This window comes from Oratosquilla oratoria, chromosome 17 (assembly GCF_046742065.1).
Source record: "Oratosquilla oratoria isolate Oo_2021 chromosome 17, ASM4674206v1, whole genome shotgun sequence".
Classification (NCBI taxonomy): domain Eukaryota; kingdom Metazoa; phylum Arthropoda; class Malacostraca; order Stomatopoda; family Squillidae; genus Oratosquilla; species Oratosquilla oratoria.
This window is the reverse complement of record NC_134793.1, coordinates 62,016,051-62,088,139: the sequence shown is the minus strand read 5'-3', so window position 1 is coordinate 62,088,139 and position 72,089 is coordinate 62,016,051. Positions and strand designations below refer to the sequence as shown.

At 41.7% G+C, this 72,089-nt stretch overlaps 1 protein-coding gene across 2 annotated transcripts; it reads right to left on the bottom strand.

Annotated features, from left to right (window-relative positions):
* Positions 1-27,993: 27,993 nt before the first annotated feature.
* Positions 27,994-63,347, bottom strand: LOC143034673 (small ribosomal subunit protein mS37). 2 transcript variants are annotated; one of them, XM_076201042.1, is made up of 4 exons: positions 63,325-63,347; positions 58,703-58,873; positions 28,326-28,444; positions 27,994-28,163 (listed from the first exon to the last, which is right to left on the bottom strand). In XM_076201042.1, exons 2-4 carry the CDS (start codon positions 58,857-58,859, stop codon positions 28,047-28,049), a joined length of 393 nt encoding a protein of 130 aa, XP_076057157.1. In that variant the 5' UTR covers positions 58,860-58,873; positions 63,325-63,347; the 3' UTR covers positions 27,994-28,046. The 2 variants fall into 2 exon arrangements, with proteins under 2 accessions (XP_076057157.1, XP_076057156.1); XM_076201041.1 differs by lacking the exon at positions 63,325-63,347 and adding an exon at positions 62,503-62,836.
* Positions 63,348-72,089: the final 8,742 nt, after the last annotated feature.

The window sequence follows — 72,089 nt, the reverse complement described above, 5'->3', positions numbered from 1 at the left end:
ATAAGTATGAGGTAGGTGTAAAGTGCGTGAATGCTTGACTTAGCCATCCCAAGTTTAAGGAGGAAAAGGCTATTTGGTATATGTATTTACCCCAAACCGGGGTATCTTCCCATACTGCTGTATTGATTGCATGTTATTATGCAGTACTGATTGCATAGTATGCAATCAATGCTTTAGGGACTGTTTAGAGGTGACCCTACGAAATAAAGCTACACATCTCTCAGCTTCTTCTTGTACTCCTTTTCTTTCTCATTTAAGTAGTTTACTCTAAGCACCTCCCTACCTTCTGTACTTGTCCTTTCTCCCTCTATCCTCCACTCTCAACTTACCTTCCATCAAAGCAGAGGAGTGGGAGGGAGTGAAGGATAGACTAGAACTAGGAGTGGAGGCGGAATGGGGATAGTTCAAGGAGGGAGTCATGAGGTGTACAAAATTGGTGTGTGGAACAATGAAGCCGGGAGGAAATAGAAGGAAGGATAGTGAGTGGTGGGATGAGGAAGCAAAAAATTTGTAGAAAAAAAAAAAAGCAAGCATTCACAGATTGGTTACAAAATAGGACAAATCATATGAGAGATACAAAGAAAAGAGAAGTAAAGCATAACATAAAGTAGGCAAAGAGGAGAGCAGATGTGAAATGGGGTAAGAGTATGACAAAATTTTAAAAGTAATAAAAAGATGTTTTGGAAAAAAATTAAAAGAGGAAGAGGAGACGAATCAAGTAGTACACATGGGAGAGGGTGGTGGATGGAGGGGTGGTAGACAGAGCGTTAATGTACCATGTAGTGGTAAATAGGGGTGTAGTAGGAAGAGTTAAGGATGTACATGTTCTAAGGGGATATCAGATCATTTTCTGGAAGGTAAGTTGAGAGTGGAGGATAGGTAGAGAAAGAGGAAAAGGACAAAAGTTAGGGAGGTACTTAGAGTGAACTGCTCAAATGAGAAAGAAAAGGAGTAAAGATGCTGAGAGAGGAGTGGGAGGGAGTGAAGGATAGAGTAAAACTAGGAGTGTGTCACATGTCATGTCATCCACACGAAGCTATACCACATGGGCCGACCCGGGCTTTGGAGAGAGAAGACGTGCGGCGCGGCCAGTTACCTGACCCCAGGCCAGAGGTTCCCAGGGCCGACCCGGGCAATTCGTCGGCCCTGCTGCACCACACATGCGCAGTTCAACCCTCCTCTTCTGTTCTCCCCTCCCATATCTACAGAGGGAGGGCACGGAGGAACTTGACATACGACGGGCCACCCTCCCGGATGGATTAGGCGGGCACTTCAGCGCCCGACTGGAGCAGGAGAAATCAGTGCTCGACCCGAGCAGATCACAGCGACGAGCTGTTGGGCGGACACTAGAGCCTCCCTCCAGAAGAGCAGGAAAGTTGGTATTATATACATTGTTCAGTTAGTATAGCTGTATCTGAGTTAATCCAAATAAAGCAATCACAGTGGTGTTGATGTGTTTCTCTCACTTCTCAATTTATCCTGAGTCTAAATATTTTCGAAACCCTTGTGACAGAGTGGAAGGGGAATGGCGATGGTTCAAGGAGGGATGTGGAACAAGGAGGATGGGAGGAAATGAGTGATGGGATGAGGAAGCAAAGAAGGTTGTAGAAGAGAAGCGAGCTTTCACAGATTGGTTACAAAATAGGACGAGGGAATCATATGAGAGGTACAAAGAAAAGAGAAGTAAAGCATAAGATAAAGGAAGCAAAGAGGAGAGCAGATGTGAAATGCGGTAAGAGTATGACAGAAAATTTTGAAAGCAATAAAAAGATGTTTTGGAAAGAAATTAAGAGAGGAAGAGGAGGCGAATCAAGTACAGAAGAAAAGGTAAAAGGTGCAGATGGAGAGATGATAATGGAAGAGAAGGTAGTAAGAGGAAGATAGGCAGAGTATTTTAGGGAGTTGCTAAATGTGAAGAAGGATAGGGAGAGAAAGGTAGTTGCAGTGGGAAGTGCTAAGAAAATGACCGTGAAGAGTGAGAAAAATTGAGGAGAAATAAGGAAGGATTAAGTGAAGGCAGTTGTTAAGATGATGAGAGCAGGTGAGGCACCTTGTCTGGATGGATGCCATGCAGAATGTCTGAAAAAAGGAGCTGCGGTGATGGTGGACTGGCTGGTGAGGTTATTTCATGTTTCTTTAAGAGAGGGTAGAGTGCCGTAGGACTGGAGGAGTGCCTGTATAGTTCCACTTTACAATGGAAAAGGGGGCAAATGTGGGTGTAGTAGTTTCAGAGGGATTAGCTTTTTAACTGTAGTTGGGAAGGCTTATGGGAGGGTCTTGATTGAGAGGATTAAGAGAGGAACAGAGGGAGTAATTGGTGAGGAACAGTGTGGGTTTAGGACAGGTAGGGATTGTGTAGATCAGATTTTTGTGGTAAGACAGATATGTGAGAAAGCTATAGGAAAAGGTAAGGATGTTTTTTTGGGCTTTCATAGATTTAGAAAAGGCTTATGACAGGGTAGACAGGAAGGCACTGTGGGAGGTATTGCAGATATATGGGATAGGAGGAAAGCTGTTAGGAGCTGTCAAGAGTTTTCACAAGAGTAGTAAAGCATGTGTCAGGATTAGGAATGGAGAGAATGAGTGGTTTGAGGTAAAAGGGATGTCTTATGTCACCCTGGCTGTTCAATTCATACATGGATTGGGTGGTGCAAGAGGTAAATGCAAGGGCTGTGGATCAGGGATTGGAGATGGTTAAAGAAATGGAGAAAAGTGTAAAGCAAGTAAAAGCTTTGGTGGATTAAAGTGTAATGAGAAATAAACATTTGTTAATAGATGCTAAGAGGAGAATGTATGAAGGAGTGATTGTGCCGACAGCACTGTATGGGGCAGAAACATGGAACATAAGAGAGGAAGAGAGGAGTTTGAATGTGTTTGAGTTGAGGTGTCTAAGAGGTATGATAGGGGTTACTAGGCTGGATTGAGTGAGAAATGAGGTGAGGAGAACGGGGAAGGAAAGGGAGTTAGGAGATAGGGTTGATGAAAGAATATTAGGATGGTTTGGACATATGGAAAGAATGAGTAAAGAAAAACTGGTAAAAGAGGTGTGGAAGGAGTGAACATGAGGTCGACATTGGATGAGATGGATGGTTGGGGTAAAAGGGGCTTTGGGAAAGAGGGGGATGTCTATTGAGGAAGGATGGGAGAGGACAGAAGATAGGGGTGAATGGAGAATGGTTGTATATGAATGATGTGATACATGAGGCGGAATGGGTGGGGGATGGGGGACTGGGAGTGAGGGAGTATGTGTGAGAAATATTTTAACCCAGCCCGAAGAGATTTCTCCCAGTCTTCTCCTTTTCTGCATGAGGGGACGGATGGGGGGTTCGCCGATTTAATGAAGCGGATGTGCTGTCTTGCGACACTGCTTATGACCCGGGGCAGTGGGCAAGATGCAGGGATGACCCATCATCCAGGAGATGCCAAGAGGAAGGGAAGAGGGTGGAGGGGAGGGGAGTGTGATAGGGATGGAATGTGTAAGAGGCCAGTAGATAGAGGTAGATATTTAAGGTAGATTGGAGTAGATCGAGGGGTAGAAGGACAGGAAGGAAACTTTATAGTCTTTTTATTAGGATGTTATGATACAATGGCCGACAGGAAGGGCTTAGTCATCCACGCGCTTGCCCGCGTCTTGTATATATTTAAAAGTGCTGAGTTGTAGGTTGAATGAGAGTGTCGCCTGGTGTTTTGAAATATTATTAAATAGAGGTGACTGATTTAATAACGCTGATGTAGCAAAAATTGTAAGCGGACAAGCCATTTTTGTTACATAATGCTTACGTGGTGGTATCGTTTAGAAGAGTATAACAGCCTCTCTAATTGGAGAAAAAGGTAGAGGAGAAAAATTATTGGCGCAGAAAGGAAAAGTCACGCCCTTAAGGTGTGGCATTTGTTTGAGAAGTAAAAGACTATTGGATGAATGGAAGAGTGATATCAGAACGAAGGTGGCTTGACGTAATGTTGAGAGTTCCGGGTGGGACTCTCTGGGTGTACTGATTGAGACCAAAAAGCATCTAAAAGCTACACCTATTTTATTCACCCCTCAAGTTAACCAGGCAAGGTGCCTTAAGAACTTCAAGAACAAAGAGAAACGCTCTGAGAGGAGACGGGGGCGACAGTGGTGACAGTGGTGGCAGCGGTGGGATGAAATCCCTCCGAAGAGAATACAAGACTGGTGCAAGATACTCGTAAGTCTACGGGAGTACGTCGTCCACAACCACAACCAAGTGTGTTGGTTTCAAAGGAAGACGACGAGGAACGAGGGGTCTACAACACTACGAGCAACTATTACGGGTGGAACAAAGCGATATTCAAGGCAGTGAGTGACGAGGCTGATGAACGACGAGGCTGATGAACGACGAGGCTGACGAACGACAAGGCTGACGAGGGACGTCCAAGGACATCGAGGGACGTCAAGGTGACGTCGGGGTGACGTAAGCAACACTACGTGGAGGCAGCCAAGCCAAAGCAAGGTATGAACAATTCGAGTGTGTTGAGGCATGAGGTTCATACCTCAAATATAAATATTCCAAAATTTACTGGGGAAGCAAATACCTATGGAGTCAACAAATACCTTAATTTGATAGACACTCTTATTGTGAGTAAAAACATTACTGATGAAAAAGAAAAATAGAAATTTTAAAAGAGAATAGACCCTGAGATTGGGAGGGCTAGGTTTATCATTAATTTCCAGCAAATGGAAGAGATCAACCAATATGTAGCTTATAAGAAAGCTTTCATTAAACATTTTATGTCCAAATGTGACCAGAATCCTATCAGGTCTGGTAAAAATGATTAAAGTTAGAACAAGTGAAACAGACACAGAATACTTAGCTAGATTAGATAGATGGTCAAAAGACATGAATTCTATCTTGAAAGATTCAGACTGGATAGAAAGATCTAGTGACAAAATGAAAATTTCTCAGGTAATCAAATTGATCACATTTGGATTGTTAGCCAAAAATTCTGATGACTTAACGGCAGAAAAGCTGTATAAAGATCTTAACTCAAATATAAGTTTAGAAGAAGTAGATTATCTTCTTCAAGGATACAGTGAGACCAGAATGATAAAACCATGTGTAATGACCGTGGGCCAACATAGTCTAGAGTTGAGAAAAGCTGAAGTAGGACATAGACGGAATGTTAGAAGTCCATCCAGGGATGCTAGAATTCTATGTTTTAATTGTAATACCTGGGGACACAAAGCACAAGACTGTTTTTATGGAATTATTTGTAGAAATTGCAAATACAAGGGTCATAGTATCAGTGTAGGAACCCACCATTCTGTATTTATCATAAGATAGGCCATAGAACTCATGAATGTAGAAATTTTCGGATACCCCCAGAGCTAAGAGGAAAACCCCCAGACACAGAATAAATAATTATTTCAGAACTCCCCATATATATACCGATAGAGGGTATTGTGTTAAATATGGGAATACAAGAGAGATGAAAGAAACTGACAAACTGATAATTACTATTGGAAAAACTTCTGTAGGACCTCTCATTGCGGGTAGAGTGTTCAATAAGCCTATTCAAATATTTATTGATGCAGGGTCTGTAGTTAATGTAATTACCTGTAAAGTTTTAAACCAGTTGAACCCAGGAGTGAAAATGTTGGAACCAATCCGTTACTCATTGCAAGGAGTAACTGGAAATCAGTTAAAAACATTAGGTAAAGTTGAACTAGAAGTTATCTTATATACAAATGAAAATTTGCGCATTCCAGTGATAGTGGTAGAAGAATCTGTTTTTCCAGGAGATTTATTGATAGGATTTGCAACTATGAGAAAAGAAAACATAGTAATATGTCCTGCTGACATAGGGATTTTAGTGAAGTCACAGTTAATCCCATTTTTTTAATCAACCAGACTTAAGACCAGTGACAGGAATCAATGAATCCCTAGATAACATTTCTATCTTAGATAACAAGGCCGAGCAGTCCAGACCAACAGAAAGTAAAGCAACTTGTGAACCCAACTCAGATGTTCAGGAAATCCCAGAAATTGCTAAATTATCAACTATTGAAGCTTTGCCTATTGTAGATGGTGGTGTAATTAAGTCGACGTTATTGCATCCCAATTCGATTAACAAAGTGAAAGTGTATTTGAAAGGAGTCAATGTAGACTCTGAAATAATTACAGTCCTAGAATCAATTAGACTAAAAGGTTTTAGGTGGGACCCAGGGATTTATAAGTCAAATAAGAACTAACTTCAAGAACAAAGAGAAACGCTCTGAGATGAGACGGGGGCGACAGTGGTGACAGAGTAGAAGTACTAGTAATTAACACTATGAATAAGGATATAGTTTTAAGGAAAGGTACACAAATAGGATGTTTTCAGGTGTGTACAAAACCCATTAAGATTTTAAATGAGAGTAGTGAGGAGTTAGAATTACCAATTTCATCAATCTGTTCAGTTCAAAAAGGAATAGATTTAAAAAATAAATACAAAGATTGATTAAAATCAACTAATTGCCCTGAGTTGGATGAAAGTATACTTGCTTTGCTTGTGAAGCACAATAAAGCAATTGCTTTGCCGGGGGACGCCTTAGGCGAAACAACTGTTTTAAAACATCATATTAAATTAAAACCAGGAACACAGCCTATTTACATACCCGCCTACAGAGTTCCTCACTCTAAATTAGCATTAGTAGATAAACTGATCACTGAAATGTTATCACAGGATATTATTGAACATAGTAAAAGTGAGTGGAACTTCCCTTTGATTTTGTTGCCAAAGACAGATGATACTATGTGCCCAGTTATTGATTGTAGGGAATTGAATAAGCACACCATTTGTGACAGGTTACCATTACCCATTATCGGTGACATTTTGAGAAGTTTGGGAACTGAGAATAGATATCTTAGTACAATAGATATCAAATCAGCTTTTTGACAGAGTTGCATGAAGACTCAAGAGTTCACAGCATTTTCTACTCCAACAGGACATTATGAGTTCAAGAGAATGCCATTTGGGTTATGTAATAGTCCATTAACTTACATGAGATTAATGAATAATATTCTAGATGGATTGTTAGGAAACACTGCCAGTGTATTTCTAGATGACATCTTAATAGTTTCTCAGACTGCAGTGGAGCACTTTAAAAATTAGATTTGATATTCTCAAGACTAGTAGAAGCAGGATTAAAAGTAAAACTTGAAAAATGTAAGTTCTTGCAAGACAGTGTTATATATTTAGGACATAAGATAGACAGACATGGACTTAGTACAGTGAATTCAAAGGTTGACACTGTCAAGAATTTTCCTGTTCCGACCAATGTAGACAAGGTTAGGAGCTTTTTGGGATTGGCAGAATATTATAGAAGATTTATTCAACGATATGCTGACATTGCTAATCCATTAAGTTCTTTGTTGAGGAAGGATTCAAAGTTCATATGGGACCTGCACAGCAGCAAGCTTTTGACAAGTTGAAAGATAAACTCACAAGTTCCCCCATTCTAATATTTCCTGATTATGAAAAAGAATTCATTCTTTGTACTGATGCATCTGACATAGGATTAGGAGGCATACTCATGCAAGAGAGAAATGGAACTTTGAAACCAATTGCTTACACATCAAGACTTTGTAATAGTGCGGAGAGAAACTACTTTATAACAGAGAAACTTTAGCAGTAATTTATTCTTTAGAAAGTTTTAGGGATATGATATTAGGATATCCAATCAGAGTTTGGACTGATCATACAGCTATTCAGAACTTATTTAAGCATAAGAATCTAAGGGGCCGACTTGCTAGATGGTTTGCAATACTTCAGTGCTATGAAGTTCAATTTGAATATATTCCGGGTAGAAAGAATGTGGCTGCAGATGCACTTTCTAGAAACATTAGTCAACCAATGACTGGGACTGGGTTGATTAATTTTGTTTGTAGTATAGAGGAATTAGTAACTTTAGATGAGGAAATGCTAATAAGAGAACAGAGGGATGATAAGACATGTGATTCATTAATCAAGTATTTGATGAACCCAAGAGGAAACCCTCCAAAGCTACCAAAGGGGTATAAGATAGAGGAATTTCAGTTGATTAATGGACTTTTGTATAGAAAAACAGTTGTAAGCCGGAAAGATATTTCTAGAGGTCCTGTAAATCAGTCGGCAATACCACAAACTCTTGTAAATGAGATATTGAAGTTACTTCATGATAGTGATTGTAGCTCACATCCGAGAAAGGATAAAACTTATAGACAAGCACAGCTTAAATACTTTTGGCCAGGTATGAAGAAAGATATATATGATTATATAGAAAATTGTTTGAAATGTGTTAAGGTGAAAGGAAATACACCAAAACCTACTCCTATACTTGCCTATCCCATTCCACAAAAGCCTTGGGAAAGAGTTCACCTGGACACATTAGAGTTACCTATGTCTGAGAATGGATATAAATATGTATTTGTTGCTATTGATTATTTTTTAAGATTTTGTATTTTACAACCCATTCCAAATAAGAGAGCTGAAACTATTGCTTCAGTAATCTGTGATCAGAATCTGTAATTTCACTACATCTAAGATTCTAATTTCAGATAATGGAACTGAATTTAATAACAAAATCTTGGAAAAATTATGTAGTTTATTTAAGATCAGGAAAGTCAATATCTTAGTGAATCATCCACAAAGTAATGGGGTTGTAGAAAGGTTGAATAAGAAAGTCATTAATTGTCTTAGAAGTATGATAAGTCCTCATAGTATAACTTGGGACACTTGGATTCCTTATGTTAAGTGTACCTTGAATAATCAAATCAATGTAGCAACAGGTGATACACCTCATTTTCTAATTTTTGGGGAAGACAAAACTCTTCCCTATGAAATTTTGACTGCAGACCAGAAACCTGTGTATAATATAGATGATTATATACTAAATAGAATAAATACTTTTCAAAATATTCACCAAAGAGTTAGGGAACATATGCAGGAGTATTCACAAGAGATGAAGAAACAACAACACAAAATAGCACATAAACTAGAATTAAAAATAGGAGATTTAGTCATGGTCAAACTACATTCACCCAATAATAAACTTTCACCAAGGTACACTGGTCCATATAGGGTAGTTGAATCTGCAGGTGGAAATAAATTTACACTCAGACACTTAGAAACAAGGGAAGAAGTGATAGGCCATTTAGACGACATGAAGAAAGTGAGGGGAATTGAAAATTACATTTGTGATACCTTATGTATCAATTTTAATGAACCAGATGAGTTTAATAATATTCTTGGTGATTTGAATATTAATCTTGATACATTTTACAGATAGTATTGCTTTGACCATTTGTATATACTTGGGATGGGAGACCTAAGCAACTGGAACTTGGTGTCAAGCACATACATGGAGACCTTGGATCCACTGGGGTCAGACTTGGAACCCTAAGGACCTCTCGCATAAGTATTGTGATAATTATGAAGCATTAAGACTGTCTTTAAAAATTGAATTAAGTGTGTTGAAAAATAATAATGATGAATATTGAAATGAAAGAAGAGACACTTAACAATAACTTTTAACTCTAAAGTAGTGGTACTCCCCAAGGCAGGCGTAGCTCCTCTTGGGGATCGGTGCCACCTGCGTAGAGCTGATGGCCAGGGGTGGTTGCTGCTGTTTGGCCCCCAACTCCTGGGGTTGGGGGGGTGGTCCCACGACATAGACACTGCAGCTCATGACTATCATGAACAACACACATAATCATACACATATCCCACACCAAGCCCTCTACACTCCCTCCTCTCCTGATATTACCTTCTGCTCTCCCTGCCTAACCCCAACATCATGGAGAGTGGTTGGAACCCTTGGTTCTGACCACCTTCCAATCATCATCACCACCAAAACAAGATGCACCCCAGTTGGCCACAGACCAATTACAAGAGAGCTAACTGGGAAGCTTTTACTGAAGAGACAGAACAACATTTTGAAACACTTAACAGTACACCAATCACAAACATAAACAATGCTGCGCACACTTTTAATACAATCATACAAAATGCAGACAAGAGATACATCCCTAGAGGCAACAGAAAATCACACAACCCCAACTTCACACCAGAAATCCAAGGCCTCATCAGACCACGTGACACACTTAAACACGATACCCCCACACCTATCACTCAAAACATAGCAGACCAAATACAAACACTAAACACTGTGAGTGCCAATAAAATACACGAACAAAAAACACAAAATTGGCAAAACTTTATCAATACACTTGATCACAAAACAAACACCAGCAAATTGTACAAAACACTCAACAGCATTACACTATCCAACAGTAACACTACACGCTCTCATGCAGCTATAATCACAACAACAGATATTCTACCCTCAATCAGACAACAAGCAAATGCACTCATACGTCATTTTGCACAGACGAGCCATCTCACTTCTCACCCTGACAACCGAAGCACCATTCGACGTAAGAAAGACTTTCCCACAGACTCAGACTATACACCCTTCATAGACAGTCAGACAAAACACATAATACATAATCTCAAGCACTCATCTGCCTGTGGCCCTGATAACATAAGCAACATCCGCCTAAAACACATTGGACCACAAGGTATACACACACTCACAAACATTGCAAACTACAGCTATTCACACAACACTATACCCGACATCTGGAAGCGTGGTAAAATAATCACCATTCCAAAACCGAACAAAGACCCAACAATCCCAACATCGCACCGCCCAATCACACTTCTCTGCACCCCCTCTAAAGTCATTGAACACCTAATACTTAAACTTGTCACACCACATATTCCCCTTGCTGACTCACAACACGGTTTTAGGCCACTACATTCCACAAACACTCTTCTGATAAACCTCACACAAAGAATTTTAGATGGCATCAATTCAGATAGGCCCCACCACAGAACACTTCTTATTACATTAGACATTAGTAAAGTTTTTTATGCTATCCCCTGCCACATCCTAACAAATAAAATATATAACACAGACATGCATAATAACACCAAAAGATGGCTGGCCAATTATCTGGCAGGTAGGAATGCTTACGTTTCATATAATGGCCAATCATCGCACATCAGAAACATTAAGAATGGAGTACCACAGGGCTCAGTTCTATCCCCCACATTATTTAATCTATACATGCATGACTTACCCACACCAGACACCTCAGAAATACAAATCTCTTCCTACGCAGACGACATAACAATCACATGCACACATCGTAACACAGACAAAGCTGCAGAAATAATCCAGCCATACCTTTCACAGACTCAAAATAGCTCCATCCAAATCTACAGCGACACTTCTCACCAACTGGACAAAAGAACACAAATACATACCTCATCTCTACATCAACAACACTCTAATACCACACACAAACACACTGAAAATTCTTGGTGTAACATACGATACATCCATGTCTTTCAAACAACACATCACAAACATAAAAAACAAATGCACACCTTGACTTAACGCACTTAAGTCAATCACTGGAACAACATTTGGACAAAACAAAGAAACTAATATAACAATATACAAACAATGCATACTCTCAGTGATGAATTATGCGAGTCCTGCATGGGCTCCTAATCTCAGTGAGACACACCACAACACCCTTCAAATCATACAAAACAAAGCCCTAAAAACAATTACAGGCTGCACAAATACAACACCTACAGACCATTTACACCATGAAACAAAAGTCCTCAAAGTCAAGGACCACCTCGACATGAGAGGCACACAAACACTTGCCGCAGCCACCACAAACACATCACACCTGCTACACTACATAGCAGAACACCCACACACACCAAGAAACATTAAAACAACACCCAAAGACCTTTATCACACACAGATACTCTCTTCTCTTCCTCCACAACCACCAAATACCAGCCTCCGGAAACATATTCATAATCATATCACTCACTGCTCCATTAACACACTGAAAGACAACACACTGCTGCATGCCAGACCCCCTGATATCCACCCTTCTGAATCATCTCTCCCACGAAAGGACAGCGTCCACCTGGCCAGACTGCGGTGCGGCCACCACCCAGCACTTCTAAGCTACCAGAAGAGGCTGGATGACCGCATTGTGAACAGCTGCCCAGGATGTAACACTTCACCCCATACCATACAACACATAATGGAGGTCCTGGAGCTGCAACGTCTACGTCGTGGGACCACCCCCCAACCCCAAGAGTTGGGGGCCAAACGGCAGCAACCACCCCTGGCCATCAGCTCTACGCAGGTGGCACCGATCCCCAAGAGGAGCTACGCCTACCTTGGGGAGTACCACAATCCTTTTTCCCAACATGCAATATTACGTTTTTTCTGCACCGAGGGGTGATTTTCCGGCGATCACCCCTCTTCTTCTACTTTTAGCTGGAGATGTAGAGAGCAATCCTGGGCCCACCACAAAATACACATGCCCAACATGCTCTAAACCCATTACTTCGACCAGACAGACAAAGGGCTCAGTTCAGTGCAATATGTGCAAAAACTGGGCCCACCTCACTTGTACAACACTTGCTGACACAAACCAATACACAAACACTTGGACATGTTCTACCTGCCCTCCAGTAACCCCACTCCCACCTCCCCAACCACAGCCACCACCCTTACCCACTCCCAATTTCCCTTTGCCCTTACCCCTGATTAGTACTCCCCTTCCTTTGTCCCCGATCTCTCCTTTCCCCCCCTCTGACCCAGATCCTACACCTTCCCCACTACCACCCCAACCTCAACCCCAAACGGCATCATACAACACATACAAAACACACAACATCAACATATTACAACACAACATTGACGGTATTAACACGAAAAAACATGAACTTGAACACTTTCTTGAACAACACAACATACACATTGCGATTTTACAAGAAACAAAACTAAGACACTCACACAAAACACCATCATTTCATAATTACACCACCATCAGACAAGACCGGACTGACGGCTATGGCGGTGGACTCATCACCCTGATCCACCACTCCATCTGTTTTGTGGACACAAGTGCCACAACCAAAATTCTCCTCCCTACCACAGATAACACAACAGAAATCCAATCCATTCGAATCCGCACAGGTAACAAATCAACACTGACAATAGTTAACATGTACATTCTCCCCCAATCATCCCCCACAGTTCCAGACACCTTCAGGCCTCATTTTAGCCAACTAGCCTCAATCCCCAACCTGATCATGGGTGGAGACTTCAACGCCAAGTCGTCTGCCTGGTATGTCAACAACCCTGACACACACAGAGGGCTTGATATACAGACTCAGTTTGACACATTGACTATCATGAACAACACACATAATCATACACATATCCCACACCAAGCCCTCTACACTCCCTCCTCTCCTGATATCACCTTTTGCTCCCCCTGCCTAACCCCAACAACATCATGGAGAGTGGTCGGAACCCTTGGCTCTGACCACCTTCCAATCATCATCACCACCAAAACAAGATGCACCCCAGTTGGCCACAGACACACTTACACCAATTACAAGAGAGCTAACTGGGAAGCTTTTACTGAAGAGACAGAACAACATTTTGAAACACTTAACAGTACACCAATCACAAACATAAACAATGCTGTGCACACTTTTAATACAATCATACAAAATGCAGACAAGAGATACATCCCTAGAGGCAACAGAAAATCACACAACCCCAACTTCACACCAGATATCCAAGGCCTCATCAGACAACGTGACACACTTAAATACGATACCCCCACACACATCCCTCAAAACATAGCAGACCAAATACAAACACTAAACACTGTGATTGCCAATAAAATACACGAACAAAAAACACAAAATTGGCAAAACTTTATCAATACACTTGATCACAAAACAAACACCAGCAAATTGTACAAAACACTCAACAGCATTACACTTTCCAACAGTAACACTACACGCTCTCATGCAGCAATAATCACAACAACAGATAATCTACCCTCAAACAGACAACAAGCAAACGCACTCATATGTCATTTTGCACAGACAAGCCATCTCACTTCTCACCCTGACGACCAACGCACTATTCGACGTAAGAAAGACTTTCCCACAGACTCAGACTATATACCCTTCATAGACAGTCAGACAAAACTCATAATACATAGTCTCAAGCACTCATCTGCCTGTGGCCCTGATAACATAAGCAACATCTGCCTAAAATACATTGGACCACAAGGTATACACGCACTCACAAACATTGCAAACTACAGCTATTCACACAACACTATACCCGACATCTGGAAGCATGGTAAAATAATCACCATTCCAAAACCAAACAAAGACCCAACAATCCCAACATCGCACCGCCCAATCACACTTCTCTGCACCCCCTCTAAAGTCATTGAACGCCTATACTTAAACTTGTCACACCACATATTCCCCTTGCTGACTCACAACACGGTTTTAGGCCACTACACTCCACAAACACTCTTCTGACAAACCTCACACAAAGAATTTTAGATGGCATCAATTCAGATAGGCCCCACCAAAGAACACTTCTTATAACATTAGACATTAGTAAAGCTTTTGATGCTATCCCCCGCCACAACCTAACAAATAAAATATATAACACAGACATGCACAATAACACCAAAAGATGGCTGGCCAATTATCTGGCAGGTAGGAGTGCTTACGTGTCATATAATGGCCAATCATCGCACATCAGAAACATTAAGAATGGAGTACCACAGGGCTCAGTTCTATCCCCCACACTATTTAATCTATACATGCATGACTTACCCACGCCAGACACCTCAGAAATACAAATCTCTTCCTACGCAGACGACATAACAATCACATGCACACATCGTAACACAGACAAAGCTGCAGAAATAATCCAGCCATACCTTGATACACTCAACACATGGTTCATCAAAAACAGACTCAAAATAGCTCCAACCAAATCTACAGCAACACTTCTCACCAACTGGACAAAAGAACACAAATACATACCTCATCTCTACATCAACAACACTCTAATACCACACACAAGCACACCGAAAATTCTTGGTGTAACATACGATACATCCATGTCTTTCAAACAACACATCACAAACATAAAATACAAATGCACACCCAGACTTAACGCACTTAAGTCAATCACTGGAACAACATTTGGACAAAACAAAGAAACTAATATAACTATATACAAACAATGCATACGCTCAGTGTTGAATTATGCGAGTCCTGCATGGGCTCCTAATCTCAGTGAGACACACCACAACACCCTTCAAATCATACAAAACAAAGCCCTAAAAACAATTACAGGCTGCACAAATACAACACCTACAGACCATTTACACCATGAAACAAAAGTCCTCAAAGTCAAGGACCACCTCGACATGAGAGGCACACAAACACTTGCCGCAGCCACCACAAACACATCACACCCGCTACACTACATAGCAGAACACCCACACACACCAAGAAACATTAAAACAACACCCAAAGACCTTTATCACGCACAGATACTCTCTTCTCTTCCTCCACAACCACCAAATACCAGCCTCCGGAAACATATTCATAATCATATCACTCACCGCTCCATTAACACACTGAAAGACAACACACTGCTGCATGCCAGACCCCCTGATATCCACCCTTCTGAATCCTCTCTCCCACGAAAGGACAGAGTCCATTTGGCCAGACTGTGGTGCGGTCACCACCCAGCACTTCTAAGCTACCAGAAGAGGCTGGATGACCGCATTGTGAACAGCTGCCCAGGATGTAACACTTCACCCCATACCATACAACACATAATGGAAGACTGCATTATACACAATCATGCATGCAAACAACACAACATACGCTCTATAAAGGATTTGTGGGAAAACCCAGTTTTGGCTATGGCATTCCTTGGGGAGACGGGACTGCTTGGACAGTCTAGGGAACGACAACAACAACATATAATGGAAGACTGCATTATACACAATCATGCACGCAAACAACACAACATACACTCTATAAAGGATTTGTGGGAAAACCCAGTTTCGGCAGTGGCATTCCTTGGGAAGACGGGACTGCTCGGACAGACAGTCTAGGGAACGACAACAACAACAACTCTAAAGTAGTGAATTTTGCAAATATGTTTGCAAATTATTGGATACTGCTATCATCTTTGAAAAGATGATGAAACCATTCCCATTGAAAATACTGTTCTTAGTGACTTTGGCAAATTTGTTATTTGTTTGCATATTATTTTGTTTGTAATTTATTTTGATTTATGCGTTATAAATTTTACATGCATGTTCATTACATTTATCAGCTTGAATTATTTTGTGAATTACATTTCCACTATTGCAAATACCCTTAATACCATGCACTTAACTGATGAATCATACATGGTATCATTTAACTTAACATTGCCTGAACACTCACCTCCTTTGAAAATTAAGAGATCATTGTCAAGATCTCCCTCAAATGATTATTCTAAACCAACAATTATTCTGGGTGTACTTTTTCTTCAATATTATTGTCTGCACTGATTTCAATTGTTGTATTCCAGAGATTGACTCTGTTAAAACCCATTACCCATGTATCTGCTTAATGTATTAATTAGACCTGCATGTATCATGTATTATTCACTATTATTTGCATGAATTTTGCATTTTTGAGGGTTGCTTATTTCTTTAATATATAATTTTACGCAATGGTAGATTAGCTTATTAGAATGAATTTCAAGTATATATTAGCAAGCCCTGTAAGAGGGAAATAAGAAATTGGTTGGGACGACCAACGGTAGCTGCCAAGCCCTGTAAGAGGCCGGTAGATAGAGGTAGACATTTAAGGTAGATTGGAGTAGATCAAGGGGTAGAAGGACAGGAAGGAAACTTTATAGTTTTTTTATTAGAATGTTATGATACAATGGCCGACAGGAAGGGCTTAGTCATCCACGCGCTTGCCAGCGTCTTTTATATATTTAAAAGTGCTGAGTTGTAGGTTGAATGAGTGTCGCCTGGTGTTTTGAAATATTAAATAGAGGGGACTGATTGTAATAACGCTGATGTAGCAAAAATTGTAAGCGGACAAGCCATTTTTGTTACGACATAATGCTTATGTGGTGGTATTGTTTAGAAGAGTATAACAGCCTCTCTAATTGGAGAAAAAGGTGGAGGAGAAAAATTATTGGCGCAGAAAGGAAAAGTCACACCCTTAAGGTGTGGCACTTGTTTGAGAAGTAAAAGACTATTGGATGAATGAAAGAGTGATGTCAGAACGAAGGTGGCCTGACGTAATGTAGAGAGTTCCGGGTGGGACTCTCTGGGTGTACTGATTGAGACCAAAAAGCATCTAAAAGCTACACCTATTTTATTCACCCCTCAAGATAACCAGGCAAGGGGCCTTAAGAACTAACTTCAAGAACAAAGAGAAACGCTCTGAGAGACGGTGGCACCAGTGGTGACAGAATGGGAGTGGTTTTTATGCCTTTGTTTTTGGCTACCTCCCCTATAAGAGGGAAAAGGAGCCTTTGGTATATGTATGTATGTATGTATGTATGAATTTGATGAAATGTATTCAATAATTTTTGTTCCCCAGAGCTTTCATTTCATATCAAGCTGAACGTCGTGGAAGGATTTTCCATTAAGTAATTAGAGCTTCTAGAGCTTCACTATATCTTTACTATGCTTTATATATACATGGGAGGAATACAATACCCTGAGGAATTATGTGCTAATGTAAGGGGTAATTATAAGTTCATTGAAGAGATTCAAAAAGTGTTTGGACAAGTTAACCTATAAAGCGACACAACACCCCCTTAAGGGAGAAAGACTGGAGGTGGATAGTTTTAGATACTTGGGTGCAGATGTGGCAAGAAAGGGAGGAGTAGAGGTGGAGGTAGAATGTAGATTGAGAGAAGCAAGTAAATGCCTTGGGGGTTAAAAAGTGTAATGAGAAATAGATATTTGGGAATGGATGCTAAGAGGAGATTGTATGAAGCATTGTGCTGAGAGCACTCTATGGGGCAGAAACATGGAACATAAAAGAGGAGTTTGAATGTGTTTGAAATGAGGTGCCTGAGAAGTAAGGTAGGGATTACTAGGCCAAATAGAGAAAAGAGGTGAGGAGGAGAGTAGGGGTAGAAAGGTAGTTGGGAGATAGGGTTGATGAAAGAGTATTGGGATGGTTTGGACACATGGAGAGAATGGATGAAGAAAAATTAGTAAAAGAGGTGTAGAAGGCAGATGTGGAAGGAGTGAACATGAGGGGGCAACCAAGGATGAGATGAATGGAGTAAAAGGGGCTTTGGGAAAGAGGGGAATGTCTGTCGAGGAAGGGAGAAGACAAAAGATAGGGGTGAATGGAAAATGGTTGTGTGTGGATGATGCTGTGAGGCATGGGATTGGTGGGGGATAGGGGAGTGAGGGAGTATGTATGAATGATATTTTGACACAGCCTGAAGGGATTTCTCCCAGTCTTCTCTTTTTCTGCATGAGGGGATGGAGAGGGGGGGTTGCTGATTAAATGAAGCAGCCTTGCTGTGTCTTGCTGCACTGCTTCTGATCCAGGGTGGTGGGCAAGATGCAAGAATGACCAGTCATCCAGAAGCCAAGATAACAGGGAGGAAGGGGGGTGAATAGGAGTGGAGTATGTGGGTTTGGAATGGGTGGGAGTAGATTTTATGCCTTTGTTTTTTGGCTACCACCCTTGTAAGGGGGAAATAGTCATTGGTATGTGTATATATGTAATGATAAATCTCTAATCCTAGAGGAATGCTGTTACTTTTTTGTACTGCAAATATCCCTTGGTTATGCTGTTCTCACTTAACCATTCTGTAGGATTCAAATTCTTGCATGCAGCATCAGTTGCCAAATGTATGATTCATTACACTACTCGCATTATAAAATAAATCACTGCTGTATTACTCATTCTCTTTTACTCTGAGTAATAATAAACACAGACAAGATAAAGAAGGCAAAGAGGAGAGCAGATGCTCTTACTTCTGCTCCCAGGTAGGCTTTCAGCCTGTCAGGCAGGCCAGCACACATCTCCAGTTAGTCCTCTCAAAGCTTTCTTCTTCCCTCAAATCCTCTAATTTTTCCTAATCCATTTGCCTCTAGGATTTCTTCAATTCCATCTTTCCATCTTTTCTTCGGTCTACCTCTAGATCTTCTACCTTCTGGTCTCCAGTTCCATCGTTTCATTGCAATTCTCTCTTCATCCCTTCTCTCCACGTGCCCAAGCCACCTTAGTTGTGCCTTTTCTATTTTGCTTCTAATTGATGTTACTCCAATCATTTCTCTTATTTCATCATTTCTAATTTGATCTCTTCTGGTTTTATTTACTATTGCTCTTAACTTCTCATTTCTGCCGACTGAATTCTGCTCCAGTCTCTTGATGTTAATATCCAGCTTTCAGCAGCATACATTAAAATCGGTACCAAAACTGATTCAAAAATAGTTTTCTTTGCCTCCGTAGGAACATTTTTATCTTTTAGGATAGGATACAAAGCACAGACACCTCTACTGTACATTGATATTCTTTCAGTTATCTCTTCTCTATTCTTGCATCCATCTTTTGTGAACATGCTTCCCAGATACTTAACACACTATGCTTCTTTAACATATTCATTTTCAATCAATATTTCTGCAATGTCATCATTTTCTTTTGTGACAGTTTTTCAGTCTTGAATATTAATGTTTAGCCCCGCCTCATTATAGCATCTTTTCCAACAATTTAGAGCTCTTTCTAATTGTAATCTGTCGTTATTCCAGTAGGCAATGTCATCTTCATACACTAGTATGACAGAAAATTTTGAAAGTAATAAAAAGATGTTTTGGAAAGAAATTATGAGAGGAAGAGGAGGCAAATCAAGTAGAGAAGAAAAGATAAAAGGTGCAGATGGAGAGATGATAATAGATGAGAAGGTAGTAAGAGGAAGATGGGCAGAGTATTTTAGGGAGTTGCTAAATGTGAAGGATGATAGGGAAGGAAGGGTAGTTGCAGTGGGAAGTGCTAAGAAAAGACTGTGATGAGTGAGGAAAATGGAGGAGAAATATGGAAGGATGGAGTGAAGGCAGTTGTTAAGATGATGAGAGCAGGTAAGGCACCTGGTCTGGATGGATGTCATGCAGAATGTCTGAAAAAAGGAGGTGCAGTGATGGTGGACTGGCTGGTGAGGTTATTTAATGTTTGTTTAAGAGAAGGCAGAGTGCCGGAGGACTGGAGGAGTGCCTGTATAGTTCCACTTTTACAAAGGATTACAAAGGCGGAGCATGCCGACAGGAGACCTTTTGGTCCATATCTAGGTCAGATGCGGAAAAAAAAATCATAATAATAAAATAATAAATAAAAACTATAATAATGTAAATAACAAATAAAATACATAAATAAATGCATAGGTATAGTTAAATAATAAACAAACAGGTAAATAGTAAATAATAATAAATTGACATACAACTAATAATAAATGAAAATCAAAAAGACAAATGATAACAAAATAAAAACAAATACAGGTACTCTTCGTTTAACGACCTACTCGGTTAACGACAACTCGGAGTAACGACGGGCTTTATGACATTCGTTTAACGTAAATCTCCCAAAGTTACGACGTCGTGTACGATAATTAAGTTGGCCGAGGCAAATTTGTATGATGTTATAAATTAACTTGTACAGTGGATATTACCTGTGAGGTAAAGTGTTCTGAAGCTTAGGTCTACATTACCATCCTGCAAGCTGAAAAAACTACCTGGGGTACAGTTGTAACGATGATGAAAGCAGGTAAGGCACCTGGTCTGGATGGATGTCATGCAGAATGTCTGAAAAAGGGAGGTTCAGTGATGGTGGACTGGTTGGTGAGGTTATTTAATGTTTGCTGGAGAGAGGGTAGAGTACCGGAGGACTGGAGTAGTGCCTGTATAGTTCCTCTTTACAAGGGAAAAGGGGACAAGTGTGAATGTAGTAATTTCAGAGGGATTAGCCTGTTGAGTGTAGTAGGGAAGGCTTATGGGAGAATCTTAATTGAGAGGATTAGGAGAGGAACAGAAGGAGTAATTGGTGAGGAACAGTGTGGATTTAGGACGGGTAGAGGTTGTGTAGATCAGATCTTTGTGGTAAGACAGATATGTGAGAAAGCTATAGGAAAGGGGAAGGATGTTTTTTGGGCTTTTATGGATCTGGAAAAGGCTTATGATAGGGTAGACAGAAAGGCACTGTGGGAGGTTATGCAGATTTATGGGATAGGAGGAAAGCTTTTGGGAGCTGTTAAGAGTTTTTATGTGAGTAGTAGAGCATGTGTTAGGATTAGAAATGGAGAGAGTGAGTGGTTTGAAGTAAAGGTGGGACTTCGTCAAGGATGCGTTATGTCGCCCTGGCTGTTCAACTTATACATGGATGGGGTGGTGCGAGAGGTGAATGCTAGGGTAGTGAGTCAGGGATTGGAGATGGTTAAAGAAAATGGAGAAAAGTGGGAGGTGAGCCAGCTGTTGTTTGCGGACGACACTGCGCTTGTGGCAGGGTCAGAGGAGGGATTGAGGAAGCTGGTGGCAGAGTTTGGGAAGTTTGGGAGAGTATGTGATAGAAGAAAGCTAAAGATAAATGTGGGTAAAAGTAAGGTGATGAGATGTACAAGGGGTGAAAGTGGCAGTAGACTGGAAGTGAACATTAAGGGAGAGCGACTGGAGGAAGTGGATAGTTTTAGATACTTGGGTGCAAGTGTAGCAGGAAAAGGTGGAGTGAAGGTGGAGGTAGAATGTAGATTGAGAGAAGCGAGTAAATGCCTTGGTGGTTTAAAGAGTGTAATGAGAAATAGACATTTGGGAATGGATGCGAAGAGGAGACTATATGAAGGAGTGATTGTGCCAACAGCACTGTATGGCGCAGAAACGTGGAACATAAGAGAAGAAGAGAGAAGGAGTTTGAATGTGTTTGAGATGAGGTGTCTGAGAAGTATGGTGGGGGTTACTAGGCTAGATAGAGTGAGAAATGAGGAGGTGAGGAGGAGAACAGGGGTGAAAAAGGATTTGGGAGATAGGGTTGATGAAAGAATATTAGGATGGTTTGGACACATGGAAAGAATGAGTGAAGAAAGACTAGTAAAAGAGGTATGGAAGGCAGATGTGGAGGGAGTGAACATGAGGGGACGTCCTAGGATGAGGTGGATGGATGGGGTGAAGGGGGCTTTGGGGAAGAGGGGAATGTCTGTTGAGGAAGGAAGGGAGAGGACGGAAGTCAGAGGTGAGTGGAGAATGGTTGTATATGGATGATGTTGTGACTGCATGAGGAGGAATGGGCGGGGGGGGTGGGGGGTGGGGTAGTATGTGTGAGTAAATTTTGACGCAGCCCGAAGGGATTTCTCCCCGTCCTCGCCTTATATGCAAAGGGGGACGGAGAGGGGGGGTCGCCGATTAAATGAAGCGGCCTTGCTGTGGATGTACTGTGTCTTGCGACACTGCTTCTGACCCAGGGCGGTGGGCAGGGTTCAGGGATGACCCGTCATCCAGGAGGTGCTCAGATGAGAGGAAGGGTGGGAGGGGTGTGGAGTGTATTTAGGGATGAAATGGGTGGGAGTGTTTTTATGCCTTTCCCTTTTTGGCTACCTCCCTTGGAAGGGGGAAAAAGCCTTGGTATATGTATGTATGTATGGTAATCTTTTAGTTTCGACCAAGGGCGCAATATAGCAATAGAAAATTAATTATTAATTTTGTAAATCATCATCATATCTTGTCGCACCAGAACCGTGTCCATATAAGGGCAGTTTCATTTGCTTCCTTATATGCAATTTTGTGAGCGGAAAAAAAAGGTGCTAAAACAAATTTTGTAAATAACGAAGTCATGTCGGACGAATGGTACACCATGTTTGTTATGATAGATGCAGATGTCGAAGAAATGAAAGGATGATAAATTCATCTAACCTAAACTAAACTAACCTAACCTGTGTTTGATAAATCATTACCTGCAAATTAAATGTCATCCGGCTCGTCCTCGTTGTCGTCGTCGTGAGAGACATTGGCAGACGACTTCGTTCATTAGCATATTTTCTTGTAGCATGGCATTTTTTACTTTCATTTCCACCCACAAAATTGCATATTACGTTGATACATTTTAATTTACAAGATTAATAATTAAATTTCTATTGCTATATTGCGCCCATGGTCGAAACTAAAAAATACCCTGGTATTCAATATGGAATGTCAGCATACTCGGAATTGGTCATATACAGTAATTTCAGGAACCTAACCACCGTAAATAAACAGTAAATAAAGCTTTAATGTACTGTATAAAAGAGGGAAAATACACGAAAATAAAGATACATGCATTGCTGGACATTGTACATACAGTACATGTACGTATATGTATACACTTTCGCTTAACGACCAATTCGGTTAACGACGGCGCGCTGGTCCCAATTGTCGTCGTTAAACAAGGAGTACCTGTAATATAAAATAAATTACAATCATTACAGCATCTTGCTTAGGTGTTTATCTAAATGATTCTTAAAGCTTCGAACTGAACTACATTGTACTACCTGTGCAAGAAGTTTATTCCATTCATTAAATACACGGTTGGCAAAGTTGTTTCTACCTACTTCCAAATTGAATCTATTTCCGGACAGTTTGATCTTGTCTGATTCTCATTCAATGTGAAAATTTGGTCATTTTGATGTTGTCAATTCCCTTTAGAATCTTAAAGACCTGTATCAAGTCACCTCTGAGTCTACGCTTTTTTAGGGAAAACAGATTCATATGTTTTAGTCAATTTTCGTATGATTTATTTTTGATATTTGGAATCAGTTTTGTGGCTCGCCGTTGTACTTTTTCCAGTCTGTCAATGTCTTTAATGAGATTCGGTGACCATACAGAAACAGCATATTCCAAATGTGGACAAACTAATGATTTATATAGCTTGTTAATGAGTGATGGACTTTTGAAATCAAAAGATCGCGCAATCAGTCCTAGAATCTTATTTGCTTTCTCAGAGGCTGAAATACACTGCTTGGATGATTTGAGGTTGTTACTGATAATTACGCCGAGCCCTTTTTCACTATCCACTTTTGTTAACGAATTTCCAAATAACTTGTAATCATACTTACTGTTATTTTTACCTATGTGCATTACCTTGCATTTACTTGTGTTAAATTTCATTAGCCACTTTTCAGACCATTGCTGTAATTTATCTAAATCTTCTTGAATATCTAATTGGTTTGAGTGATCATTTGCCACTCCGCACAGTTTTGTATCATCAGCAAATTTGGAAACCGTATATTTTAGTCCATGGTCTATATCATTTATATATACTATGAATATTAGTGGCCCAAGAATGGAACCCTGAGGAACTCCACTTGCAACACTTTTCCATCCAGAAGTTTTTCCATTTAAAACAACTCTCTGTTTTCGACCATTCAACCAATTACTAGTCCAACCTAATAGGCTACCACTTATTCCGTGTAGAGCTAATTTAGTAAGTAGTCTTTCGTGTGGGACGGTATCAAAAGCTTTTGCAAAGTCAAGATATATTAAATCTATATTGTTTCTTTTGTCATAATTCGAGATAACTGTGTTGTAGAATTCGAGTAAGTTAGTCACGCAAGAACGTTTCTGTCTGAAACCATGCTGGCTATCATTTATCAAACGGTTACTTTCTAAATGATGTTCGATAGCATCTCTGATGATAGTTTCCATTATTTTTCCTACAATTGAAGTCAAACTTATAAACCTATAGTTATTTGGCTTCTTTTTGTCACCTTTTTTGAATATGGGAGTAACATTAGCTAGCTTCCATTCTCTTGGAACATCTCCGGATATGATGGATTTCTTGAAAATAATTTCTAATGGAACAACAATCTTTTTTCATTTCCTTTAAGATTCTTGGATGCCAACCATCAGGCCCTGGTGTTTTATTAACTTTAAGTTTATCTATACACCTTTTAATTTTTTCTTTTGTTATATTTACCGTAGTAAGTTTACCCTAGACTTTTCACAGGTTTCAGTTTGGAATTCACTTTGAGGTGTTTCGTTTACGAATACCGAGCTAAAATAATTGCTTAAGATATTACACATTCCTTCATTTGAATATTCAAAGTGACCGTCAGCAGATAATAGTGTACCAATGAGATTCCTAACAACCTTTTTATCTCTAATGTAACTATAGAATTCTTTGGGATTCTCTCTGGATTTATCAGCGATGTTAATTTCGTATTGTCGTTTTCTTTTTCTTGTTGTCTTTTTTAAATCTCTCTGTATTGATACATAACTTTCATAGTCATTAGATGCACCCAACTAATGGAAAAGGGGGTAAATGTGGGTGTAGTAGTTTCAGAGGGATTAGCTTTTTAAGTGTAGTTGGGAAGGCTTATGGGAGTGTCTTGATTGAGAGGAGTAAGAGAGGAACAGAGGGAGTAATTGGTAAGGAACAGTGTGGGTTTAGGACGGGTAGAGGTTGTGTAGATCAGATTTTTGTGGTATGACAGATATGTGAGAAAGCTATAGGAAAAGGTAAGGATATTTTTTGGGCTTTTATGAATTTAGAAAAGGCTCATGACAGAGTAGACAGGGAGGTACTGTGGGAGGTATTACAGATATATGGGATAAGAGGAAAGCTGTTAGGAGCTGCCAAGAGTTTTACAAGAGTAGTAGAGCATGTGTCAGGATTAGGAATGGAGAGAGTAAGTGGTTTGAGGTAAAGGTGGGACTTTGTCAGGGATGTGTTGTCACCCTGGCTGTTCAATTTATACATGGATTGGGTGGTGCAAGAGGTAAATACAAGGGTGGTGGGTCAGGGATTGGAGACGGTTAAAGAAAATGGAGAAAAGATGAAAATAAGCCAGCTGTTGTTTGGAGACGACAGTGCACTTGTAGCAGGATCAGAGGGATTGAGGAAGTTAGTGACAGAGTTTGGGAAAGTGTGTGAAAGAAGGAAGTTGAACATGAATGTAGGGTAAGGTGATGAGATGTACAAGGGGAGAAAGAGGCAGTAGACTGGAAGTGAGTATTAAGGGAGAGAAACTGGAGGAACTGGATAGTTTTAGATACTTGGCAGGAAAGGGAGGAGTGGGGGTGGAGGTAGAATGTAGATTGAGAGAAGCAAGTAAATGCCTTGGTGGATTAAAAAGTGTAAAAAGAAAGAGACATTTGGGAATGGATGCTAAGAGGAGATTGTATGAACGAGTGATTATGCCAACAGCACTGTATGGGGCAGAAACATGGAAAGTAAGAAATGAAGAGAGGAGGAGTTTTAATGTGTTTGAGATGAGGTGTCTGAGAAGTATGATAGGGGTTACTAGGATGGATAGATTGAGAAAAGAGAAGGTGAGGAAGAGATAGGGTTGATGAAAGAGTACTGGGATAGTTTGGACACATGGAAAGAATGAGTGAAGAAAGACTAGTAAAAGAGGTGTGGAAGGCAGATGTGGAAAGAGTGAACATGAGGGGGCGACCTTGGATGAAATGGGTGGATGGGGTATAAGGGGCTTTGGGAAAGAGGGCAGTTGAGTTGAGAAAGGACTGGAGAGGACAGATGATAGGGGTGAATGGAGAATGGTTGTATACAGACAATGTTGTGATGCACGAGGTGGAATGAGTGGGGGATGGAGGGTGAGGCAGTATTCGTGAGAAAAAATTCATGCAGCCCAAAGGGATTTTTCAACATTTTCTCCTTTTTTGCATGATGGGACGGGGTGGGGTGGGGTGGGGGGTTGCCGATTGAATGAAGTGGACTTGCTGTGGATGTGCTGTGTCTTGCGACACTGCTTCTGTGGTGGAGTGCAAGTATCTTCAAAATTAATGTGGAAGGTGAAACTGGGATGGGAGATGTGGGTCTTTGTGAACACATATGGGCCTGGTAGTGAGAAGACTAGAGGAAAGGTTCTTAGACAGATTTAAATGAGAGTTGAGAGGGTTTTAGGAAGAATGTCAATGTTGTAGTAGTGTAAGATCTCAATGTTAGATTCAGGGATGTATGAACAGATGGAGTGTTTGGGAAGTTTGGAGAGCCATGTAAAAATCATAGTGGAGAGCTGATGGTAGAGATGCATTTAGAGTTGACAAAAACTAACAATGTTTAAGAAGGTCAAGCATAAGTATATATGGGAAAGGGTGGTGGATGGGTGGTTCATAAAGCATTAGTGGACTACGTAGTGACATTTAAAATAAGAGTTCTGGATGTCCACGTTCTCAGGGGAGTGATTGATGGTGGCAGTGGGAGGCACTTAGAAAATGACAGTGATGGGAGAGGAAAATGGAAGATATTAAAATGTGATTGTAGTAGTTTTAGAGGGATTAGTTTGTTGTGTGTTGTTGGAATGGCTTAGGGGATGGTTTTAATTGAGATGATAAGGGAAGGAACAGAGGGAGCTATTGGTGAGAAGCAGTGTGGGTTTAGGAAAGGTAGAGGATGTGTGTATCAGATTTTTGTGGTAAGGCAGATCTGTGAGGCGGCTTTGGTAAAAGGTAAGGATTTTTTGGGGGTCTGCATGGATATGAAGTTTTATGATATGGTAGACAGGCAGGTACTGTGGGAGGTTTTGCAGATATGTGGGACTGGGGGAAAGCCATTAAGGGCAGTCTAGAATTTTTATGCAAGTAGTAGAGCCTGTGTCAATAGTGGAAATGAAAAGAGTGAGTGATTTGAGGCTAAGGTGGGGCTGCATCAGGGCTGTCATGTCACCATGGCTGTTCACCGTGTACATTGATAGGGTGCTATGGGAGTATGAGGGTAATGGGCAGGGGACTGAAGATGGAGAGAAGTGAGATGTAAGTCAGTTGTTACTTGGGGATGACACTATGCTTGTGGCAAGGTCATAAAAGGGATTAAGCCAGTTAGTGATAGAGTCTGGGAAGGTATGTGCTATAAAGTTGAGGGTGAATATGGCTAAAAGTAAAGTGATGAGTTGTACAAGAGGAGAGGATGGTAGCAAGTTGGCCACCTTATAGGGGGAAAGAAGCCTTTTGTACATAGATATACATAACACCCTTCACTTCATTACATGGAAAACAGCCCCTTATCCACTCAAAAATTGCATCCAACATACCTTACACTAAAGGTTAAGAAAAAGCTCAATGAAACATTTTCCTATATTGTACATTATATACATTTAAAATTTGTGATCAATATTATTTAGGCTGTGGATACTTCCTTAGCAATATATTAATCTGTTTATGGGACATCTGTTTTGCACCAGGTATTAAAACTCCCTCTCTCTCTTGTAAAGATCGTGTTCTTTCCATTTCCTGCAGCCAAGAAAACATCTATCAAACTTATTATCAATAAATGAGTGTTATATGTTATATAAAAATAGATTTAGGAAATAAATCAAAGAATGACACTGGAACTGCAAAAACTTAACATTATAACCAAATATAAAATTGCAATATATGTCCATTTAAACCTACCATAAATCTAATGTGACACTTTTGAAATGATTCAATTTCCTGGGGACACTTTGACTCTTTAAAATCATTCTTCTTGAAGCAAGCAAACAGTAAACTCATTTCATGTAAACATGCCACATCTGTGAAATCAAGAAAATATACAATTAATTCAAAGTAACCAAAACAAACACTAGAAAAGTTAAGATAATTCAATAAGACAACTCATCACCTTCATGTATTAACATTCCTATGTTACAGAGCAATTCAAGATCAGATCTCACATGTATACTTTTCAATCAATCTATTACCCAATATCTCTTGCAAGAAACCTGCAACCCCTAGATAACTAGCCACAGCCACCAAATCAGCCCATGGGCCATTCAGTAGAGATTTTGTATTACTGTTAGAAATGGCAAGTGTAGGCCTGTGTAGTACAAAATACAACATTTCTAGTGTCTAGGCCTTATTTTTTTCATAGTGAGATTACATGAAACAAACAGAAATGAACTTAGTGACCTTTAATATAACCCAATTTTTATCCATACACTACACAGTAAAAGAGATGAATCTATCTGCATACCATGAGCCTTTTCCCCCTTATCATGGAAGTAGCCAATTTCAAAAGGCATATACCCACCCCCATCCATTTCATCCTCACCTATTCCAATCTCCCATTTACTACCCTTTCCTCCCTCTCATCTTGACTCTTCATGGATGATGGGTCATCCCTATATCCGACCCACTTCCCTGGGTCAAACGCAATATAACAAGACAATGCACATCCACAGCAAGGCCACTTCACTAATTGGCAACCCCTTCTCCACCCCCTCATGCAGAAAAATACCAGATGTAGATAAATCCCTTTGGGCTGCATCAAAATATCATTTACACATAACCACTACCTAACACCCCATCCTCCACCCACTCCCTTGCATCATAGTATCATCTACACACAGCCATTCTCTACTCACTTCTATCTCCCACCTTCTCCCTTGCTCAACAGACATCCCTCTCCTGCTCAACACCCCTTTCACCCCATCCATCCATCTCATCCTCTGTTGCCTCCTCATGTTCACTCTATCCACCTCTGCCTTCCACACCTCTTTTACTAATCACTAAGCAGTAATATAAGAAACTGACAGAAGTGTGAGAGGTAGTGAAGGATAGGGCAGAGGTAGGGGTAGAAGAGGAATGGGGGTGTTTCAAGGAGGAAGTAACAAGGTGTGCAAAGACAGTGTGTGGAACAATGATGATAAGAGGGAATAAAAGGAAGGGTAGTAAGTGGTGGGATGATAAAGTGAATAAGGTTGTTGAAGAGATGAACCATCTCTCTTGCCTTCTCCACCATAAATATATATATATATATATATATATATATATATATATATATATATACATATATATATTGGCTGGGATGCCGACGCTGCCAGCAGCCTACCAAAACTATTGTACTCGCGTCTCACAGCGTGCAGAGTAATTGTACTGCACTGCCAGGCATAACATTGCAATTCTATTACTCTATTAAATGTTAAATATTATTGCACTATCTCGTGGTCGTAAAGTCCCATAGGTCGTACGTCAACAACTGCCTGTATATAGTGCCAGACAAAAGTAATGGCCGGGTGGGGCGAGAGGACAAGAATTTTGCCCGTTTTATAACCATACCTGTAGGAGATAGTATTGAATTCAGACAAAAGTGATGGCCAGGCTGTAATGTAGGATAGTCTGAGTCACATGGCAGCACAAAATGGTGATTAGTGTGCATCTACCTGTTATGGGAAGAGGATTGCTGTGGTGAGTGCTCATAGAATTCTCTCTATGACATGTTGCATTTTTACCACTCCAGGCACTACAACCCTAATATGACCTCTAAGAGGGAATATTCACGTGAAGCAATTGCTCAGATCATTGCTTTAAAGGAATCTGGGCTGCAAACCAAGCAAATAGTGCAGAAAATTGGTGCCAGTGATGGGTTTCTTCACAGGGTGGCACCTCTTGTAATTCAGGTCCTTGATGTGGCGGAGTACTGTCCTCACAGAGACACCACCAAACACATCTGGGTTGTCCTGCTTGATTTTCTTGGCTGTGGTTCTTAGACTCCAAAGTACGTTTCAAAATATTGTGGGCCTGACCTGAAGTCTTCTTAGGCTTAGCAAACCTTGGTTTTGAAGATGGCAGGTTGTTCCCTCCCTCCTCATAAAATCTGCCAACCTACCAGCACACTGTTCTCTCACTGGCACCAATTTGCTGCACTATTTGCTTGGTTTGCAGGCCAGATTCCTTTAAAGCAATTATATGAGCAACTGTTTCATGTGAATATTCCCTCCTAGAGACCATATTAGGATCATAGGGCCTGGAGTGGTAAAATTGCGACACGTCAGAGAGAAAATTCTACGAGCACTTACCGCAGCAATCTTCTTCCCACAACAGCAAGATCCACACTCACTGCCATTCTATGCTGCCACATGACTCAGACTATCCTACATTATACACAGCCCAGCCATCACTTTTGTCTGAATTTAATACTATCTCCTATGGGTATGCGACACGTCAGAGAGAAAATTCTACGAGCACTCACCACAGCAATCTTCTTCCCACAACAGCAAGATCCCCACTCACTGCCATTTTAAGCTGCCACATGACTCAGACTATCCTACATTATATACAGCCCAGCCATCACTTTTGTCTGACTTTAATACTATCTCCTATGGGTATGGTTATAAAACAGGTAAAATTCTTGTCCTCCTGCCCCACCCGGCCATCACTTTTGTCCGGTATTGTATAAATATATATATATATATATATATATATATATTCTCTCTCCCCCTCTTCCCACCATATCTCTCTCTCCTCTCACCATATATCTCTCCCTCCCCACCTTATTTCCCTATTTCTATCACTTCCCCACCATATTTCTCTCTCCGCTATCCCTCCTCCTTCTTTCTCTTCCTCGTTATCTCTCCCTCTCACTCTTTCTGTATCCCTGCCACTCCCCACCATATTTCTCTTGCTTTCTCTATCTGTCACACCTCTCTCCCCTATCATGTCTATCTCTATTCCTCCCTGACTGCCATATTTCTTTTTCTCTATCCTGCAAGGTGTACATCAAGTGCAAGGATGCTTTCTCTATCTGTCACACCTCTCTCCCCTATCATGTCTATCTCTATTACTCCCTGACTGCCATATTTCTTTTTCTCTATCCTGCAAGGTGTATATCAAGTGCAAGGATGAAAAAGTACATCAAGTAAGTAATCTTGAACAATTAGTTGAATTTCAAAAGTTCACATTCCTTAATCTTCTAACGCAAACATAACCATGAACACTACAACACAAAAACTAAAACAAACATATCAAAAAACTGTTCTTCATGCCATACCCTTGTCCCTACCAATCACCTCAAATGTACATTATGCAAACATTTATATAATTTCATGTGTGCAAATATACCCGTAAATACTGCCAAAAATAACCCCAATATTTTCAAAAACTGGTTCTGCCCAGACTGCTCAAAAACATTTCCCTATCATGCCATCTCAAACACAGAAATTAACTTTTTGTTTTCCGCACCAAATCTCGCATCAAAAAACCCGGATGTATATACCGCCATTAAGAAGTATAAAGAAATGGACAAAATATCAGAAAAGGAATTTTCGATATTTAATCACAATAATACCCAAATTGACCCCGAATTAAATGTTTACTCAAAACTAACAAAAGACAGCGATTACTATAGTGATACACAATTTGACACGGTATTTCGTGATATTTATGGTTTCACACTAATTCACATCAATGCAAGGAGCCTAAACGCCAATTATCAGAAAATTGACTGTTATCTCAAGTTACTCAATAAAAGCTTTGACGTTATAGTGATAAGCGAAACATGGATTGACCCAGGATGTCTAGTAAACTTCTTACAAGACTATACTCCCTACAGTGCTAATAGACAGATCCAAAAAGGCGGCGGAGTCTCTATCTTCATAAAAAAATCAATTTCATGCAAACTAATAAATCAATCCACTAATTCGTATGAAAACCTATTTGATTGCGTAGCTGTTGAGATTTTCAGTAAAAAAAAAAAAAAATCCGTCATAACAAGTATTTACAGAAAGCCAGGCACAAACATCAATGAGTTCACAAATATGCTTGAAGAAATCATAACTCCATTTAGAAATAAAAATCTATATCTCTGAGGTGACTTCAACATAGATTTACTTAGGTATGAGACTCATGAACAAACAAGACACTTTACAGATATGATTTTCTCTTTAGGTATATATCCTTTGATAAATAAACCAACCCGAATAACAAATACAAGTGAAACATTGATAGATAACATTTTCACCAATATTGTAAACTCCGAGATTCATAGTGGTATCTTCATAAGTGATATAAGTGACCATCTACCGGTATTCACTATCAGTCCAAAAGAAATGCACTGCATAACAAAACCCAGAATTGTACTTAAACGTAAAATTGACGAAAAATATATTGCAAAATTAAATCAATGCTTAAAAGAAGAAAATTGGGATCAGGTTTACGAGTCAGAAAATGCCAATCTATCATATAACGAATTTGTAAGCATTATCATGAGTAATGTAAACAAATGCTGCCCAGAGAGAGAAGTAGAAATAAAACCACGTAACGTAAACTCAAAACCATGGTTTACAAACGGTCTTAAGAACGCGTGTCGAAAGAAAAACCAACTTTACAAGAAATCTATTCAAAGCAAGTCCTTGACAGACGAAAACAAATACAAAGTGTACAAAAACAAACTTACAACAATTTTACGCAACTGTGAAAAAAATACTGACACACTGCTTGAAGGTTATAAAGGTAATATAAAAAAGACATGGGAAGTAATAAACAACTTAACTAGGCACAAAATTAATAACACCAATGAATTCATAGACAGTATTAAAAAAGGAAAAACTAAAAAAGAAGTGGCAAACGAATTTAATGAATTTCTCCCATGTAGGACTTAACCTCGCGAAACAAATAAAGACAACACATCAATTTTTTGAAACACCGAATAAATAACACTATGTTTTTAAAACCCGTCACGGAAAACGAACTTATGAACACAGTAAAGTCAATGCAGAACAAGAAATCACTCGATTGCACAGGAATCAACATGAACCTCATAAAACAAATTATGTCTATCATCAAAGATCATTTTCTGACAATATGCAATATATCATTTGAACAAGGGATATTTCCAGATGCAATGAAAATAGCAAAAGTAATACCAATATTCAAATCAGCCGACAAATCAAGTTATAATAACTATAGACCAATTTCACTATTACCACAGTTTTCCAAAATTCTTGCAAAGTTATTCACAATTCGCCTTGACTCATTTCTAAAAAAAAAAATGACGTCAATTACCATAGTCAATATGGATTTCAACGAAATCTTTCAACGTCTACAGCAGTAATGGAATTAATTGAAGAGATAACTAATAATATAGAACAAAAGAAAAAGACAGCCAGCATATTTATTGATCTTAAAAAGGCATTTGACACAGTAAATCATGAAATCCTAATTCGAAAGGCCGAATACTATGGGCTAAGAGTAAAGTTAATGACTGGCTAAAAAGTTATCTAAAAAACAGGAAACAATATGTGGCCATTGAGGAAGAAAGATCACACATTCTACCAGTTACATGCGGAGTACCTCAAGGTTCAGTTCTAGGACCCAAACTATTCTTACTATACATTAATGACATTACAAATGTATCCAACCTTATGAAATTTATACTGTTCGCCGACGATACCACCATTCTATGCTCCGATACAAATTCCGACAAACTGATCAAGACAATTAATGAAGGATTATGTCAACTATCCAACTGGTTTTCAGCCAATAAGCTATCCTTAAACGTATAAAAAACTAACTACCTGCTTTTCTACAAGAATAATGAAAGTACTAAGCCGATCAAAATAAACAACGAAATTATTGAAAAAGCGTCCGTCAGTAAATTCCTAGGCATGTATTTAGACGATCAACTTAATTGGAAACATCATATAAATCACGTGATAAATAAGATATCCAAAACTTTAGGAATTATGCATAAAATGAGAAATATCCTCAATGAAAATACCCTACGTACCATTTATTGTAGTCTACTACTACCATATTTAAACTATTGTTCAGAAATTTGGGGTAATACTTATCAAACTAATCTTCAACGCATAATTACCTCTCAAAAAAAGGCACTGCATATAATCTGCAATGTAGGTCGTTCGGAACATACAAATAATTTATTTAAAAAACTAAATCTACTCAAATTCAATGACTTAATAAAGTACAAAACTGCCATTGTTATGCACCAAATCTACAATAAACAAATGAATCAAAACATATTGAAATTTTACTCAACTTACGAAACTCGCTATGCGACTAGGCAAACAAACGACTTCTTTAAAACTCAATACAGAACAACCAAAAAAAGCCAATGCTTATCTATTATAGGTGTTAACACATGGAATAAACTGGAAAAGGATTTACCTAAGACAAAATGTTTATCAACATTCAAACGATACTTAAAAAATTCTTTAATCTATAAGTATTAGTATATTGAACACTTCAGGTCCATTTCATGGTTGTATTCATGGAGAAACTGTCATGTACTGCCCAAGTCTGCCGCTCTTTTTTTTTTCTATTCCAGCAGGTCACGGTGACCCAGATCTGCGCATTAAGCAATTATCGTCCCGTCAACAATCGACCTGACCTCTCACCTCTCACCTGACCCCCACAAGTTGCGATGCTCGCTCGTGCCCCCGATTTCTACGTGAGGTCGGAGTTAGCGGACGTCGTGTCGCATGTCATTGTGTGTGTGTGTGTATATATGTGTATGCATGTATGTGTGTATATATGTGTGTAGATGTGTATGTACCATACTAACATGTAACAAAAATAAATAAATAAAAATATTTTTTTTCCTTAAGGGAGAACAACTCCCCATAAGCTTTGCTTCTCGCTCTCCCTTTTCAACTACCAATTTTGTAAAAAATGTATATATGTATGTCCAATTGTATTTAATATTGTTGAATAAACCTATACTACTACTACTACTACAATATGCCTCACCAGAGCCATCAGGTGCATATTTCACCCACATAAACTTTTTCTCCCACTCAGCTCTGTACCTCCTGGCACGGTCATAACTGCAGTTCCACTTCGGCATCTCTATCCTTCCCCCTTCTCTGTTTTTCTATTCCCCCACCACCATATCTCTCTCCTTCTCTCCCTCTATTGTTACCCCACCATGTATCTCTCTCTCTTGCTCCACCCCACCATGTACAGTAGCGAGCATAAGTTAAGGGACAGTAAAACACTTTCTGAATAAATCTTTATTGTAACTTAAGTATTTAATCAAGAGACCTGTAAACTGACACAGATTTACATACACTTCTAGTATGAATTCTGATGAAGTTTCAAAGCAATAGATAGACCGGTTAGTAAATAAGCAGAAGAATAGTACAACAGTTACATTTCCATGTAGTGCAAAAGTTAAGGGACACATCAAAAAATGCAACCAAAAACCTTGTTGATGTCAATTTAGCTCTTATTTGTAAGTATTTATAAGACTTTCTGCATCAAGCCAATTATAGCTTAAGCTTGTACATTATTGGAACGCCTTAAAATTCATCATGGCGCCTGCAAAACGTCAACAAGTGTCTGAAGCAGAGAGAAACCGCATTGTGTCTTTACACAAAGATGAATTATCATTTTCAGAGATTTCACGTGCAATAGGGAGATCTCGCAGTATCGTGCAACGCATTGTAGCTAGATTCAAACAGTCAGGAAACGTTAAAACTTTGCCAAAGACCGGCAGACCTCGAAAAACCAATGCGAGAGAGGACAGAATGATGGTGAGACAGAGCATACAGGACCGTTTTAAGACTGCAGCTGAAATTTCTCGCGAGATGGGTGAAACTTCCAGTGGCACAGTGTCTCGATTTACGGTTTCACGTCGACTGAAGCAAGCTGGTTTGTTGGCACGTGTTCCTGCTGAGAAGCCTTTGATTTCAAAGAAAATTAAAAAACTACGTCTTCAGTTTGCCCAAGAACATGTTGTATGGTCGGACACACAGTGGGCTACAGTTCATTTCAGTGATGAATCCAAGTTTAATGTGATCGGGTCTGATGGAAAAAAGTATGTCAGACGCAAATTAGGTGAAAGGTTGTCTCCAAAGTGCGTCAAAAAGACAGTGAAATTTGGAGGAGGTAGTGTGACGGTGTGGGGAGCCATTTCTGCTGCCGGGCCTGGACCGCTTGTTCGCCTGTATGGTACAGTAAATGCAGCTGTATACAAGGAGCTACTTCGACAGTATGCGCTACCAAGTTTACGAGCTGCAGCTGCACAACCACCCATTTTCATGCAAGATAATGCTCCTTGCCACAAAGCCAAGTCCGTTACCACATTCTTGAGGGACGAGGGGATATCAGTTATGAATTGGCCAGCCCAAAGCCCTGATCTTAATCCAATAGAAAACGTATGGAAGATCATTGGAGAACGTGCGCAAGCCAAAAATCCAGAAAAACAGGACAAACTATGGGAATATTTGGAAGAAGAGTGGAAAAGTTGACTCCGGAGTTTTGTAGAACATTAATAGGTTCCTGTGGTAAACGATGCAATGAGGTTATTCAGAACAAGGGTATGTTCACCAATTATTGATACTCTTGATATTTTTTGATGGTGTCCCTTAACTTTTGCACTACATGGAAATGTAACTGTTATACTATTCTTCTACTTATTTACTAACCGGTCTATCTATTGCTTTGAAACTTCATCAGAATTCATACTAGAAGTGTATGTAAATCTGTGTCAGTTTACAGGTCTCTTGATTAAATACTTAAGTTACAATAAAGATTTATTCAGAGAGTGTTTTACTGTCCCTTAACTTATGCTCGCTACTGTATATCTTTCTCTATCCCTCCACTCCACCATCTATCTTCCTCTCCCCCACTTTCTTTACTTCTCTTTTACTGTCTCTCTCTCTCCATCTGCCCCCCCATTTTTCTATTTACCACCCGCCATATCACTATCTCTGTCTCTGTCTACCCTCCCTTCCTGCCATATCTCTTTCTCCCTCCTCCCCTTATCTCCCACTTTCTCATTCATTAACTGTGTGTCTGTGGACATCTAAAAGTATCATTTCAATGAGGACCTCATAAGCTACCATAAGTCAAAATTAATACATAATAATTCCTCTAATGCCATCTTCACATGTGCCCATCCATCACCTTGTCTTGTAGACTCATGGTTAGGCTTGTATTGAGAGAAATGGAGACAGATAGGGAATTGATGACAACAATAAGGAAAAGACAGTTGCGATTCTTAGGACATATAATGAGGAGAGAAGGGTTGGAAGAGGTAGTGATGACGGGAATGGTGGAGGGAAGGAGAGCGAGAGGAAAGCAGAGGGAGAAGTATATGGACAGGCTGATGAGGGCGACAGGAAAACAACTCAAACCAGCACAGATGTTACAAGTAACTAGGGACCATGAACGGTGGCACTCCATAGTTGCCCAAGTCCAAGAGGATATGGCACGACGGTAAGGTAAGGTTAGGCTTGGCAAGATTACTTTTCAGATATGAGGTGATGGTACCCAAAGTAGTTGTATTAGTTATCTGTATCATCAATAAGAATGTTAGTTCTGTTCATGCAGATGCTATGCAATGTTTACCATATTTTTCGGTGTATGACCCGCGGCTTTTTGCCTCAGAAAGGGGCCAAAATTTGGGGGTGGCGGTGATATAAAGCTGTGGGATATCTGTGGATTCTGGTTAGAAATTGCCCTCTTACGCTGTCAAAAAAAAAAAAATTGAACGATTAGTTTAGCTGGGTGCCCTCTCGGATCGGGGATTTGCGGGGGGACCGACCGGGTTCGTCATATGAAAGTTGATTAATGTCATAATACAGCGCGTACGATCGAGACAAATGACAAAAAGAAGGTGGGATTTGTCAGTATCTTACCCGCTTTACATGCTCTTGTTATTAATAAAGGCATTATCACAAATAAAACAGACCTAACTAAACAGCATGAACATACAATACAACAGTGACTGGTACCAACACCAACATCGAGTGTCGCGATCAAACAAAAACAAGCGAGCGGCCATTTTCGCAATTACAAATTACAAACTGTACCTGATTCCTTAATGCTAAATTTGTGCATTACATGTAGGTCGTTCAAGCATGGAAGAAAATTAAAGAATCGACTATTCAAAACGGTTTCCGTAAATCAGAAATGTGCCATCCTGCAATGTTCAATGCATGCTACGACTCGGAAAAGGAATCGGACGAATCCGAAATGGAAACGGATGAGGTCACTGCATCAGAATTGGCCGATTTATACCACAACCTATTCCATGACGATACAGAGGATTAGGAATTTGATGGCTTCATGAGCGATGATACGCCTTCATAAACATTGACTGTCGTCTGTGATCACTGACTGTGTTTTTTTTCTAATAACAATGTGCTCCATTGACTCTGTTCATAACAGTTCAGTAATGTGCTCTATTATTGTTCTATTCTATTGAAAAATAACCATTGGAAAGTGTTTGGTTTAATAATTAATTACCAGTCTTTGTATGGCATTCATAAACTAATTGATTGATCAATTACCGGTAAACAATCAAACAGGGTTTTATGGCATTATTTACACAAATTTATTAAGGTTCTTTGTAATATATATATAAGTGTAATAAAATATATTGAAATGTAATTTGTTGGTTATTCTTCATCTTCATCACAATCAGAAATAAATAGGACTGGAGGAATACTGGTATCATGATCATGAATCGCAATGCCGCGTCTTCGACCCATCCCAAAGGCATCGTAAGATCAGTTGCACACTTTCGAGATCACCCCTCTTTCATCAAAGCTACCACTACATCTAGTGGCAGCTTCAGAAACCAAATTGTGAGGTTGTGTACATACGTGTCGGCCTTTGACGTGTGATGAATCCTGAAAAGCAAGATATCACCAAGAAACCTGCCAATATCGGAAAACATATATCTCTTTTTATAAATCACATAAGCATTGATGAAACAGAAAATTTAGAAAAAGCCTCAGCTTTGAAATTACTTTGATCACCATGTCAACGGCCGGCCATAACAACAACCGCCGTGAGCTGTGCCTGTGGCCACCCATGCATGGGTAGTATACATCGTCGGATCTGCACTGCCGCGCACGCCATATGACTGCGGGTCATACAGCGGTGCGGGTCTTGTGTGGAATTTCACTAAGGTGTAAGGGGGTGCGGGTCATATAACGGTGCGGGCTATAGTCCGAAAAATATGGTAGTTTTCGTAACCATGGTATTTATGAGACAAAGACTTCAAACTCACAAAGGTAACCTTTTTTATTCTACACTACAAAGAAATTTCTGAATATTAAGTTCTAATATATTACAGACGCTCCTCTATTTACGTTCATTCGTTTTACGTTTTTTCGATTTTACGTTTGAACTGACTGTAAAAAAAATTGTAAAAAAAAAAAAAAAAAATTGAGTGAATTTTTTAGTTTAGCGCGCTCACCGTAGTTCAAACAATACTTGCGCATGACGCTGCGTCCATTGTTTACATTGCACAAATGACAAACTGAACATGCCTTGCCTCATCCTCCTTTCCTCCTCCCCCTCCTCCTCCACCATCTCAATTTATGTTGCTTGAATTTGATTTATTTGAAATTAATGTTATTATTTTACAATGTTATGGGTATAATTAATGATTTAGGGGTGTTTTATAAGATACGGTAATAGAATTTACGGATGTATAGTATAGTAACAACTTACGTTCATTTTCAACTTACGTTCGGCCGTTCGGAACGTAACTAAAATGTAAGTTGGGGAGCGTCTGTATTTGTATTTACTTCATTGCTTAGTACACTAACAAATCTTTATTTTGAACATGGTAAACAATTCAATCAGATATATTTAATGTATCATACATGTAACAACATAGTTTAATTTTACATTACAGGTAAACGTCGACTTACGATGGCCGCGACTTACGATTGTTCGACTTTACGATGACGACGACGACGATATGATAATTTAACCCCTTCCATACGGTGCCGCACACGTAGGCGTCATGAGGAGCAAGTGGATTCGCGACGCTGCCATATCGGCGTCTTGATTATATTTATTGTAGTCGCCCCTGTGTTTTTACATTCTCTCAAATGATTCATTCTCTGTGGTTTTCAAAATTCGCGGGTGAAAGAGAGAACGATCGATATAAGCGGTGACTATATTTTATGATGCGAGTATTATTACGTCACGTCGTACGGCTGGCATTGGCTGCTGCCCGCGAGATTTAAGTTCCGTACTGAAAATACATATTATAGTGTTTGAATATGGTAAAAAGGATAAAAATAATTAAATAAACTACTGTACATGTTTAATAGGCTATATTCAGTATCTCTGGTGGTTAATATACAGGTAGGCTAGGTACAGTGACCACGGAACAGAGTGGGGATCGACTTACGATGAGATCGTCTTACGATGGCTCTATCGAAACCTAATGCCATCGTAAGTCGACGTTTACCTGTATAGTTACTGTAGGGGTAATGTTTAACCTCTTCCATACGGTAACGCCTACATAGGCGTCATGAGGAGCAAGTGGGTATACGAGGATGCCGACGTCAGCGTCTTGATTATATTTATTGTAGTTGTACCTGCGTGACCCACATACTCTGTAAACTGGCTTCATCATATTTTCTATGGTTATTAAAATTCATGGGTGAAAGAGAACGAGCGATAGTGCAGTGACTTTATTCTTTATAATGCGAGTATTATGACGCAACATCGCACGTCTGGCAGCTAATGCTGCCAGGCGTGCGATGTGGCCCGTATTGAAGGGGTTAATGTGGATCTTTACACATTCAACAAGTTAGATTGTAATTCTGCATTACAAATGAATGACCTCAATAGCAAGTCCAACTACAACTTGAATCAATTACCTCATTTAGGCTACTACCTAGTTTAGACCACCTTTCAAGGCAAAAATGACATTACTTGTCCAAGTCAACAAGTCTGTACCAGTTATAAGTTCAGCCAATAGTTCGTGACTTTGACATGGCTATCTCCTTTATAAGGGGGGAAAAGCTCTTGGTATATAGACTGAAGTATTTCTACAATTGAATATAGAACAGCAATACAGAATACAGTGTGTAGTATAGAAACTGCACATAGTACAGATTACCATGTACTGGGGTATTGGCCACATACTATTGTGCAGTATAAATTGCTCAGTAGCACGTAGCCAATGCTTTAGGGACTATATGGGATGCCCCTAAAGACTAAAGACATGTATCAATTTGTCTATGTCAGAGAAAATTTCTACTCCTAGAGAAATTATACTTTTTCTTGCAACCATCCCTCCGTTATGCTGTTCCCTCTTAAAACTGTATTGTACCACTTCTATATTTCCATATCGTATATTTCCATTTTTTGCCTCTGCACCCTGTAGTAGGGGAAGAAAGAATTTTGCCAGTGTTTCCCCTGTGGGTCATAAAAACGGCTAATATAGGGACAGTGATGGGAATAGATATCCTGCTCTCTGTAACCTTATTCTTCAAGAAGTTAAGGTATAAGAGGGTCTGGAAGGAGATATCTAACAATAAATCTAAGATTTAAATCTTTTAATGTGCATGGGCGTGATACAGATAAAAGTAAATGGAAAGAGATTGGCAGTGTGTTTGTGAGAAGGATGATGGACGTGTTGGCATTAAGTGAAACCAAGTTGTAAGAGAGGGGTGATTTTGAGCTTGGCAGTTGTTGTTGTTGTTGTTGTCGTTCCCTAGACTGTCTGTCCGAGCAGTCCCGTCTCCCCAAGGAATGCCACAGCCGAAACTGGGTTTTCCCACAAATCCTTTAGAGAGTGTATGTTGTGTTGTTTGCGTGCATGATTGTGTATAATGCAGTCTTCCATTATGTGTTGTATGGTATGGGATGAAGTGTTACATCCTGGGCAGCTGTTCACAATGCAGTCATCCAGCCTCTTCTGGTAGCTTATAAGTGATGGGTGGTGGCCGCACCGCAGTCTGGCCAGGTGGAATCTGTCCTTTCGTGGGAGAGAGGGTGGATATCAGGGGGTCTGGCATGCAGCAGTGTGTTGTCTTTCAGTGTGTTAATGGAGCGGTAAGTGATATGATTATGAATATGTTTCCGGAGGCTGGTATTTGGTGGTTGTGGAAGAAGAGAATAGAGTATCTGTGTGTGATACAGGTCTTTGGGTGTTGTTTTCATGTTTCTTGGTGTGTGTGGGTGTTCTGCTATGTAGTGTAGCGGGTGTGATGTGTTTGTGGTGGCTGCGGCAAGTGTTTGTGTGTCTCTCATGTCGAGGTCATCCTTGACTTTGAGGACTTTTGTTTCATGGTGTAAATGGTCTGTAGGTGTTGTATTTGTGCAGCCTATAATTGTTTGGAAGTGTAGTGGAGAGGGTGTCAGGAATGAGGAGAGGATGAGGGAGGGAAGGGGTGGCTCTACTAGTAGGTGAGGAGAGAGGGAGGCATGTGGTGGAGTGGTAGGAAATATCTTCATTGTTAATGTGGATAAAGGTGAACTTGGAAGGGGAGATGTGGGTCTTTGTAAACATATATGGGCATGGTAGTGAGAAGAGTGTAGAGGAAAGGGTGGCTTTTTGGATAGATTTAAATGATTGCTTATAGTGTTTTGGAAGGAATGTCAATGAGGTGGTATTGGGATGTCTCAATGGTAGAGTAGGGGATGAACCAATAGATGGAGCGGTTGGGAATTTTAAAGTGCCAGGTAAAAATCATAGTGGAGAGTTGATGGTGGAAATGTATTTAGAGAGTTGATGATGGAAATATATTTAGAGAGTTGATGATGGAAATGTATTTAGAGAGTTGATGATACCTAACCGCTGCTGTTCTGGCGTCTAGACCTACCAGGACAAGGGATCATGTAACCTTGAAGAGGTGCAGCAGCTTGAGTGACCAAAATGACTGCCCGGGGTATATCTAGAATACCCTGTAATCCGTATGGAGGGCGATAGTCATATGGAAGTTACTAATCAGTGATCCCGAAAGACTTAGGATAGGGCTAGCAACCCACTAAGACTCATTTAACTGCTCAAGACACGCAAAGTGAGCCTTGGACCCTAAGGATTAACCAGTTGACAGCCCAGCGATCAAAAAAGGATAAGAAACTTGGAATTGGAACAATAAACGTCTGCGCTTTGAAAGATAAAGAAGAAGAGATTATTGCCATCATGAAAGATAGGAAAATAGATATTTTAGGAATGTGTGAAACAAGGAGAGAGGGAAATGGCAGAAAAACAATACATGACAACTATCAACTGATATGGAGCAGAATACCAAATGAAAGAATGCATGGAGTGGCGATAATGATGACACCAAGGATCGCGGACTATGTTGAGGATGTTGTTTTTGTAAATGAAAGAATAATTAAAGTGACTGTGAAATTAAAAGACATTAGAATAACATTTGTACAAGTTTATGCTCCTCAGCAGGGGGAAGAACAGCAGAAGAAAAGGAAGAATTTTATGTGAAACTACAAGAAGTATACAATCAAAGAGGTAATGCAGAAAACATGGTAGTCATTGGAGATGTGAATGGTCATGTTGGAAGTGATCGTGGAGGTGTAGAAAATATAATAGGAGCGCATGGAATAAGGAATCGAAATCGTGAGGGTGAAAGAGTAATTGACTTTTGTACTATGAATAATCTGTCAATTATGAACACTTTCTATAAACATAGACCAAGTCACCAATGGACTTGGTATCGATGGAACGACAACCTACAAAGCTATAATGACAAATCCCAAATTGACCTTGTCATTACAAATAATAAAAAGATCTTTCATGATGTTAAAGCTATACCATCAGTGTCACTAGACTAGATCATAGACTGGTTGCAAAAATAAATGCGAGAAAGTGGAGAGTTGTGCCAGGGAAAATAAGGAGGAGATTCAAGGTGGAGGACTTAAAGAATCCTGAAAAGAAAGAAAGTTTTAAAGAAAAAATCAGAGGAAAGGTAACAAACCTGCAAACAGGAGAAAATATAAATGAGGAATGGGAGCAGATGAAAACAGTAGTTAAGGAAGTGGCAGAGGAGGTGCTTGAAATGAAGTATGTGGGAAAAACAAAGAAAAAAAGAATGCCCTGGTGGACAGAGGAGATGGCGGATGCAGTTAAAGAAAAAATGAAAAAAATTCAGAAAATGAATGAAGTACAGAACAGCTGAAAACAGAGAAAACTATGTAGAAGCAGGGAATAAGTGTAATAGAGTTAAAAAGGAATCAAAAGCAGAAGTCTGGCAGAAAATCGGTAATGATTTGAGAGAGGATATGGAAGGAACAAGAAAGCTGCTCTACAATATGGCAAGAAACTATAGAAAAGAGAATATAGAAAAGAGAAAAACAAAGGTGCCTATGCAGTAAAGGATGAAAATGGAGTGATGTTGGTGGAAACAAATCAAATTACAGAAAGATGGAAAAATTATTTTGAGAACCTACTCAATGCTGGACAAGAAAATAGGGAAATGCAGGAAGAAAATCAGATGGAGTTATTAGAAGGTGAAAATGATGAAATTACAGTTGCGGAGGTTCAGGCGGCTATCCAAAGAATGAAAAATGGAAAACCATGTGGTGAGGATGAGATACATATAGAATTCATTAAAGCAATGGGTGAGTTGGGTGCGAACTGGTTGACCAGAATTATGAATGTCGCGTGGAAAAATGCTGAAATACCAGATGACTGGAGTAAAGCGGTTGTATGCCCAATTTTAAAAAAAGATGACCGCACAAATTGCAATAATTACAGAGGCATATCGTTGCTATCGCATGTGGGCAAAGTATATGAGAGAGTCATAGAGAGAAGACTGAGAATGGCTGTAGAGGAAAGATTTGTGGAATGGCAGCATGGTTTTAGACCACAAAGAAGCACAGTGGATATGATTTTTACATTGAAAATGGTTTTGGAAAAGAACAGGGAGTGGAACATCGACAAGTTTGTTATCTTCATAGATATGGAGAAAGCATTTGATAAGGTACCTAGGGAAGAAATCTGGAGAGCACTGGAGCATCAAGAATACGATGTTACAGCAAACCTGAAAAGGGCAATTAAGAGTATATATAGGAAATGTGAAAATAAAGTGAAGCTAAGGGATGGTTCCAGGTCAGGACGGGTAAGACAAGGAGGAGTGATTTCCCCACTGCTGTTCATAATTTTCATGGACAGATGTATGAAAGAAATAAACCATGGCAACAACACGATAACGCTGGCATATGCAGATGATGTTGCCGTGATATGCAGCAGCGAAGAGGAACTACATGAGATGACAGGAAGATGGAATAAAGTTATGAATGATAATGGTATGAAAATTAACATTAATAAAACGGAAGTCATGAGTATCATGATGAATGAGAGGAACATAGAAATAAGAATAGGAGAGGCCCAGTTGAAACAAGTAAGCGAATTTGAATATCTTGGGGTGAAAGTTAATGAACAGAATAATCAGGAAATCGAAATAAATAACAGAATTAATAAACTTAATAAGAACTTTGGTATGCTTTCGGTGTTGTTCAGAGACCACAATGTCCCTAGAAAATGTAAGACCAATTTTGCTTTATGGATCAGAAACATGGACAATGACAAGCAAAAAAAAGAGTAAAATCGTTGCTGCAGAAATGAAAGTTCTTAGGAAAATCAAAAGAGTGTCTAGACTGGACCGACTGAGAAACATGGACATAAGAGCAGAATTGAATGTAAAGAATATACTAGAACATGTAGAAGAAAATTGCCTGAGATGGTATGGACATGTGCAGATGATGGAGGATGGGAGACTGCCCAGGGCTGCACTTCATATGCGGCCGGAAGGTAGAAGACCGGTGGGCAGGCCTAGAAAAAGATGGATGGAAGGAGTTAAGGAAGCTTTGGCGATTCGAGGAGAAGACCTTACAGAGATACTGCAAAATGAAGTCTACAGAGATAGAGAAAGATGGAGAGAAATTAGGAAACGAGGACCACTGGCTGACAGGAGATAATCCTACCAGGCGGGTAAGAGAGGTAAGAGAGGATGATACCTAAAACAGTGTTTAACCCATAAAGTCCGATAAACCACCGCAGTGGCTTTACCGGGGAAGACCGATAAGCCACCGGAGTGACACGATGTTCACGGACGTACCACAAATGCGCTGTAACTGATATCCCTGTGAAAATTGGTAGTGTTGTAGACCCATCCCTCCCCCCAACCCCTGGCTATGTAGCCTGCCGCTCAGACAAGCACAGTCAGTGTGAGCCTCGCTTTCGAAGGGTACGTTACGCACCCTATCGCACTCCCAAAAAAGTGTTAAAAGTACCATCTAACCATATCCGCTGACCTTATTATTGCTTATAATGGCTCCCCCAACTAAAAGGATGCTTGTGTATAGCAGTGAGAGTGAGGAGGAGGTCTACACTCTCTTTCATTTCACTCACCTTTTTATATAAAGTGATATCAAGAGCTATGAAATAAACCATTGCAAATATAATACAACACCATATAAAATAATGAAAAAGAAAGAAAATGTCATTACAATAATAAATAATAATAATAATAATAATGTGTTTAGGAATGACAGCTAATAGTGATATCGAGAGCTGTGAAATAAAGCATTATAAATATAATAAAACACCATATAAAATAATGAAAAAGAAAGAAAATGTCATTACAATAATAAATAATAATAATAATGTGGCAAAAGAGCATGAATGAATGTTGCATAGTGTGCCTGGATGGTTGGTATGGACGTGACGTGATTTGTAACATGTGAGTGATGCGTGAGTCGGAGCGAAAGCAATGGGTAGCGATGGTATGCATGGGGGACGCCAGGGGGGGGTCCCGGCGTCACCCGCCATACCTCGCATAGCAGCAGAGTAAGCCTAGTACCGGTGCTGAACACACGTGTAAAATCCTCATATTCGTTAGTTACAATAAAGTGAAGAAAGTGACACTCCTGCCTTTCCCTGACCCAGACAATTGTAGGTGTGAGCTTCTGTCTTTCGCTCATGACACCATGATCACGCCCATGTGCAATGGAAAAAGGTGAGTGAAATGAGACGAGAGAGAGTGAATCTGTAACAATAATGTTACGTTATTCACTCTCTTTCATTTCACTCACATTTTTCCTTCACGTGGGCATGACCATTTATGTCACGAGTGATGAACAGAAGCTCACGCCTACAATTGTCCAGGTTAGGGAAAGGCAGGAGCGTCACTTTCTTCACTTTATTCTGGCTAACGAATATGAGGATTTTACACGTGTGTTCAACACCGGTTCTTGGCTTACTCTGCTGCTTTGCGAGGTATGGCAGGCGACGCAGGCCCCCCCCTCCCCTGGCGTCCCCCCACGCATACCCTCGCTACCCATTGCTTTCGCTCTGACTCACGCATCACTCACACGTTACAAATCACGTCACGTCCATACCAACCATCCAGGCACACTATGCAATATTCATTCATGCTCTTTCGCTACAATAATAATAATAATAAGTTTAGGAAAGACCGATAAGCGTAGTTTTAGTATTGTGCGTAAGTGATGCATTCGTGCGTATATCCAATATTATGGTGTTTCCTACTACTTCCTGCATTATTGTATGATAAGATTGAAGTATTTATAAGCCATACAAAGTGTTTCCACTGTCATAATTATAATACAGTGCCAATAACTTATAATACTAAATGAATTTGCATACCCAATGCCAAAAACATATCCCCCACGCCCCGTCCTCTCTCTCCTCCCCTCCACCGCGATTGTCGGCGACTGGATTATTGTGGCCAAACCAAGGTGAGTTGGACCTTACTATCTTATGGGGGCCTGCGGGTGGGTAGTATAAGGCATTAAAGCAAGTTTAGGCATAATCGGTAAGATTGACCAGGATGGCCAGATATTCGGTTTTAAAAGGGGGCTTTTGAGACCTAATTGTGTACAGGACAGGTTAAGAAGAAAGTCAAGCATAAGTACATACACATACCAAGGTTTTCTTTCCCCTTATATGGGAGGTAGCCAAAAAACAAAGGCATAAAAACCACACCCACCCATTCCATCTCCTACATACTCCACTTCCCTCCCTTTTATCTTGGCACCTCCTGGATGACGAGTCATCCCTGCATCTTGTCCACTGCCCTGGGTCAGAAGTAGTGTCACAAGACACAGCAAGGCCACTTCATTAATTTGGCTTTACCCCAATCTCCGTCCCCTCATGCAGAAAAGTAGAAAATGGGGAGAAATCCCTTCGGGCTGCATCAAAATATTTCTCATACATACTCCCTCACCTACCATCCCCCACCCACCCCCCTCATGCATCACAGCATCATCTATACACAACCTTTTTCCATTCACCCCTATCTTCTGTCCTCTCCCATCCTTCCTCAACAGACATTCCCCTCTTTCCTAATGCCCCTTTTACCCCATCCATCTCATCCTAGGTCACCCCTCTGTTCACTCCTTCCATATCTGACTTCCACACCTCTTTTACTAATTGTTCTTCACTCATTCTTTCCATGTGTCCAAACCATCCTAATACTCTTTCATCAACCCTATCTCCCAACTCCCTTTCCACTCCTGTTCTCCTCCTCACCTCCTCTTTTCTCACTCTGTCTAGCATGGTAACCCCTATCATACTTCTCAGGCATTTCATCTCAAACACATTTAAACTCCTTCTCTCTTCCTCTCTTATATTCCATGTTTCTGCCCCGTACAGTGCTGTTGGCACAATCACTTCTTCATACAGTCTCCTCTTAGCATCCACTCCCAAATGTCTATTTCTCATTACACTTTTTAATCCACCAAGGCATTTACTCACTTCTCTCAATCTATATTCTACCTCCACCCCCACTCCTCCCTTTCCTGCCACATTCGCACCCAAGTATCTAAAACTATCCACTTCCTCCAGTCTCTCTCCCTTAATACTCACTTCCAGTCTGCTGCTACTTTCTCCCCTCGTACATCTCCTCACCTTACTTTTACCCACATTTATATTCAACTTCTTTCTTTCACACACTTTCCCAAACCCTGTCACTTCCTCAATCCCTCTTCTGATCCTGCTACAAGTGCAGTGTCATCCACAAACAACTGGTTTATCTCCCACTTTTCTCCATTTTCTTTAACAATCTCCAATCCCTGACCCACTCTTGCATTCACCTCTTGCACCACCCAATCCATGTATAAACTGAACAGCCAGGGTGACATAACATATCCCTGATGAAGTCCCACCTTTACCTCAAACCACTCATTCTCTCCATTCCTAATCCTAACACAAGTTCTACTATTCTTATAAAAACTCTTGACTGCTCTTAACAGCTTTCCTCCTATCCCATTTATCTGCAAAACCTCCCACAGTGCCTTCCTGTCTACCCTGTCATAAGCCTTTTCCAGATCCATAAAAGCCCAAAATACATCCATACCTTTTCCTATAGCTTTCTCACATATCTGTCTTACCACAAAAATCTGATCTACACAACCCCTACCTGTCCTAAACCCACACTATTCCTCACCAATTAGTCCCTCTGTTCCTCTCTTAATCCGCTCAAGACCCTCCCATAAGCCTTCCCAGCTACACTCAACAAGCTGATCCCTCTGAAACTACTACACTCACACTTGTCCCCCTTTCCCTTGTAAAGTGGAACTATACAGGCACTCCTCTCTCAGCCTCTTATACTCCTATTTTTCTTTCTCATTTAAGCAGTTCACTCTAAGTACCTCCCTACCTTCTGCCCTTTTCCTCTTTCTCCACCTATTCTCCACTCTCAACTTACCTTCCACCAAAAAATGGTCTGATATTCCCCTACTCTCCTTAGAACATGTACATCCTTAACTCTTCCTACTATCCTCCTGGTTACCACTGTATAGTCCATTAATGCTCTACCACCCTTCCATCCACCACCCTCTCCCATGTGTACTTATGCTTGACTTTCTTCCTAAACACTGTATTTGCTATCATCAATGCTCTTTCGAGACACCTCTCCACCATCAACTCTCCACTATGATTTTTTCATGAAACTCCATACTTCTCAATTACTCTGACTATTGGATCATTTCCTACCCTAGCATTAAGGTCTCCCAATACAACTACAGTGACATTTCTCCCTAATCCCTCTATGCACTCATTTATATCCATCCAAAAACCTCCCTTTCCTCTACACTCCTCTCACTACCAGACCCATACACACTTACAAAAACCCTTCCCAGCTTCACCTTCATCCACATTAACCTTGAAAAAACCTCCTTCCACTCAACTACATGCTTACCTATCTCTTCACTTCACACACACAGCGGTTGAAGTAGGACGTACGAAAAGAAGCTCCAAAAGCACTAAGCAGTGCTTCGTTGGCAGACGAAATTGAAACCGGCACTAGTTGTGTTTACTAAAAGGCGGGAAGGGAGAAATGTACTATGAGTGACAAAAAATGTAACTGTCTTTGTGTCTTTATTTTTTTTTTCTTGGTATCAGTTACTCTAAAAATAGAAGAAAATAATGGCAAATTAAGGTATATAGAGCCAACGAAGAGATGCCTGGATGTAAGTAGGGTGGAATCACCACTGGGGGTGATCCCCAAAAGGACATGCCTGAACAATACCCTAAAGATGTACCAAAGGTTCGAAAAAAAAAAAAAAAAAATCTGGCTTTGACAAAGAGGGTGGAATTATGTATAGAGGGATAGAAATAGAGAACCCAGGTTTAAAAATGTAATGAGATATAGAGAGATCAACAACTTATTAGATGAAATAATCAAACTCAAAAGTGAGAATCAGGCAAAGGTACAAAGAGGTAGCCCTACTAAGGAGGGCAAATGAAGAGACTAACAGGGAGATGGATGATTTGAAAAAGGAACTAAATAGGATCAAGGGAGAAAATGAAAGATTGAAAAATGAAGATATAAAAGTGAGGCATTAAAAAAAGAAATGAAGGATCAAATACAGGCAGTGACCATGAACGTGGGAGAGATCAAATAAAATTACTTCAAAAAAATAAAGAAACAGTGGAAATTAGAACAGGAAAGTCAAAAATTATTTTTCAAAGAAATAGTGGAGAAACAAGTCAAGGAAAATGCTAAAGAAATGGTAATTAAAGTAATTAAGGATAAAGGAAATTTGGTCATGGACACAGAGGATTAAAAAAGGATGCATTGTAATCTATGGTATTAAGGAGAAACATGTTCCAAGATATCAGAGAGAAAAAGAGAAAGAGATTGCTAGAGAATTAAGAAAGATTCAAGAGGAAGGACAAAATATAAAGAAATTGAGGAAACATATAGAATAGGAAAATACTCAAATGAAAATCAATATGGGCCACTAAAAGTAAAACTTATGTCTCAAATGATAGCAGAGGAAGTACTATCTAAAACAAAACTAGCAAATAGTGAACATTACAAAAATGTATGAATAAAAAAGAAATGAAGAAAAAGAGAAAAGGAACTTAGAAATGAAGCAAATGAAAAAAAAATGAAAAGAGAACTGAGACTGAAAAGATTTTTTTTAAGAGAGAGAGAGAGAGAGAGAGAGAGAGAGAGAGAGAGAGAGAGAGAGAGAGAGAGAGAGAGAGAGAGTGGTGGACCTGAGGCTGAGAAAATGGTATATCAAGAAAAAGGATACAAAGTAGGCAGAAAATGATGAGAAAGGAAAAAAATAATGATTTTAGGATTGAATGAATTAAATGACTATCTGGCATTAGAAAAACCAGACATAATGGGAATTGTAGAAATGAAATTAAAAAGTCCTCTACCACCAAATACTGTAGAACAAGGTCTATACAAATATTGGACAAAAAATAGAAAGGAAAAACAGGGTGGGGGAATATTATTTTTTACTAGGAAAGACTTATCCTCTTCACTCCGGGCCCAGACGTATGCTGTTGCGTCATAATACTTGCATTATAAAAAATAAAGTAAACCCTGTATTCCTTGTTCTCTTTCACCCGTGAATTTTGATACATACATATACCAAGGCTTTTTCCCCCTTACAAGGGGGGTAGCCAAAAAGTAAAAGGCATAAAATCATTCCCACCCATTCCATCCCTGAATACACTCCACACCCCTCCACCCTCCCTCTTATCTTAGCACCTCCTGGATGACGGGTCATCCCTGCACCTTGTCCACTGCCCTGGGTCAGAAGCAATGTCGCAAGACACAGCACATCCACAGCAAGGCCGCTTCATTAAATCAGCGACCCCCCTCTCCGTCCCCCATGCATAAAAGGAGAAGACGGGGAGAAATCCCTTCGGGCTGCGTCAAATTTTGCTCACACACACCACCTCACCCCCCATCCCTCCGCCCATTCCAACTCATGCATCACATCATCCATATACAACCATTCTCCATTCACCCGTCTTCTATCCTCTCCCGTCCTTCCTCAACAGCCATTCCCCTCTTCCCCAAAGCCCCCTTCACCCCATTCATCCACCTCATCCTAGGACATCCCCTCATGTTCACTCCCTCTACATCTGCCTTCCATACCTCTTTTACTAGTCTTTCTTCACTCATTCTTTCCATGTGTCCAAACCATCCTAATACTCTTTCATCAACCCTATCTACCAACTCCCTTTCCACCCCTGTTCTTCTCCTCACATCCTCATTTCTCACTCTATCTAGCCTAGTCACCCCCATCATACTTCTCAGACACCTCATCTCAAACACATTCAAACTCCTTCTCTTCCTCTCTTATGTTCCATGTTTCTGCCCCATACAGTGCTGTTGGCACAATCACTCCTTCATATAGTCTCCTCTTAGCATCCATTCACAAATGTCTATTCCTCATTACACTCTTCAATCCATCTAGGCATTTACTCGCTTCTCTCAATCTACATTCTACCTGCACCTTCACTCCACCTTTTCCTGCCACATTTGCACCCAAGTATCTAAAACTATCCACTTCTTCCAGTCGCTCTCCCTTAATGCTTACTTCCAGTCTACTGCCACTTTCACCCCTTATACATCTCATCACCTTACTTTTACCCACATTTATCTTTAGCTTTCTTCTATCACATACTCTCCCAAACTCTGTCACCAACTTCCTCAGTCCCTCCTCCGATCCTGCCACAAGCGCAGTGTCGTCAGCAAACAACAGCTGGCTAACCTCCCACTTTTCTCCATTTTCTTTAACCATCTCCAATCCCTGACCCACTACCCTTGCATTTACTTCTCACACTACCCCATCCATGTATAAGTTGAACAGCCAGGGCGACATAACGCATCCTTGATGAAGTCCCACCTTTAGCTCGAACCACTCTCTCCATTTCTAATCCTGACACAAGCTCTACTACTCTCATAAAAACTCTTGACAGTTCCTTGAAGCTTTCCTCCTCCTATCCCATATATCTGCATAACCTCCCACAGTCCCTTTCTGTCTACCCTATCGTAAGCCTTTTCCAGATCCATAAAAGCCCAAAAAACATCCTTCCCCTTTCCTATAGCTTTCTCACATATTTGTCTTACCACAGAAATCTGATCTACACAACCTCTACCCATCCTAAATCCACACTGTTCCTCTCCTAATCCTCTCAATCAAGATCCTCCCATAAGCCTTCCCAACTACACTTAACAAGCTAATCCCTCTGAAACTACTAACTTCACACTTGTCCCCTTTTCCCTTGTAAAGTGGAACTATACAGGCATTCCTCCAGTCTTAATTGAGCGGATTAAGAGAGGAACAAAGGGAGTAATTGGTGAGGAACAGTGTGGTTTTAGGACAGGTAGGGGTTGTGTCGATCAAATTTTTGTGGTATGACAGATATGTGAGAAAGCTATAGGAAAAGGTAAGGAGGTTTTTTGGGCTTTTATGGATCTGGAAAAGGCTTACGACAGGGTAGACAGGAAGGCACTGTGGGAGGTACTGCAGATATATGGGATAGGAGGAAAGCTGTTAAGAGCAGTCAAGAGTTTTTATGAGAGTAAGCTTGTGTTAGGATTAGAAATGGAGAGAGTGCATGGTTTGAGGTAAAGGTGGGAACTTCGTCAGGGATGTGTTATATCGCCCTGGCTGTTCAATCTATACATGGATGGGGTGGTGCGAGAGGTGAATGCAAGGGTGGTGGGTCAGGGGTTGAAGATGGTTAAAGAAAATGGAGAAAAGAGGGAGATAAGCCAGTTGTTGTTTGCTGACAACACTGCCCTTGTAGCAGGATCAGAGGAGGGATTGAGGAAGTTAGTGACAGAGTTTGAGAGGGTGTGTGAAAGAAGGAAGCTGAAGATAAATGTGAGCAAAAGTAAGGTGATGAGATGTACAAGAGGAGAGAGTGACAGCAGGCTGAAAGTGAGCATTAACCCCTTCCATACGGTGACGCCTACGTAGGCGTCATGAGGAGCAAGTGGGTACACGTGGATGCCGATGTCGGCGTCTTGATTATATTTATTGTAGTTGTACCTGCGTGACCCCCATACTCTTTAAACTGGCTTCTTCATATTTTCTATGGTTATCAAAATTCATGGGTGAAAGAGAGAATGATCGATACAGCGGTGACTATCTTTTATAATGCGAGTATCATGACCCAACATCGTACGTCTGGCAGCTAATGCTGCCTGCGAGATTTTGGCCCGGAGTGAAGTGGTTAAGGCAGAGAGACTGGAGGAAGTGGATAGTTTTAGATACTTGGGTGCAAATGTGGCAGGAAAGGGAGGAATGGAGGTAGAATGTAGATTGAGAGAAGCAAGTAAATGCCTTGGTGGATTAAAAAGTGTAATGAGAAATAGACATCTGGGAATGGATGCTAAGAGGAGGTTATATGAAGGAGTGATTGTGCCGACAGCACTGTATGGGGCAGAAACATGGAACATAAGAGAGGAAGAGAGGAGTTTGAATGTGTTTGAGATGAAATATCTGAGAGGTATTATAGGGGTTACTAGGCTAGATAGTGAGAAATGAGGAGGTGAGGAGGAGAACAGGGGTGGAAAGGGAGTTGGGAGATAGGGTTGATGAAAGAGTATTAGGATGGTTTGGACACATGGAAAGAATGAGTGAAGAAAGATTAGTAAAAGAGGTGTGGAAGGCAGAGGTGGAAAGAGTGAATATGAGGGGGTGTCCTAGGATGAGATGGATGGATGGGGTAAAAGGGGTATTACAAAAGACAGGAATGTCTGTTGAGGAAGGATGGGAGAGGACAGAAGATAGGGGTGAATGGAGAAGGGTTGTGTATGGATGATGCTGTGATACATACGGGGGCATGGGTGGGGAATGGGGGGTGAGGAAGTATGTATGAGAAATAATTTGACTCAGCCCGAAGGGATTTCTCCCTGTCTTCTCCTTTTCTGCATGAGGGGACAGAGAGGGGGGTTGCCGAATTAATGAAGCAGCATTGCTGTGGATGTGCTGTGTCTTGCAACACTGCTTCTGACCCAGGGCAGTGAACAGGATGCAGGGATGACCCGTCATCCAGGTGCCAAGATGAGAGGGAGGAAGAAGGGTGGAGGGGAGTGGAATATGTAGGGGATGGAATGGGTGGGAGTTGTTTCTATGCCTTTTTCTTTTTGGCTACCCCCCCGTGTAGGGGGATAAAGCCTTTGGTATATGTATGTATGTAGTGACAGTTCAGGAAGGTATGTAATAGAAAGTTGAAGGTAAATGTGGGTAAAAGGTGATGAGATATACAAGAAGAGAGGATGGTCAAGAGTTGGAAGCAAATCTTAAAATAGAGAGGCTGAAGGAAGTGGGTAGTTTTAGGTATTTGGGGGTCACATGTGGCAGGAAAGGGAGGCGTGCAGGTAAATTGGAGGTTGAGGAAAAGCAAGTAAATGCCTTGGATGATTAAAAAGTGTCATGAAAAATAGGCATCTGGAAATGGATGCAAAGGAGATTATATGAAGGGGTGATTGTACCAATGACACTCTAGAGTGGAGACTTAGAATTTCACAGAGGCAGAGAGAAGTTTAAATGTGTTTGAGATGAAATGTCTGAGAAATATGGTAAGGGTTACAAGGTTGGATAGAATGAGAAACAAAATGAGGAGGAGTGTAGAAGTGGAAAAGGTGATGGCAAACAATGCTGATGAAAGAGTATTGGGATGGTTTGGACAAATGGAAAGAATGAGTGAAGAAAGATTAGTAAAAGAGGTCTGAAAGGCAAGAGGGAGTGAATTTGAGAGGACAACAAAGGATTAGATAAATGGAAGGGGTGAGAGGAGCTTTGAGCAAGAGGGGAATGTCTGTTAAGCATGGAAGGGAGAAGGCAGGAGATAGGGGTGGGTGAAGAATGGCTGTAGATGATACTTTGATGTGAGGAGTGGGGGATGTGGGGAGGGAAGGAAATAGGAAGTGGTTATATGTTAGGGGAGGAAATAGGAAGTGGTTCTGTTAAAGCTTTTTTGATAAAACCCAAAGGGATTTCTCTCTCTCTCTCTCTCTCTCTTTTTTGCATGAGGTAACAGAGGAGGGTTGCCAATTAAGTGTAGCAGCCTTGCTGTAGATGTACTTTGTCTTACTGCATCATTTCTGACTCAGAGCAGTGGGCAAGATACAGGGATGCCTTACATCCACAAGTAGCTAAGATGAAAGGGAGGAAAGGGAAAGGATGGTGGATGCAAGTGGAATGGGTGGGAGTGGCATTTTGACTTGGCTACCTCCCTTATATGGGGGAAAATGCCATTGGTATATAGACAGACTACTGTACACAACAAGTACCATATTTGTCGGTGTATGACCCGCGGCTTTTTGCCTCAGAAAGGGGCCAAAATTCGGGGGTGCGGGTGATATAAAGGTGCGGGTTATCTGTGGATTCTGGTTAGAAATTGCCCTCTTACGCTGTCAAAAAATAAATAAATAAATAAACGATTAGTTTAGCTGGGTGCCCTCTCGTCGTATGAAAGTTGATTAATGTCATAATACAGCGCATACGATCGAGACAAACGACAAAGAGAAGGTAGGATTTGTCAGTATCTTACCTGCTTTACATGCTCTTGTTATTAATAAAGGCATTATCACAAATAAAACAGACCTAACTAAACAGCATGAACATACAATACAACAGTGACTGGTACCAACACCAACATCGTGTGTCGCATTCAAACAAAAACAAGCGGGCGGCCATTTTCGCAATTACAAATTACAAACTGTACCTAATTCCTTAATGCTAAATCTGTGCATTACATATGGATCTTTCAAGCATGGAAGAAAATTAAAGAATCGACTATTCAGAACGGTTTCCGTAAATCAGAAATGTGCCATCCTGCAATGTTCGATGCATGCTACGACTCGGAAAAGGAATCGGACGAATCCGAAATCGAAATGGAAACGGATGAGGTCACTGCATCAGAATTGGCCGATTTATACCACAACCTATTCTATGATGATACAGAGGATGAGGAATTCGACGGCTTCGTGAGCGATGATACGCCTTCATAAACATTGACTGTCGTCTGTGATCACTGACTGTGGTTTTTTTTTCTAATAACGATGTGCTCCATTGACTCTGTTCATAACAGTTCAGTAATGTGCTCTATTATTGTTCTATTCTATTGAAAAATAACCATTGGAAATTGTTTGGCTTAATAATTAATTACCAGTCTTTGTATGGCATTCATAAACTAATTGATTGATTAATTACCGGTAAACAATCAAACAGGGTTTTATGGCACTATTTACACAAATTTATTAAGGTTCTTTGTAATATATATATAAGTGCAATAAAATATATTGAAATGTAATTTGTTGGTTATTCTTCATCTTCATCACAATCAGAAATAAATAGGACTAGAGGAATACTGGTATCATGATCATGAATCGCAATGCCGCGTCTTCGACCCATCCCAAAGGCATCATAAGATCAGTTGCACACTTTCGAGATCACCCCTCTTTCATCGAAGCTACCACTACATCTAGTGGCAGCTTCAGAAACCAAATTGTGAGGTTGTTCGTACGTGTCAGCCTTTGACGTGTGATGAATCCTGAAAAGCAAGATATCACCAAGAAACCTGCCAATATCGGAAAACATATATCTTTTTTTTATAGATCACATAAGCATTGATGAAACAGAAAATTTAGAAAAAGCCTCAGCTTTGAAATTACTTTGATCACCACGTCAATGGCCGGCCATAACAACAACTGCCGTGAGCTGTGCCTGTGGCCACCCATGCATGGGTAGTATACATCGTCGGATCTACACTGCCGCGCACGCCATATGACTGCGGGTCATACAGCGGTGCAGGTCTTGTGTGGATTTTCACTAAGGTGTAAGGGGGTGCGGGTCATACAGCGGTGCGGGTCGTGTGGATTTTCACTAAGGTGTAAGGGGGTGCGGGTCATATAACGGTGCGGGCTATAGTCCGAAAAATACGGTACCTAATTCTAATGAAAATTTTCAAATAAAATTTCCTTTTCCAATATATATGGGAAAAAAGTCATTAATACAGTAAAAATGTGATCACAGCTTACTCTGAGTTTTATTTCCTTTGCCAGAAACTGAATCTTTAAGGGCAAGAGGTAATATGTCTTGAAATGGAAATGGAGTTCTTGTTAATCTTCTTCCATTTTTTGGTCTGTAACCATTAATCTTATACTGGCTTGACAAAATCAGTGGTGTAAGTCTCATCCTGAATCCTTTATCTGCAAAAATATACATATAAAATAGTCTTACAGTAATGGAGGTGAAAAGATGAATATAGGCAATTCAAATATACTGACAGTCAGTTAGTGATCTTACTACTGGTATACTGTTTTAAATTCAGAAATGTAAATAAAAACTACCATGTTTAGCCACCTTACAGACTAAAATGTGTATGGGTCAAAAGTGAAGAGAATGAATGGGTTGAGGTGAATATGTGGAGGTATATAAAGGCTGTACGATGTCACCATAGTTGTTCAGCATATACATGGATAGAGGAGTAAGAAAAATAAAGGCTAGAGAGTTAGGTATAGGTTTGATGTTGGTGGATGACGGTAGAGGAACATGTGAGACATGTTAGTTTATGCTTGTGGGTGATACTGCACTTGTTGTCAATTCTGAGAAGTCTGAAGCAGTTGGAAACTTGAGTTTGGAAGGTTATATGAAATGTACATGGAGTGACCTCTACCTGTCCTAAATCCACACTGTTCCTCACCAATTACTCCTTCTGTTCCTCTCCTAATCCTCTCAATCAAGATCCTCCCATAAGCCTTCCCAACTACACTTAACAAGCTAATCCCTCTGAAACTACTACATTCACACTTGTCCCCTTTTCCCTTGTAAAGAGGAACTATACAGGCACTCCTCCAGTCCTCCGGTACTCTACCCTCTCTCCAGCAAACATTAAATAACCTCACCAACCAGTCCACCATCACTTGACCTCCCTTTTTCAGACATTCTGCATGGCATCCATCCAGCCAGTGATTGCTGGGTAGTGAGGTAGTATGTGTGAGCAAATTTTGACACAGCCCGAAGGGATTTCTCCCCGTCCTCTCCTTATATGCAAGGGGGGACGGAGAGGGGGGGTCGCCGATTAAATGAAGCGGCCTTGCTGTGGATGTGCTGTGTCTTGCGACACTGCTTCTGACCCAGGGCAGTGGGCAAGGTGCAGGGATGACCCGTCATCCAGGAGGTGCTCAGATGAGAGGGAGGGTGGGAGGGGTGTGGAGTGTATTTAGGGATGAAATGGGTGGGAGTGATTTTATGCCTTTCCCTTTTTGGCTACCTCCCTTGAAAGGGGGAAAAAGCCTTGGTATATGTATGTATGTACATGGAGTGACGATGATGGCAAGTTGAATGTGAACATGAAGAATGAGACTAGAGCCATAAATTAGTAATAGTGACTGATATATATTTGACAAGTTCATACTGTTTCATTACGAATTATTTACTCACACTAAGTTCCAGAAACCTTTGGGCACCTCTAATTAGCTATTCATGTTAAATGCTTCATGCTGAGCCACAAGTACTGATATTACTATTTGTGGTAACTTAAGCAAAAAAATCTCAATTACTTATTTCATAACTTCCAGCGACTTCTTATCAATAGAATCCATTGTACTAGTTTGTAATTTTAACTAATACATCCATCTCATCCACAAATCCATATGTAGGTCTGCATATTCTACACTATTTCTTTTGATTCTGCCTATCGCCCTATGCACAAATCATTACAAATGAGCCATTTGGAAGATTTTAAGGAATTTGTGAAGTTTCATCTCACCCATTCACACAGCAATTCATATACTTTTTGCATCTATATTAAGACACCAATTTTTCTTAGTAACGTTTCTTGCAGAAATTAATATAAGGGCCTAAAGGGGTGGTAAAAAAAAATAATTCCCACAACCTTCCCACTACCCGGCACCTAAATACCATTTTTGTTGAGAGCATCACCCACGATTTGTTTTGTGAAACATGTCTTTCTACCTAACCTACCTATCTAACCTAAAAATCCATGCAGGGACTGACATACATTTTACTGAACAGTCTTGACACCACATCAGTGGCAGGTAGTGGCAATTATTTCACTGTCCCTTAATATTACTAAGTCTAAGAAAAGTTGTTGGAGTTGTTCTAGTAGATGCAAAAACTATACAAATTGCTGTGCGAGTGGGTGATACAAAATGGCAGGTGGCAGGAATGTTGTGTGAATTATTTTTTCACCATCCCTTAATTATTAACCTCTTCAGTACGGGCCTTAAATCTCGTGGGCAGCAGCCGATACCAGCCGTACGACGTGTTGTAATAATGCTCGCATCATAAAATATAGTCACCGCTTATATCGATCGTTCTCTCTTTCACCCGTGAATTTTGATAACCAAAGAAAATGTGATTACAGACAGTTTAGAGAGTATTTCATTACGGAGGGGCAACTACAATAAATATAATCAAGACGCCGATATGGCAGCCTCGCATATCCACTTGCTCCTCATGACGCCTACGTATCTGGCACCGTATGGAAGGGGTTAATATTAATTTCCACAAGAAACATTACTAAGAAAATTTGTTGGAGTTGGGGTTATATAGATGCAAATAAACATACAATTTGCTGTGCAATATGAGTTGAAACTTCACAAATACCAATTACTTCAGTATCAGAATAGACGAGTGTTTTCGTTTAATCATGGAAATACTTATTTGAATTGCATTCTGAATCAGAAAACACGCATGAACTTCTGCCTACCCCTGCATTTATAGTCATACGATCTACATTTACTGAAGTTCTTGGGATTTCTGATATGATATAGGAGGTCAACAGGTCAGGTTAGGTGTAGTTTGTACCAGTCTCACTAAACGTCGACCAAAGCCGACCAAACCCAAACAATGACGGCTTTTGTTCAAATGCATAATTTTATATAGAAATTAGCATATGGTTGCATTATTTGACCAATTTTCTTTAAAATGTGTGATTTTCATGTAATTTGATTAAAGAAAAGTTATTTTTATCCTCTGCAAAATTACCAAAGTCGACCAACGCCACAGTTGGACGGCATTCTTAGTTGTGGTTGGTAATTTGCAGAGGATAAAAGCGTACTTTCTCTTTGATCAAATTTAATGAAAATCACACAGTTTAAAGAAAGTAGGTCAAATAATGCAACCATATGCTAGTTTTTTATATAAAATTATGCATAAGAGCAAAAACCGTCATTGTTTGGGTTTGGTCGGCGTTGGTCGACTTTGGTAATTTTGCAGAGGATAAAAGCGTAACTTCTCTCTTGTCCTTCTCTTAAAGAAAATAGATCACATAATGCAACCATATGCTAATTTTAATACATAGTTATATGCATTTGAGCAAAAGCCGTTACTGTTTGGGTTTGGTCGGCGTTGGTCGACTTTGGTCGACGTTTAGTGAGACCCGTTTGTACAGCATTTTTTCTATCCCTAAGCAATTAAGAGGGCTGGGGTGAATTAGAAACGAGGAACTTCCAATGATTCCGATCCAATCTTAAAGCTAAACCAAAAAAGCACAGAAACAAATAATTATTATTTGTTTCTGTGCTTTTTTGGTTTGTGGATGCATGAATATCAATGGGATATTATTATAATATCCCATTGATATTCATATTATTTGTTTCTGTGGATGCATGAATATCAATGGGATATCATTATAATATCCCATTGATATTCATATTATTTGTTTCTGTGCTTTTTTGGTTTGTGGATGCATGAATATCAATGGGATATTATTATAATATCCCATTGATATTCATGCATCCACATTATTCATTATATAATTCATACCTTGAGTAAAAGGTATTTTACAATAACTAAAACCTTATATCTTTACCTTTAGCTGGCTTTCCTAAACTTGATATTTTATCCTTTCTTTTCAGGTACTATGCACAATGTTGATTTCTTTCGGCGATTGCACAATGACGGTTTGTTTATGTATGGAGTTAAATGCTAGTGCTGGAGGCTTACATTACAGATTCTCCAGCCTCCTACTTTTGATCGAGAAAATCTAGGTAGCCTACTTAAGAACATAAGAATGAAAGAGACTGCAAGAAACCATAAGGCTTACACTATGCATTTCAATGTCCATTACCACCTATCACCCCCATCCATAAGTTGTCTAACCGTTTCTTAAATCAACCGACAGTTTCCGCTCACTTTTCACTTTTATTTTGGTCGGCGTTGGTCGACTTTGGTCGGCGTTTAGTGAGAGCCTTTATTTTTGTGTTTATTCTCGACTCCCGCTCCGTCTTTCCGACGCTATGAGTCACACCTTATAAGAACATAAGAAATAAAGGAGACTGCAAAAGACCATAAGGCCTACACTAGGCAGCTCCGTATCCATCACCACCTGTCGTCCCCATCCATAAAGTTGTCTAATCGTTTTTTAAAACAACTGATAGTTTCAGCGCTTACTACGTGGTTACTAAGTTTATTCCATTCATCGACCACCCTATTTGTAAACCAATTCTTGCCTATTTCCTTCTTAAATCTAGGTAATATCATTATTCTGATAATTTATTACACTATAAAGCTCACTAATTTGCATGTCTCCTTAATTAAAACGGGGTTAGGACCACAGGTCAGGACAACGAAACCCCAATCTGCCGGTACTATAAGAAGGGGCGATGCAGGCATGAAAACCTTAGAACACTACCTCAAGAATTGCCCCGCAACTGCTTTTCTGAGGAGTGGGCCTCCGACAACATCTGAGGGTCTTGTGCGTCGCCTATGCCGCCACTGAAGTAATTACGAACTGCGTCGGCTGGTGGAGTGTCAGCTCCCCCTTTAATTATTTTCCTTGTATTATTGTGTACTCCGTTCATGTCAGGAAGGGTGAATTCACCGAGATGTGCATACATATTTAACATAGGTGTGCACATCCGGTAAATGTATGCAGTGGCGGATCCAGGATAAAAATTTGGGGGGGGGGGGCTAACCTGAATTCCTTCCTCCGAGTAGTCTGATGTATCAGAAGTCTGAGGTATACTTAACTTAATAATATTTATCAGATTTTTCTGTATTTTAGACGTATATAATTGTTACGTATTCCCATGTACATTAACTCACATTTTTCTCTTTCTCGTGGGCCGTGATCATGGAATCACGAGTAAGACAAGTTCACGCCTACAATTGTCCAGATCAGGGAAAGGCAGGAGTTCAGTCTTCTCTTGTTTATTCTGCTTAGCGAACATGAGGATTTTACACGTGTGTTCAACACCAATGCTAGGCTTACTCTCCCTATGCGAGGGTATGGCATTCGATGCCGAGTTCTCAACCTCCAGCGGGAAGCCTCGCTCCCTCCTCTCCAACTCAGGTTAAGAATGCTCGGGGCGGACTTTGTTGCCCGCGCACTCCACCCCCGCGACGAGACAGGTCTAAGTCGGGACATCTACTCCTCACTTGCACGCGCAGACACACTGCAACGCCCCAACACTTGGCTCGCACACGCGGCCAAGCTCCTGGATCCCTTCCAATTGCGGCAACCTCTCCTCGAGAAGGGCATCCCACAATCCCACCCGGACTTCAAATGCCCGCCTCCGTGGGCACCAGCTCCCGTGACCTTTAAATTTACGACACTCCCGGGGACAAAGGGCGCATGCCACCCGGACAAAGCGCGTGTATTAGCAAATAACGGCATCCGGGCACTGACGCGACCTGGTCATACAGTGTATTTTACAGACGGGTCCGTCGAACAACGCAGCCCAAACACGGCTGGAGCTGCCTTCGTCACTGATGGACACATCTTCGGCAGGAGAGTCAGCGACTCCGCGTCCTCTCTTCAAGCCGAGGCCGTGGCGATGCAGGGGGCCCTAGAACATGCCCTTGTATCCCACTCCAATTCCGTGGTCATCCACACTGACTCTCTGAGCCTGATAAGCTGCTTACAACAGGCAGAGCCCGAAGATAATGTCCACCTCCTCACCAACATAATTGCACTCCTGCACAAATTACACCGTGAAGGACGACATATCATCATCAACTGGGTGCCAAGCCACGTCGGTGTGCATGGCAACGACCTTGCAGACGCAGCTGCTGCCACAGCCCGCAAAAGAGCCAGTGTCGATGTCCAGGTCCCTCCCAGTAAGAGTCAGCTCCAACTTAAATCCAGGGCATTAGCACGCAAGAAGTGGCACCTCCAACACAGGCAGGAGGCACAGATCTCCCAACGAGCGGGTTGGTACATCAAGGTGACAGCCTATGAACCTTTAGTCCTCCCCCGCTCCACTCCCAGGCTAGAAAAGCTGCTTTTCAGGTTACGTCTTGAGGACCGTTGCTTCTGGCAACTTAATCCCCAGAGTAGTGCTGGGCAAATACCGCTAATTTCAATACCGGAATTACCGGTAAACAACAATGCCGTTACCGGAATTACCGGTAATTTACCGGTAAAAGGCTCGTGAGGTAGTAGTGACGTCCCAAGTTCGAGTCGCCTTTATGACTTAAATCTAAACAAATTTCATCCTACCATGGTGTGTAGTCACAAGTTTTGTAACGTCGTCACTATAAAAATCCTGCGCTCCGAGTCGTTACTCCAACTCTCGTGGGCGGGGAGTAGGGAGGGGGTGCGTGTAAGGTCACAGCATTACCTACTCTCCCTCAGTGCATAGGCCTACTCACCAATCCCCCCCTCCCCCTCTCACACTCCACTTCCGTCTCTATGTAAGTGCAATTTCATACAAAGAATATATTTTTCACATAGAAACACAATTTCATAAAAGAAAAATAATTACATGCATCATTTTTACAAATTACACATAAAAATTCATTTCCAAAATCACCCATTTTTCATTTAGTCAGGACAGTTTTTTTGTACAATTGAGGTTTTAAAGGTTTTGTGCGAGATGAATTGACATATGTAGGTCATTTTCATAATGTTTTTTTTTTACCAAGTTCCTCTTATATATTTTTTTCAATTGTTCATAGTTGTCATTTTTTATATTGGAATTACGTTAATTTTGTATTAGCAGGACTCTACGATCCCTATATTTATATTATAGTACCTTTAAATGGACAAAAAACACACGCATATGTTTTATTTTAATTTTTTATTCTGTGCATCCATTTGGATACATGCCCACCGGAACATAGGCTGACTAATCGAATACGTACATTTTGCACTGAACCCCTGCGGGCCGAGATGCGAGCAAAACGATCTAGCACGACTGTTAATTTTCATATTCGAATACGTAATTTTCGTACTGTGCATCTGTGGGCCGAGAAGGGAGCAGGACGATCTAGCACGTTGAATACGTTCCTGTTCATTTTCTTCCTACGTAGGGCCGTCAGTACTGTCACTCAGTACCACCAAGCCGAAACGTGCTTCCCGCTCTCTGAGTATTATGGGATAGCTTATCGGTTAACGGAGCCTAAACGGTAGCAGATTTTTTGCTGGTAAGCTACCGTCAAGGTTGTTACCGATAAAACCCGTAACTACCGGTAGCTGCCCACCACTACCGTCACTCAGTACCACCAAGCCGAGACGTGCTTACCGCTCCACGAGTGTTTGGTATAGCTTATCGGTTAGCGGAACCTTAACGGTAGCAGAATTATTGCCGGTAAGCTACCGTCAAGGCTGTTACCGATAAAACCGGTAACTTTACCGGTAGCTGCCCACCACTACCTCAGAGCACCATAGAAGACCGCCGGTGCAACCACTGCCATGAAGAAAATGCCGACCTCCACCACTACCTGAGCGATTGCCCCGCCACCTCTTTCCTCAGACGAGGACCACCGGCTCCCCCTGAAGGTCTTGTGAGCCGCCTCTGCCGCCTCCAAAGCCCCTATGAGCTCCGTCAGCTGCTAGAGCGTCCATCTAGCAGCCGCAGCTTCTCTTTTCTACTGCCCCCTATCACCCTCTGACTAGCTATACTATTCCACCTCCTCTCCACAAGGTGTGCCTTACATAAACACCACCGCACGGGCTCAAACAAAGCCCGTGGGAGTGATTCTTCACTCCCGAATTTCGAAAAAAAAAAGCCGGGACCACCCCCGGCATCCCCCCACGCACACCCCCGCTACATACCCCCTTGCTTATGCTTCGACTCTCCGACATCACGCATCACTTACACGCATACCAACCATCCAGGCACACTATGCAACATTCATACATGCAATTTCGCCACATTATCCCCCTCTACAAAGCTTGACGACCCGTCAGCTTTCACCTACAAACTTACAAAAGAACTTAAACAAACATTCTGTATCAAAAAGAAATTAAAACATCACTTCTACATTTGGAAAACAGTACATATACTAAGAACACTTAATCACATACAATGACATATCCAAATATCAAATAACATCAAATGGCATATCCTAACACATTAATAACATCAAATGTCAATCACATAGTCTGTTAACCACGCTGGTAGCTTCCTATTTCTGGGAAGTCGAACAGGTCTCTGGTCTCTCTCTACTCCATCTTCACTTTCTTTCCCCGAGTCTTCATGTGTTACACCTTCGTCACTTTCAGTGTCACTATCACTTTCACATTCACTTTCAACACCAGGACTATGATCACCATCATCACAACTACTACTACCACTGTCACTGTCTCTCGAACCTACATCACGTTCACCCCAGGTAAATTCTCCCTCGCCTGGGTGTTTCCATAACCGATCGACATGCACTACTTTACTCGCCCGTTTTCTGCCAGGCATTTCTAGTCGGTAATTCACTGCGGATATCACTTCCGTCACTTTATATGGTCCTTCCCAGTCAGACTGGAGTTTCGGTGACTTGCCAGGCTTTCTCTGTGGATTATGCAACCAGACCATATCGCCGGGCTGATGCTCTGCATTTCTGGCGCGACCTTGGTACTGCCTCCACATAGCCTGACCTGACACTCGCAGATGCTGCCTCGCCCAGCGGGAAGCCTCCTCCAGGCGCCGCTGCATTGTCCTCACGTAATCACTGTACGTATGTGGAAGTTCTGCTCCCGGTGGTCGACCGGTAGAGAGGTCGACTGGCAGACGAATTTCCCTGCCAAACATTAACTTGGCTGGCGTGAATCCCGTGGCCTCATGCTCAGCTGAACGATAGGCCATAAGTACGTACGGAACCCACAAATCCCAGTCGCGCTGGTCCTCTTGACAGTACTTGGCCAGCTGCTGGACAATCGTCGCGTTAAACCTCTCCACCATACCATCACTCTGGGGCCTCAGGGGAGAAGTACGAGTCTTATTAATGCCAAGCAGACTGCAGCATTCCTTAAAGACCCGCGATTCAAACTCTCGTCCTTGGTCTGAGTGCAGTTCCCCTGGGACTCCATAGCGCACGAACACCTCCTCCACAAGGAACTGAGCTACAGTCTCTGCCTCGTGGTTAGGTAGAGCACAGACTTCCGGCCACTTCGTGAAGTAGTCCATTACCACGCACAAGTACTTGTTTCCTCTCTCGGTGCACGGAAAAGGGCCGGCTATATCCACAGCCAGGCGTTCCATCGGCGCCCCGGTGTGGTATAACTGCAGGGAGGCACGAGTCTTGTGGGCGGGGCCTCTCTTTGCGGCGCACACACGACAAGTCTTGCACCACTCCTGCACGTCTAGTCGCATGCCCACCCAGTACACTCGCTGCCTCAACTTTTCGAGAGTACGTTTCACTCCCAGGTGGCCGCTGGTATTACCCTCGTGCATCTCTTTCAGCAGCTCCTGTCGCCGAGAGCATGGCACTACTACCAGCCAGCTTACCTCTCCTGTTCGTGCGTGCGTCCAACGCCGGTGTAGGATTCCCCCTCGCAGACTCAGTGCCTCCCACTGGTCAACAAGGCCTTTGGTAGCAGGACTCTCGGGTGATACTGTCTCTTTGTGAGGCCTTTCACTGCTGGCCTCTAACCACCCAATCACCAGAGACAGGTCAGAATCCTCTCGTTGGTCCCTCTTCCACTTCTCGTCTGCCTCGGTGGTGCTGTGAGCGACGGTTAATTTCCGCACAGCCACCTCAGACTCTCGCCGTGAGCAATGCACACACTCGGGTGGGCAGGGACGGCGACTTAAGCTGTCGGCGTTGTTATGCACCCGGCCAGGTCGGTGCTCGATCTCATAGTTGTACTGCTCCAGTTTTCCAATCCACCTGGCCAGCTGTCCTTCCGGTTCTTTCATCGTCTTCAACCATCTCAAGGCGGCATGATCCGTTCGAATGGTGAAGCGCGTACCATACAGGTAGTGATGGAAGTGAGCGAGTGCTTTCATCACCGCTGCCAACTCCTTCCGTGTGACGCAGTAGTTTCTTTCCGCCTTGTTAAATTTAGCACTGTAGTAACTCACCACATACTCCTTTCCATCACGAAGCTGTGACAGCACGGCTCCCACACCCTCTTGGCTCGCGTCCGTGTCCACAATGTACGGCAAGCCCATTTGTGGGTAGGGAAGCACTGGCGCTTCCACCAACGCTCGCTTCAGTGCCACGAAAGCTTGCTGGCACTCCTCGCTCCACTCGAAAACTGCTCCCTTCCTCGTCAGATGGTGCAGTGGGGTGGCGATAGTGGCGAACCCTGCCACAAACCTCCGGTAGTACGTGCACAAGCCCAGGAAACTGCACAGCTCCGAGACATTCTGAGGGACTGGCCATCCTTCCACAGCGGTGACCTTGAGTGAGTCCGTCCTCACACCTTCCCTTCCGACGACATGTCCCAAAAACGGCACTTCTGACTTGAATAGAGTGCACTTCTTTGGATTCAGCTTCAGGCCAGCCTTCCTCATTCGGCTGAACACTTCTGTGAGCCTAGCCAGCTCCTCCTCGAAGCTGTTTCCAAACACCAGCACGTCGTCTAGGTAGACGACTGCCGCCTTCCATTGCATACCGTCGAGTACACGTTCCATAAGACGCTCAAAGACTCCAGGGGCGTTCATGAGGCCAAAGGGCATCACGTTCCAGTGCCACAGGCCTTGCCCAACCGAGAAGGCTGTCTTCTTTTTATCCTCAGGCGCCATCTCGACTTGATGATAGCCTGACTTCAAGTCCAGCGTGGAGAACCACTGGACCCCACTGAGAGCGTCTAACGTCTCGTCGATACGGGGGAGAGGATAAGCATCAGGGACAGTGACGGCGTTCAGCGCCCGGTAATCTACGCAGAACCTACGGCTTCCGTCCTTCTTCGTCACTAGGACTACCGGCGAGCATCACGGGCTGTCTGACCGTTCAATCACTCCCGTTGCTACCAACTCTCGGACAAGCTTCTCCATTTCTTCTCTCTTTGCTGGTGGGACCCGACGAGGCGCCTGCTTGATGGGAGGACTATCTCTGGTAAAGATGCTGTGCTGAACCAATGACGTGCGACCCAAGTCCATGTCTCCACTGCTGAACACGTCACGGTATTGTGCAAGTAATGCCTTCACTCTACTCGCCTGCTCAGCTGTCAGCTACGTGATACTCCTCTCCGCCAAGTCTTCCAAGTACTCAGGCAGGCCCTCTGGTAGGTCCTTCTGTTTCTTCTCCTCCTTCGGTGACTCCATCTTGCTGTTAGCGATGGCGATAGTGGTGGATGCGGTGTGGTGCATGGTCGTAGTAGCAGAGGTGCGGGCCACTCTTCCTTTCCGTGCTTTACCTTTGCTGGGTGACTTGACGGCCTGAGATCTCTGCCCTCTGGGTTCCCTTACCTCATCCCTCGTGGCGAGCTCTCCATTAGGATTCAAAGGCACTTCATAGCCTCTCACTGACATCCTACCCTCCTGGAGATCAACACACGCCCCCACGCGATTAAGGAAATCCAACCCCAACAGGCATTCATCTTCCATCTCCGTCACAAGTACAGGCAGGCGTTCAGTCACCCTGCCTACGGCCAGATTCACCCACACCGGTCCCTTCACCGGTACACAGTCTCCTGTAACTCCGCACAGTTGCTGACCCACGCACTTCACACCACGTTCTGGTAGGACTCCCTCTCGCACGAAGGTCCTCTCTGCCCCCGTATCCACTACCATCTCCACTTGGCGTCCATTGATACTCCCTGTCACCTTGATGGCGTCGGACGCCGCCACCTGACGACACCTTAGTTGGCTTGGGGCGCCCGAGTGCTCTGCTGGGAAGGTGCCCCGGCCCCCAGCTGCTTCAAGTTTCCCGCCGACGGCGGGCTGGCGGCACTCAGGGGAACTGTGTCCTCGTATACAGCAGGGCTCGAACACCGGTCGCATTCCGTCCTCCAGCGACCGTGCCCTCCTCTTGCAGTCGTGCTTTTTGTGACCTACCTGACCACAGTTGAAGCACGATCCTTTGAAAGGCTTGGAGCTCACCTTCCCACCAGGTTGAGATGGTTTGCTACTTGTCTGCGCACGCCTGGCCCAAGCACGGCTCGGACGACGCTTCCACGCGTCGCTGGGAGGTGGAGCAGCAGGTCTGACGCTCATGAGAAAGGCTTCAAACTCCGCTGCCCTTGCCAAAGCCTCTCCCACGTTCTTGGGCGCAGCCTGCTTCACGTGGATCTGTAACTGCCTATCGTGAAGAGCGTCCACGAAGCAGTCCTTGGCCAACATGTCCACGGTGTCCTCCGTGGCCATGGGGTAAGCGCCCCTCACTAGCGCTTCCACGTCCTGAGCTAGTAAGGGAAGGGCCTCGTCCTTCCCTCGCCTCCTCGTCTTCAGTTGAGCCCGGAACACCTCCGGTTGCCGCCTCCTGCCGAAACGACGCCGGAGAGCCCCAGCCACACTGTCGTAACATCGCAGTTGAGCGGGGGTTAAGTGCTCCAGTACTTCCAACGCCTGCCCTTTCAGCACACTCACCAGCTGAAAGGCCTTCTCTTCCTGTGACCAACTATGACGAGCTGCAACCACATCGTACTTGGTACGCGTCCCAAGACACCTTCCCGTCATATTCAATCACCTTTCTCTCTTTCTCGTACCGCGTGACCTCACCACCTCCACGGGCCCCTCGGGGTTGCAGTTCAACTGAACGACTCCCCAGACGTCTCCCTGTGAGGTCGTCCCCTGGGTTCACGTGGCAACAATCGCCCCTCGGCTGTAGAGACGCCGGTGGCGGCGAGAGGCTACGAGGAGGTGAGGGTGGTGGGGTGATTGTGCTCACCGCTACGCGACGCTCAGCAAAATTGCACCATGTCACGGTATCGAGATTGGCTGCAATCTCCCCATTCTCCTGTCTCACCAAAACCGCCTCCAGTGTCGATACCCTGTCAAGACACGTCTGCATGTGCTCACGGTACCGCTCTTCTATTGCTTTCATCTCCTCTTTAACCTCTTCTTTCACTGCCACCACCTCCTCCTTAACCTCTTCCTTCACACGGTGGTACACGTCGTCAGTATACTGGTTAGCACGTGTTTCTAACGATCCCATGTTCTCCCCCATAATAGCCCTCAGTTCCTCTTTCACTTCAGTCATGACCTGTTTTTGTTGATCCATTTGGATCGCAAGCATATCTGCCATGACCTGTTGTTGGTGTTTCAACATCTCGGCCACTGAGTGTTGTGCCAA

What these genes read in the sequence shown, in the direction of transcription:
- LOC143034673 (XM_076201042.1), bottom strand. Translation starts at nt 58,859, where the DNA reads ATGAGACTTACACCACTGATTTTGTCAAGCCAGTATAAGATTAATGGT. An exon ending in CAAAGGAAATAAAACTCAGA is followed by an intron (nt 28,445 to 58,702) that starts GTAAGCTGTGAT and finishes TTGATTTCACAG; the next exon opens with ATGTGGCATGTTTACATGAA. An exon ending in AGTGTCACATTAGATTTATG is followed by an intron (nt 28,164 to 28,325) that starts GTAGGTTTAAAT and finishes TCTTGGCTGCAG; the next exon opens with GAAATGGAAAGAACACGATC.